The sequence below is a fragment of the Humulus lupulus genome, chromosome 5 (assembly GCF_963169125.1).
Source record: "Humulus lupulus chromosome 5, drHumLupu1.1, whole genome shotgun sequence".
NCBI classification, from domain to species: Eukaryota; Viridiplantae; Streptophyta; class Magnoliopsida; order Rosales; family Cannabaceae; genus Humulus; species Humulus lupulus.
In genome coordinates, this window is record NC_084797.1 from 73,083,357 (window position 1) to 73,155,445 (window position 72,089).

Consider the following 72,089-nt stretch of genomic DNA (forward strand, 5'->3'; position numbering starts at 1 on the left):
TGAGTTATGATAATTTGAAGTTGGATAAGGATTTTTCATATGAGGAGAAGTCGGTTCAAATTCTCGACCGGAAGGATAAATTCTTGCGAAGCAAGACCATCGCCTTGGTGAAGTGATGTGGAGGAACAGCAAGGTTGAGGAGGCGACATGGGAACTTGAATCAGATATGCAGGAGCAGTATTCCGAGATGTTCAGGTAATTTCGAGGATGAAATTTCTGTAAGGAAGGGATAGTTGTAGCGTCCCGAATTCGCTAATAGGTCTTAGGGCCTTAATTAACGTGCCTGGTGGGCAATAATTGATTATTATATTAAATATGTGAATTTGATGAGTATGTGATTAGAAATGCATGTTTAGGTGAATTAAATATGCATGTGGGCCCCGTCTGGTTATTAGAGGCATGTTTGTAATTTTAGCCCATTGAGGGCATAAATGTAATATTTGTGATTATTGTGATCTTTACCACGTGTGAGTGGTGATATATTTGAGACGCATGATCCGAGATAGTTCTAGAGAATGGTTTAGCTATGAAGTCACAACGGGGTCGAATACCCGGCTCGGGAGGAGCCTAGGGGTATTTTGTGAATGTAAAATGAGTTCAGGATTTATGGAGTAACGGGTAGTCGTTTGGTAATAAATTGGACATGTCGGGATTAATGGGGACTTATAAGAGTACTCGGGGACATAACGGGGGATGACAAATGACTAAATTGCCCTTGGGTTACCTAAGGGGTTAGGATGAGTTTAGGGGGGCAATTAGGTCTTTTGTTTAGGGATGTGCTTGGGTTTATTTGACTGTTAAAGGCACTAGAAGAGGTTAGAAGGGGTTAGAAGAAAAAAAAACAAACAGAAGGGAATACTCAGCTTTAGCTCTTTTTCTCTCTCTCCACCGATTCTCTCTCTCACCCTTTGGTGTCTTGCAATTTTGAAGAAATTGGAGGTCTTGAGTTGAAGAATTGGGGGCTTGAAGTGTGTAGAGATTGCTCAGGTCGAAATTAATACAGAGGTAAGGATCTAAGCTTGAATTTTGTTTAATTTTCCTCTGTTTTGTTGGAGTTTGAGGGGTTAGAACTTAGATAATTGAATTTGAGTTATAGTAGGATTTTGGTTGGTTTCTCTAAGTTTATGTGCTGCTTAAAGGGTATTAGTATAATTATGGGACTCAATTCTATTTTGGGGTGTGTTTAGAATGATTTTAGGGAAGTTAGCTCGTAAATTTTGCATGGGAATTCTGGGTTTCGGGCTCGCGTCGCGGCCCTGTTCTTTAGCGCCGTGGCCCACTTGAGTTTATAGGCTAGTGGGGCTTTGAGGAATTTCCCAGGCGCCGCGGCACAAGGTTTGGGCACCGCGGCCCTAGGCTGTCAGATGTAAGGCATTTTTTCCTCTACTTTGGGGCGCGCCGCGGTTCTTAAGGGAGGCTAGGTCGCGGCCCAAAAGTGGATTTTTGGGAAAATGAGGGTTTTTAGCTCGGGAACTTGAATGTTAAGGCTCGGGAATGATTCTACTACCCAGTTTGGTAGAAACCAAGGTCCCAGAGGTTAGAGTTAAGTCTCAAAACTATTTAATGAGTTAGAACTTGATAGTTGGTTTTATTCATGCGTTGTGACTAGGTTCTCTTCAAGGCTCGGGTTAGAGGATTGTGCTCGTGATCACAGTGCTCGAGTAGCTTGGGACACAGGTAAGAAAACTGTTGTATCCATAGAGCAGGGTGTGGCCCTATGTTTGTGTTGCAGGGCCCGGCCCTATATAATTATATTGCAAGGCGTAGCCCTCATTGAATATGTTTATACGTGTATAAGTATATGTTTAGTTATGCTATGTGTGCATATATGTGAATGAACGGAAAGAGCTGGGAATGGCGAAGGCCGGGAACGGCGAAGGCCGAGAACGGCAAGGGGCTAGGAGCAGCATTAAGCACGCGGAGTGTGAGTTGCCAGGGTGAGAACCTATTAGATACATGGGATATCCTCACGGTGTAGACCACGAACCCAGGGCTTGGTAAAGCGCCTGGGACAGCGTGGTTGTTATATGTTTATCCTATTGGCGGTTTGTTATGTGTTGAATGATGGTTATGCATATGTTATTTTCTTGTGTGAGGTTTTCTTTCTGGGTTTCGGCTCACGGGTGCTCTATGGTGCTGGTAAGGGCAAGGGGAAAGTTGAGCAACCATGAGTACGGAGAGCGTGAAGCGACGTGTACATGTTTGGCCTGCCTGGCTGCCACGGCCAGGGGTATTTTTGGGAGATGTTTGTAGTAAACCTAATTTTGTCGTTTAGTCAACTTTAATTATATTTTTGAGTTGTAAATATTTTTAAACAGTACTTTGGGATCCCAAATGTTTAATGCTTCATAATTTTCAATGATTGACTACATTTCCAAATTATGTGACTTTTGTTACGGCTTAGCTACACTTTTAACCTAAAACCTCGATTAGCGAGTTCATTGCACGTTTAAAACTCACTTAGTAACGTCTCTAAGGAAGTAGGGTGTTACATAAACTACCCCTCACCTTATATCATGCTCCCCGGGTAGGGAATAGGATAAGTCCCAAGCACGTTTAGGCCTCCCCAGCTCTTCTTCACTATGGACAAATTTCATATTGGTGCTGGACTAGGGAAGAATTCCAAGATTACATAGATTTAATAGACGTATATCTCCACTGCCCGAGGAGACAGTAAACTCCTCGGGGCCTTGTACCCCTAGACCAAGTGATGTCTTTCAACTCGAACTAGTTTTGCCAATATGGCACCAACATGAGTTGTGAGGCGGGAAATAGGGTAAGACACCCTCACTGTCTACACCGAGGCTTAACTCACAGTTGGACTCCGAGTATCTTATGTTATGGCATTAATTTACTAAGGGGAAATACACTAACTGTTTAATTTGTTCTTACAGCCACATGGGGTTAGCTGACATTGCCCAGTCCGCCCTGAGGCTCGGAGCACCCTCAAGCTCTTCAGTAGGAGAGGGGTCGTCATGCTCTCAGGAGCATCCAGAACCCCCTCCTCTATCCAAAAGTTAGAGGGTCCTTACACTCCCCGCAGCCATTCCTAAAGTCGATCCACCCCCAGTACTGGAGATCCCGTCCTCACCCGGGCTAGAAGAAGCGGTCCAAGACCCGGGGCAAGAGGCAATCCAAGAGTCAGTCCAAGGCTCGGAGCAAGAGGCGGTGGCACCCCAAATCCGTCTTCTGGTGTATCTCGAGAAATATGAGGGGGCCTTGTTGGACCAATACGAGAAGATGCTTCAACATTTTTAAGCAAGGATGGAGGAGGGTAACAAGGCCCTGCACGAGACAGCCGAGGCCCTTCGCCAACTTAAGCCACCTGAGAGAGGCTAGTCATTCATCAAATAGGTTGGGCCGAGCTGGAGACTTTATTGTCCGCCAAGCTAGGGGAGATCGTTGCCCCTCTCGCTGTCGAGCTCCTTCAGGGGGTCAGCTCCATTATGTATGAGTTGACCGCTTGAAGCTTCTCCCAACTAGGCAACAGCAACGAGGCCTCTCTCGTGACCTCGTGCCGGTATGCTTATGTCCGGGTAAGTTATTCATTCTTACGTTCTAATTCAATTCAGCAATGTTTTGGGCTAACCTTTTCATCTTTTCTTTTGTAGTTTGCCTTGGCCTGCCAATGCTTGAGAGACATCATAATGGAGAAGTCATATGAACTCCAGAGGTCTCGGGACAAAATAACCTCCCTCAAGGAGAAACTCCAAGGCCCTCGGGAAGAGCTTGCATGAGTCTAGGTTGCCCTCGAAGCTGAGAAAAAACGCTCTCAGGAGCTTGAAGAAGTTGTCCAAAAGGCCATTGAGGACATGCAGCAGGCCAAGGAGGAAACAAAAATGGCCACGGAGAGTATACAGTGAGCCAAAGAGGAGGCCGAGAAGGCCACAGCTGAGGTCGCCCAAGTGGTCCTTGAAAACTCCCAACTTTAGGAGTAGGCTAAGGAGGCCATCGACCGAGCTAAGCTAGGGGAGAGAAAATCCCTCCAAACCATGGAGATGAACAGGTCCTCTCGGTGTTGGGTGAACAAGTTGGAGAAAGAATTTGAGACAATCGCCAAGGATGCCTTCTATGTGACTTGGTATCACAACCAAGAAATGAGCTTGGATTTCACTGGAGAGCCCGAGAAGTATAGACTCCTCTTTGAAGAGCGTCTCTGAGCGACCCAGGCTGCGGAAGCAGCTTCAGCTTTCGAGGCGATCCAAGTGGCTCAAACGACTGAGGCGACCCCGTCTATCGAGGCCATCCAGCCAACTAAGGCGACTCTGGCTACTGAAACAGCCCAGGCAGAGGGCGTCCCGAGTACAGACCCGATCATTGACCTAGTGGAGAAGGTCCCTGAGAACTGTTCATAATTTTTATAATTAGGTCTGCATACCACAACTTATTGGGGTATAGACAAACAACGCTCGAGCCCCCGAGCATAGTTGTAATTTCTTTCCCGTTTAAGAATTATGCAGCTTGCCTTACTTTTTTAATTTGGTTTGGTTCTATCAATTCAACGCAACATAATTTCCACGAGAATAAGCACTCAAACTGTTTGAAAAACTTGGGGTTCTATAAATTCAACATAACACAACTGCCACGAGAACAAGACCTCAACCTGTGTTTAAGCATTTGGTTCTATAAATTCAACGTAACATGAATGCCACGAGAACAAGAACTCAAACCATTTTAAACACTTTGTTCTATAAATTCAACATAACATGACTGCCACGAGAACAAGAACTCAAGTCATTTTAAACACCTAGTTCTATAAATTCAACGTAATATAACTACCACGAGAACAAGAACTCAAATCACTTTAAACACCTGGTTCTATAAATTCAACGTAACATGATTGCCATAAGAACAAGAACTTAAATCACTTTAAACACCTGGTTCTATAAATTCAACGTAACATGACTGCCATGAGAATAAGAACTCAAATCGTTTTAAAAGTGATTCCAATATTTAGTGTCTCTTGTAAGCTCATAGTCCTAGAAGTAACTTTAACACAAAATTTACTATTGGTCCTAACTCAGTGTCTTGTGTCCCCACAATCCAAAGATTCGGGCTTTCACGAGCCTTGCATGTGAAATCGCCTGCCCCCCGAGTACGCACTACTCGAGAGGTCAAGCAAGGGTATCAACACTGCTCTTCGAGTGCATATCTCGTCACTTCCAGATCGTCTCACACCTCCTTGGTCTCGACGTCCTTGGGAGGTGATGTTAACGTGGTGCCCAAGCATAAATGGCTCGGGCATCCATCAATTTCTTACAGAATAGGATTTGGTTATTACTCCTCGGGCGTGCGCTGTCCTCGGGAGGTAACCTGAATCTCTAAGTTCGCGCTATTGGACTTTTGCATTGGGTTTTCTCCAGGTTTCCTGTGGGATCATGTGACATTAGGGGTCCTTCACTCATTGACTAGCTAAGCTCCCTATGTCACGGATCTCCCAAACTTGGGTCCAGGCTCCTCAGGTGCAATGTCCATGGGAGTTGTCCTATGTCTTCCCCGTGACCAAGTACGAGGTACTCGACTTTCCGTTCGCATCTCGAGATAAAGACACTTGATCAGAACTCCTCGGGATCGGTGTCCACAGGAGGTGACCAAAGTCCATTCTCACGCTACTAAGATTTCTAGGTGTTAAGCCTATTCTGCTTAGTTTCCTAGAATAGATTTGATTAGTTTTCTAGGTTTTTTCTATACCCGGGTTGACGACACTAGGCTTACTCCACTTGACAAGCTTAGTTTCCTAGGACGTTCTATTCTCGAGGTGGTGACACTAGGCTTACTCTTGATAAGCTTAGTTTCCTAGGTCATTCCCTGTGAGGTGTGATGCTACCTTAACCCTATCCCCCCAAGTGATCAGAGACTAGTCTGCAATCACTTGTCTAGGCAAGCGGGTGCTTTTACATTGCATTAATAGAATAAAGGAAACCAAAAAATACAAGTAGACAATAAATTTATTATCGTGTTTTAAATACATGGTTTCCATTAAATATGCCCGAAGGCTACAAGGGGTACTACAGAAATAAACAATGTTTATTGCTCATATCACTGGTAATACCAGCGAAGATGCAAGGCATTCCAGGTGTGAGGAATCAGCTCCCCACTTAGTCAGGCTAACTTGTATGTTCCCGGACACACAACGCTCTCGACTTGGTATAGGCCTTCTCAGTTAGGTCTCAGGACTCCTGCACCGGGGTCTCGAGTGGCTAAGGAGACTCTTCGCAATACCAAATCTCTGACCCCAAACTTTCTATCCTTCACTTTGGAGTTAAAATACCTAGCTACCTTCTATTGGTAGGATGCTACTCAAAGCTGAGAAGCTTCGCGCAATTCCTCCATGAGGTCCAGGGATTCTCGAAGTAAAGCATGGTTCGTGGTTAGCTCGTATGTCTCTCATCGATGTGTGGAGATTGTTACTTCAACTGGGAGCATAGCCTCATACCTATAGGCCATCAAGAAGGGAGACTGGCTGGTGGAGGTCCTGGCGGTGGTGCGGTAGCCCCACAATGCCCTAGGCAACTCCTCGGGCCAAGCTTCCTTTGCCTGCTCCAGCCTTTTCTTCAAAGTGGACTTGAATTTCTTATTAACTGCTTCCACTTGGCCATTGGCTTGCGGATGGGCCATGGAGGAGAAGCTCTTGATGACTCCATTCTATTGACAGAATTCCATGAATACTTCACCATTGAACGGCAATCCCTTGTGGGAGACTATCTTCCTCAGGAGCCCGTACCGGTAAACGATGTTCCTGATGACAAAGTCCAAGGCGTTTTTAGAGGTGATCGTAGCCAGTGGCTCGGCTTCAACCCACTTCGTGAAGTATTCAATGGCCACTATGGCATATTTCACTCCTCCCTTCCCTGTAGGCAGGAACCCGATACGGTCGATGCCCCAGACAGCAAAAGGCCATGGGCTGGTCATCTGTGTAAGCTCATTTGGAGGTGCTCGGGGGATGTTGGCGAAGTGCTGGCACTTGTCGCATTTCTTGACATAATCCATCGCGTCTCCGTTCATGGTGGGCCAAAAGTATCCTTGCCTTAAGATCTTTTTGGAAAGGCTCTGTCCCCCGGTGTGATCTCCGCAAAAACCCTCATGTACTTCTCGGAGTATCAGACCAGCCTCTTGCTTGGACATACATCAAAGCAAAGGCATAGAGTAACCTCTTCTATAAATTCTATTATCCATGATTGTGTGCCTCGGTACTTGATAAAGCAACTTCCAAACTGCCTTCTTATCTTGGGCCAGCTCACTGGAGACGAGATATTTGACTATTGGCTCCATCCACCCATCTTGGGGTTGTACGAACACTACCTCGTCTGGAGACTCGGAGACTCCAAGTAATCAATGGGGACCAAATTGATCAACTCAGCATCTTTGGTTGTTGCCAACTTAGCCAGGGAATCGACATTGGAATTCTGCTCTCGCAGCACCTGCTGAATAGTGAATCTTCGGAAGTTCCAAAGCATTTCTTGAGCCTTTGCCATGTACGATGCCATCTTTGTTCCCCGTGCCTGGTACTCTCCAATAACCCGGTTCACAACGAGTTGGGAATCGCTAAAGATCTTAAGGCCCTAGGCCTTGAGCTCCAGTGCCACGCAAAGCCCAACAACTTCATATTCCGCTTCATTGTTAGAGGCCCTAAACCCAAAGCGGGGGGCACTATGCACTTTGTGCTCCTCGGGGGAAACAAAAATAATTCCAGCCCCGGCACCATTTTCGTTCGAAGATCCATCAATGAATAGTTTCCAAGATGGTCCGACCACTAGGGTACCCTCAGTCTTCTCTTGATTCCTTGTGCACTCGATGATGAAATCAGCGAGTGCCTGACCTTTTATGGCAGTCCTCGGATTGTAGGTGATGTCAAACTGACTTAACTCCACCGACCACTTCAAGAGTCTTTCCGACGACTCAAGTTTCTAAAGGACTTGCCTGAGGGAATTTCTTGTGAGGACCTTAATCGGATGTGCTTGGAAGTAGGGTCTTAGCTTTTGAGAGGTCACCATTAAGCAAAAGGTTAACTTCTCCATCAGTGGGTACCTAGACTATGCCTCGAGGAGTCTTTTGCTAACATAATAGACGGGGTGCTAAACACGACTTTCTTCTCTTACTAATGCAACACTGATGGCATCCTCTAAGACAGCCATATAGAGTAGGAGAGGCTCTCCGTCTACTGGCTTGGATATGATCGGAGGGTTTTCCATGTGCGCCTTAAGCTATTGGAATGCTTGTTCGCTCTGACCATTCAAATCTCTGACTTCATCAGAGGACATTAAAGAAAGGGATGCACTTGTCTGTTGCTTTGGAGACAAAATGGCTCAAAGTTGTGATCCTCCCTGTCAGGCTCTGAATGTCTTTATGCTTTCGAGGAGACATCATCTCAATTAGGGCCTTGATCTTCTCGGGGTTCACTTCAATTCCCCGAGCACTGACAATGAAGCCTAGGAACTTACCGGAGGCAACTCCAAATGTGCACTTTGGGGGGTTTAATTTCATTTCAAATCGGTAGAGCACTGTGAAAACCTCAGTCAAGTCGCCCACGTGGTCAGGGGCAACTCGAGACTTGACCAGCATATCGTCTACATAAACCTCCATGTTTCTCCCCAACTGGTTTTTGAACATCTTGTTAACCAATCTTTGGTATGTGGCACCAGCATTTTTCAGTCCGAAAGCCATCACAATGTAGCATTAGATACCCTTATTGGTTCAAAAGCAAGTGTGCTCCTGATCCGCGATGTGCATGGATATCTAGTTATATCACGAGTATGCGTCCATGAATGACAGCAACTCATAATCAAAGGTGGCGTCGACCATCTGGTCTATCTTGGGGAGTGGGAAGCAGTCCTTTTGACAAGCCTTGTTAAGGTCCAAGAAGTCAATGCATGTCCTTCGGGTGCTGTTTGGCTTTGGCACGAGAACAGGATTGGACAGCCACTTGGGGTATTGGGCTTCTCGGATAAATCAGTTGGAGAGGAGCTTGTCCACCTCAGCCTTGAGAGCCCCTTTCTGAGTTTGATCAAACGTCTTTTGTTTCTGCTAGATGGAAGCAAAGCTAGGTTCGATATTCAAGGTATGGCATATGATGTCAGATCAATACCAGTCATGTTAGAATGTGACCATGCGAACACATCTTGGTTTTCTCAGAGGAAGCCCACCAATGCCTCTCGGACCTCCGTTTTCAAGCTTCCCCCAACTTTTATTTTTCTATCGGGGGTGGAGGCATCAAGAACTACCTCATCCACCTCCTCTATCAGTTCGATGGACCTCTTTTCTTGAACCCTTAGGTCTAACTCATAGTGCCCAGTCTCTTGGACAGCTTGTACCTCCGAAGCCTCGGGCTTCTCAGGGCCTTCTTCCCCCACCACCATTATGGGAGCTTTGAGGGAGACATTGTAACAATCTCTTGCCTCTTTCTGGTCTCCATAGACCGTGCCAATTACTGCATCTATGATGAACTTCATGCATATATGGTGGATGGAAGTGATGACTCTGAACTCCGCCAGTGCAGGTCGTCCTAAGATGGTGTTGTATGCCATGGAACAGTCTACTACCATGAAGGTGCAATATTAGAAGGCCTAGCGAGGTACAGCTCCAATTGTTAAAGGGAGTTTTATCTGTCACGATAATCCATAGAGAGTCGAGGTGCATGGGGACAAGTCTGTCATGGTCAGCTCCATCTTTTCAAAGGCTGACTTAAACAAGATGTTCACCAAACTCTCGTTGTCTACTAGACTCGACACCACCATTTTGTTAGAGATTTGAATTTCAATCACCAGCGAGTCGTGATGCGGGAAATTCACTGTCCAAGCATCATCTTCAGAGAATGTTATGACTTGGTTAGTCATTCATGGCATTTTGGCGGGCAACTGAGCCAAAGCCATTGCCTCGTCATTGTGATTCAAAGCTTGTGTACATTTGTTCTACGAGCTTTGTGAGGTGCCACCCAAGTGGGGCCCTCCTGAGATGGTTCCTACTCGCCCGTTCACCGGAGGAGGTCCTTGCGCCACTGGATGTTGGGGAACTACAGGAGCAAATGGTGGGACCTGTGGACCAACAGGTTGTACCAGCGGTCCACCCTTATAATATTGGTGGAGGTGTCCCAGCTTGATGAGATTCTTAATCTCATCCTTGAGCTGGCGACACTCATTGGTGTGGTGCCCTATGTCATTGTGGAAACGAAAAAATTTGCTACGGTCCCGCATTTCCCTTTCTCTCCGAATGGGCTGCGGCTTCCTGTAGTGAACATATTGCACTATGGCCACGAAGATATTATCTCGGGAGTCTACCAAGTCAGTGTGCTAGGAATACTGCGATACATACTTCTCGCCAGATGTGACTCTCTGCTTGGCCTGTGCGATTCCACTTCCCTTGGGTTTTCGGCCCTTGCCTTTTCCCCCACGTCTACTACTGTCTAGAGCTTGACTCGATTCGGCAGGTTGGGAGGGGGAAACAACTAAAGCACTGAATCCAGGCTAAAAAACATTGTATCCAGTGGGCGGTGCCCTGTACCCTACTGGAGCCATACTAAATCCACGAGCGGGCATGGTGCTATAGCCGGAAGGTGGAGCACTTTGGCTGGGTTGGACTCCCCCTGAGCCCAGTTGGATGGGAGCAAAAGAGGAATATTGGATTCCCGAAGCCACGGGGCCAGGTGTGGCCGAAGTAGGGAAAATGGCGGGTGCTCCGAATGCCCCAATCTGGGCATCCTCCCAGCTGATATATTCTTGTGCTCGATGAATGAAGTCGTTGAGACATCGACATCCCCTCCGTTGGAGGTTATCCCAAAGCGGGGACCCCGCGCAGATGCCAGCTTGTAATGCCATCAATTGCTGGCCATCATCAACCCTTTTGGTTCTCATCGCTTCCTCCTTCAAGTGTTTGATGTATGCCTTGAGGGTCTCGAAGGGCCCTTGCCTTATATTGGCCAAGGCATTAACCTCAAAGCTTACCTTACGAACTCCTATGAATTATCTTCGGAAGGCAGACGATAGCTGATTCCACGATTGAATTGATTCTGGTCGAAGCTTTTTCAACCATTCATCTGTCGATCCCATCAGGATGATCGGGAACACATGACACTTTTAATCGCCTGAGAAATGATGCACTGACATTAATCTATTGAGCTTAGACGAGTGGTCAGTGGGATCCCATCCACTGTCATAGGGCGGTATGGTGGGAATTTTGAAACCTTGTGGTAAAGAGGCCTCAACAATGTGAGGATCACATGGCTCCACTTCTTCATCTTCTGAGTCAGATTCATGGCCTTGTCGCCGGGCCATTCTGAGCATGATCTGCTTTAGACTTTCTAACTTCGCATGGAGTGGGTCATGATCTCGGTTGATGCTCTAAGCCGGGTTACTTCTTCTCCGAGCGTTGAGATTATCCCGAAGGTCTGATATCCCTCTCCCAGTGGTCTTATGCCTCCTCCCTTGTGCTTCTTCGGGGCTGGTTACGTCCTGAGGGGACACCAGCTCCAGGCCTCGTGCGTTCCGTATGGGCGCGATGGGGAAGAATGCCCCGAGTTCCATGGGCGCTGATAGCTTGGTGGTGTTCTCAGGCCCCTGGGCCATTACCTTTACCAACCTGTTGAGGAACCTGGTGGCTCACAGGATCCTGAAAAACCCTCTTCTGCTTTGGAGCAGGATTATTGTCAGCCTTTCCTTTACCACGATCTTGTGGTGGCATCGGGCTTCCAACTTGTGTTGGGTGCCCGACACGCACCCCAGCTGGCGGATCTCGCACCTCTGTAGGTGGGTAATCAGGAGGCACTCCAGCTATATTAACAGGTGGCACTCCAACGGGGTGTACAGGTGGCACTCCAACGGGGTGTACAGGTGGCACACCAGTTGGGTTTCTAGCTGATGCATTTCCATTGGGGTCCACTCGCAGCCTGTGGGCTGGAAGAGTGGCCTTCATGGAAAGCACCATCTCCTGTAGGGCAGCGACGTTACTCTCTTGCACATCGATCTTTTGTTGTTGGGTGGCCACCTGCTCACGGAGCATTACCACCTCCGGCATCTCCTCTGTATCCATGGGCTGAGGGTATTCTTCCTTATAGTACCCCTAGTCGATGTCGTCATCTTCGTCGTAGTCCTCTACCATCTCAAGCATGTCCTAAGGTGGCTGTCAACTAGGTTCCCCTCCTTCGACTCCAGTAGGAGGGAGTACCTCGTCTGTAACGTTTCTTCGAGTAGTCACCATGGTTGTAAGTGTTCTGAATGCTTTCTTCAAGCTCTTAATGAAAACACCAAAATGTTGACTGCCTTTTTCGCTATCAATCTTAAAACGAGATATTAAATAAATAAGTAATATGAACACGAGGATACTTACGTGGTTCAAGTTATAAAAGTACCCTAGTCCACGAGTCTCTGGTATTAAGAGGATTGGAAGCTTGTTATGGCAAGTTCCAATGGTGTATTCCTAGGCAGCATTTAGATTTCTCTGAGTACAAGGTGATTTCTCTTGAAAAAACCAAACCCTTTACAATGAGACTCCCAGCCCTATTTATAGAGGCTGGGGTCATTAATACTAATCATTGATAATTAATACACATTTTTCCCATTATTGGGGGATTAATACCAATCCAATGCATTGGGCTCAAGGAATAGAGACCACGGCCCAAGCGATATCTGCGGGCCCCACCATAGAAAGGCACCTACTTTATGGGGAACATGCCCCAGGTACTGTCAGGGCATGTTGTAAGTACCTCCATGTCAAACGGCGTAGTGGGAGTGCAAATTGTCAAGTCGTACACTCGACAACACAGTTGACGGATCGCCCAAAAAGGTTGTCAGACGATCCTCTGGCACTACAAACCTGCACTGGCTGACACCTGGAGCCTTATCTCAGGTTCAAGAACTGGAACCTGGGACCTGGGAGATGACTGGGGGAGAAGAGCCCTCACCTTAATTGCCTGAGCTGGAGAACCTCCAGCTCTGAGGGCAAGCCTCGGAGAGTAATCTACCTTTAAGATATCCACGGCCTACCAACTGGAGAAGACAGGCGACCTCACCTAAAAGGATCTTCGCCCCGAATAGAGCCCTCGAGAGGTAACATACTTTGAAGCCGTCTATGACCATCTGAGCCAGTCATTGTGAGGTGCCACATGTCAAAGGCGAAAATACGGACAACAGGTTCCCTTAAGGGTTAATTCTGGAACTGAATAGTTATTGAGCTCAAATCTATAATTAGATTATATATTAATTATTCGCTAGTGAATTAATGGTACTTAAGGAATAAGAGGTAATTACAAGGGTAAAACGGTAATTTTTACCAACTCTAATTAACGAACAAATAATGGGGGACAAAACTGCATATATTGATTATATCACAAGAGAAAACTCTGTAAATATAATTCTATAAATACTTAGAGTGAAATTCCATATTTATAGTGGAGTAATCATGGAATTAATAAATAAGATTATTAGATTAAAAAGTTTAATTAATAATCTGGTTTATTGGAGCTTCGTATTATAGATCCATGGTCCCCAGATCACCTTTGTCCTACACTGTCAAGGGTAAGGATGTCAAAAGAAATATTTGTAAAGAGAAATTACTAAATTGCAAAGGAATTAATTTTCCAGGGCAAGGAAATAATTATGTGATCATTATAGGTAATTGATTAATTGTGAATTAATTAATTATTTAACTATGTAGTTTTTATTTTGAAAAACTATAGATTAAAATTAATATTAATCTTGTTTTGATTAATATAAAGAGAGAGAATAATAAATATCTTATTTATAATTTGATATTTATTTATTTAATTTAAAACTGATATTTTAAGATAAAGTTAATTTTGAATTAAATTGATATTTATGTTGGGATAAATATATTGTCTTAAAGATTGATTAAACAAACAAATGAGAAAATCAGGGAAACCCTCATTACGTTAGGGGACACACACTGTGCAGCACATTGTGTGGCGCCTAACTCAGGGTTTTTTATCCCTGAGATTTGAATTTTGAATTTCAAATAATTTTGTTTAATCAGTTATTTAATTATTCTTTTTAAATATGATTTAAATAAATAATTAAATGTAAATATCTAATCAGATTTAATTTGAATTATATTTTTAATAAAATAAAGATTAGTTAATTAGATTAAATATATTTATATAAGTCTGATAGTACGTGACTTTTAGAATAAGCTTTATTTTTATTTTGAGAATAAAAATATAGACTCTCTCTCTCTAAAGCGATAGTTTTCTCAAAACCTGAAAACTATTCTAAACCTTCTCTCTATCAAACCTTTCTATATCTCATATGTTGAGTACATCTACAGAGTCACATAAATCAACCTTTTGAATCCTACGTACCCAGTCACGTCCTTGTGTGTTTGAGGATTGGTCTGGAAGATCAGGGTGTGAGCTTTCAGATTGTTGGATTGGACGATCGTTGATTTTATACAAAAAAATTCAAGGACACTTGATTGGTGTTATCTATATTTTCCACCTATGACATGTGGCATGCCCAAAAGGGTCTGTGGGCTCTCAAAAGAAGCCCAGGCCCAACCTAGGCCCAGTGAACGAGGAACAAGGAAACCATGAAAGCCCAGACCATACCAAGCCCAATGAAGGGCGAGTGGCGCAATCATAACAAAGGGACCGGGACAGGCCTGAATTACCTTCCCGATCACGTCCAGCCTACATCCTCCGGGATGCAAATTATGGTGGCAGACTAACTGTTTTCCGGAGATGGATCCTGTCAAGAATCTAAGTGAGGCCTCTGCCATCAAGATGTCTGCCTTAGGAAATGAACCTGGGTCCTGGTAAATGACCCAGGACTTCGGTAAATGAACCCAGATCATACTTTTGGATATTACAAGCCTAGTCTTCCCTAATGCTGACGTGTCCCCGAGAAATCCGGCATTTGGTCTTTTCAACTAACCTACAGAAAGGGGTATGCACGAAACGTTCACTGTTCCTAGGAAACAGTACTGCCACTACTCTGACAGATCATGTCCCCATGATCCCCTTAGTAGCCCACGCGGATCAGTCCGTGCTAACATACAAAGGGCAATTGTAAGGCTTGACCACGCCTAAGCCGGCCTAATGGACCCAGATTAACAACATCTAATTATGTAACATTCTTTGTATTATGGATTTGTTAGCGAGAAAATTGTAATTACATCCTTATTGGGCCTGAATTAGTCTAGCCTAAACTACTTGACTGCCTATAAATAGGGACATTTGTGCACTGTAGCGAGGATCCGAGAATTTCTCTTGTAAGCAAAAAGTTCCTGAACTTGCAGAAAACCTCCATTGTCAAAACTCTCTAAAGCCTAATACTAGTGACTCGTGGACTAAGGCTCATTAACACCCTAACCACGTAAAAATTGTGATTGTTCATCTCTTATCCTTTCTTTCCACCTCTTATTTTATAATATATTTATAGTTTCCAAAAAACTCGGTAAACAATAGGTTACAAGAGGTAATCCATGATCTTTTTTGTATGTGATTTAATATTTATATATGTATATGATCCTGGCTGGTATTAATATGTATTAAAATGGATCTATATATTCTGCTGCGTACCTTTGATTTGATCAATTAGTACCAACAATTGGTACCAGAGCAGTCTATACATATATATATATATATTAAATACTATGTGGGTTTCTTGCATTTGTTATATGTATGTTGATATGTATATTGAATGGATGGATATGTTTTTTGAGTGTATGGTTGAATGATGGATCGTTAATTATATGGTGCTATTGGGTTAGGAATTTTATTGTTTTTCTAGATCTTGTGTAAGCCATAAAGGGCATAGGTTTTTTGTAAATTTTATTTGTGAAATATGTATTTTAAAATTTTCTACACAAGAGATGAGAAGGACACAAGCCCAGCCACATGCAGCATCCTTGGGACAGGCCTGAGCCCTAGCCGTACGCAATCCCCGTGGCTCCCTGCGCACACCTCGCGCACATGCCCAGGTTCCCGAGCCCCTGCTCTTGCGCGCACACGCCCAGCCGTGCCCCTGCGCCCTGGTCTCCTACAGCGCACTTCCCTATAGTGCACCCAACACCTAGTGCCGAGCACCTGCTGCAGCCATGCACCCGAGCCTAAGGCTCAATGGTGTTGTCGGCCCTAGGATGACTAGGGCACCAATCTTGGTGCCCAAATCCTAGTTCTTAATTTTGTGCAAAAATCTTTTATTTAATTATTTTTTAAATTATTTGAATTTGAAATTTGAATTATCTTATTTTATTTTATTAGAAAATAAAATATATTTTAGTTGATTAATATATTTTAATATCTTAAGTTTAAATAATTATTTGAATTTGATTCTTTAATTATTTAAATTCAACTAAATTAAAAAGATGACAAAAATGGTTATTTAATTAAAAGTTAGTTTTAATTAAATAAATTAATTAGAAAGTTTGTTTCTAATTAATAGGTTGGGCATAACAAAGTTTCTAAAGATTAGCAAGAAAGCCTAAAGAGAGGATGAGCATTCTTGGAGAGTCTTGAAAGCTTCATAGGCTTAGATTGCAATTTTATTTCTAATTTTTCAAGGGTTGTAAATTTTAGAATTACCCAATAGTACTCGGTTCATCATTTATTATTTATTTATTTATTATATTTATTAAAATAAATGTTCATTGATGTTTGATTGATAACATGATCATGCATTAGTCAATTACATGTCATTCATGAAACCCCACATAGTTTCTTATTAATCATGCATCTTTTAGAAACATGATTATCTAGGATTGTCCTATTTGTTTATATGAATTATTTTGGAGAAACCAATTGCATGTAAACTAATAAGTATTAAATTAGTTAAAACTTGGTAACTCACACCATAATAAAGGCAATAGATTTTATAGGCCTTTAAGATAACCAACTTTATGTAAAAAGTGTTTTAGTAAAGTTAGATGAATGTAATAGGTAATTATCTAGATCACATTAATTATCGAATCGGGCTCTTTTATAATTATAAATGTATTTTCTAATTAATCGCATTCATTGGGTTATTAATAAACTAGTAATTAATTTGGAATTAATTGATTAGTTTAATAAAACACATTTAATCTAAAATAGTAAGTGGGAGAAAGTGAACATCTCAATGTGACCTATGGTCTTCATTATTAGTACAACACCATGAGATATGAATAGGGCATCGAGGCGGCTTTGTTTCCTTCCCCCTAAGGAAGGTTTCTAGACATATTAATACCAAGGATGGCTTCTTTCGAATATACCAAGGATGGCTTATTAAAAGAAAACTTTATTGTTGTTTGAACAATGTTTAGTTCATTTTCTTTTTAGTTATTTTGAAATTTTATTGCATGTAATGACTTTAGAATATTTTATTTATAATTAGATTATTCTTAATTTTTCTTTAGACATGCAATTGAATATTCAGACTTTATCGTTTTCATTAAAATGAATGAACCTTCTATAATTCAAAATTATTTAAAGTAGCAAAACTGCAAGGTAACAAAAGATAAAAAGTTTCAAATGAGGATGACACATATCTTTAACATCTTAGACTTGGTCATATAGGTCTAGATAGGATAAACTGATTAACAAAAGATGGACCTTTGGGAGAACTAAGGGTTGGAACTCTTTCGGTTTGTGAATCTTTTCTAGAAGGAAAAATGACCAAACGTCATTTCCCAGTGAAAGGTAATAGAGCCAAAGAACCTTTGGAGCTTGTACACAGCAATGTATGTGGTCCAATCAACGTACAAGCAAGAGGTGGGTATGAGTACTTTGTCACTTTTATTGATGATTACTCAAGAAACAATCATACTTACATAATACTTAGAAAATATGAAACCTTAGGTAAATTTCAAGAATTCAAAGCTTAGGCTGAGAAGCAGTTAGGTAAGACTCTTAAGACACTTCGATCTGATCGAGGTGGAGAATATTTGGATTTAGAATCAAATATTTCTTATTGGAGCTTGGTATTTGTTACACCCAAATTTTGAGAATAGAAATTTTGATCTAGAAAGTCAGGCTCGTAAAGTGTAAGCTTGAAATAAGCAAATTAGTCATGAGATCAGCATTAATGAGAATTGAGTTTGATAGTCTCATTCAATATTAAAACGACGCCATCGTAGGTGGTAAGCTCAGAACCACATGATCTCGAAGGTTCGAGCCAAGCTTGAAGTTAAAGTGACATGGGTTCAACACTTGTTTAATTTTCCTGGTCTGTTTGTATTAGCATCAGTCAAGAAGGTTCGAGCCTGAATATTGCAAGCTCGGAGGAGACGACCTCAATAAAGATACTTAATCAGACTGAGGGAGGCCGAGCTGGCAAGCTCATGATGATTTGATGATCTCGAAGATATTTAGGTCGAACGTGTGAGGTCGATGGCCAAGTGTGGATGCGATTACTGTTTAAAAAACCCTATAGCTAAGGGATTTGTTGTAATTTTTTAATGAATCATGAATATCATGGGATTTATATGCGTATTATATATTTATATGCACTTAATTGTATTTATTTGGAGATCTGAATCATAACTCCCCAATATATGAGGGGAGATATTCTGTAAACCAGTCTATAAATAGATTGGAGAAATTCATTTGTAGACACACTGAAATTGGCACTGGGAATACTCTACCGAATCGATCCATTAAAAAGAGCTTTGAGATAATTCCATAGTTGAATAACATCGACTCGTGGACTAGGTAGATTTTAACTACTGAACCACGTAAAAAAATCGCGTGTTTCCTCTTTATTTTTCTGATTTTGTGTTTAGTGCTCTTTATTTCTAAGTTGACGAAAAATGTCGTCAATAGTTTGGTTCTTTCATTGTGATCCATTAAACAACATGTTACCCTGTTTAATCAGAAAACCTCTCGAGTAATCAATGGTCGCCGCAAACAATCCCAGCACTGGTGGGCGACCATTGCCCCGAATACCAGAGGAGCAAACTCCTGGTACCATAGACTATCTGCGATGATCTGGAAAGCAGCCCATGGCTGACCCAGGCCCTGAAGAAAGAAGTGATTCATCCGATTCTCAGGGGCCACCAGCTCCTAGGCCTGATGAAGATCTGTACTTGATAACACTTGAATAAAGAGTTATTTCATGTGCTTTTTAGCATATAATTGTGGAAAAACCGTGGGTGATGTTAGTGTATTTTTAGATTTTGTATCTAACTTTGGTGTTTTTATGATCTTAGTTAAGTTTAGTTATTTTTGTAGTTTTTAATAGCTAATGGGTTGAAGATAATAGTTTCATGAATAAATATTGTAAAAATAATGAACTGGCATGTGAAACTATCTAAATTGAATTTTTGATGGCTGAATTATCAAGTTTTGCAGCAGCAAAACAGATTTTGCTGAAGCATTTTGATCAGGCAGCTTTTGGGCACCTAGGAACACGTGGAATGTCAAAGGGGTGAGCTGGAATAGTGGCTAAGGTGGAAAGTACAGAAAGTATGAGTCAAAAATTGAGTAATTGCCAAGAGAAAATAGGAGACCCACGTTTTTACCAAGAAGAGGGGCAATATGATAAAAAAGGGAAAAATGAGGAAACCTAATGATACTTAGAGAGGCTTCAGCCGAAATAGAGGAGAGCAGTCATTTTTTGAAAGATAAACCAGCAAGAAGAAGGAAGAAAAAAACCAGAAATCAACAAGAAGAAGGAGAACGAAAAAGAGAGCTCATGCTTCATTTTGGATTTGTTCTTTCTTCTATTTCTAAACTTCATTTTTATATTTTCTAAGTTGATTTATGAATCTGAATATTATTGGTTGTATTGATTGTGGATTAATGTTTATTAACTCAGCCATGAACTAATTTTTAGGTGGCTTGAATTGTTGATGAACCCTATGTTATAGCCTAGTAATTTCTTGCACTTTATTTTAGTAAAATCTCTCTTGTTCATTCAAGTGTGCTTATATTAATTTCTTGTTGTTGTTTGGCTAGCAATGGAAAGATATTTAATTATGTTTAATGCTGGAAAGATTAAATGTAATGGGAAGAACTTGGATGACACAAGTCATAATCTAGGTTAGATTATGTTAGTAAGTAACATAGGGATGTGTTATTTGCCTTGTGTAACTTTTGAGAATTAAACTTTGAATTTGCATTCTTAAATATGATTTTGCATAGGAATATGTTTAATTAGGTAAAAGAATTAATGTCATAAAATTTGGGAAAGTCTTATGAGTGTTTAATGAATTCTTGTTAACCTGAGAGTTTTGCTAGAATATTGTTGCCGCAATCTATTCAGGGTGGTTAATATAGGGGGAATCAATAATTCAAGTCCATCTTGAAATCCATATATTTCTTTCAATTTTCTTGTTTAGTTCAATTTTAATTTCAGTATTTCCATCTCTTTTAATATTTTGTATAGCCTAAAAACAACCCATTTGATTTTTAGTACTTTTAAGTTGTTTAGTAATTATTTTGCTTGTTTTTCTATTTTTCCATCCCTGTGGTGACGATCTACTTATCATTATATTACTTGTGTGACTACATGCACTTGCATATTTAAAATTGAATACTAATTTATCACAACAGTACTACAATCTTGAAAGGTATGTTCCTATTGTGGAACTCGAAAATCGCCAACTGCGAAAGCAGTTGGCAGAGGCGACAAAATGGAATGAGGAATTAGCCAGGCAGGCTACGGAAGTCCAGGCGCCTCCCCGGAGGCCTAGAGGACGTCCATGTGGGAGCACGGCCGCTAGGAGGGTGGAACAAGTGCCACAGCCAAATCAGCCAAGGCCCCGGAGAAGTACTCGGATTGAGGGCACTGCCAACCCGACTGCAAAATTACCAACAGGAACGGGTAATAACTGAGCCCCTCCAGTGGCTCGAAACTCAAATCCTAAAGTTGCAAGAAACAACTCGAAACCTGTTCGGCAAAACTCTGGGCCATCGAGGCGCAACAATGGGAGACAACCACCTTCGCCCATAAGGCATCCACTGTCAACAATAAGGCACCCCTCACTAGTACAAGAGGTCCCTCGACCTGCACCACGAAGACTGTCTTGTAGTGGCAGTCGGGATGGAAACCGACAGGCTAGACGTGGATGTGGAAATGAAAGGGAGGCTACCCGAGAGTACAGAGCTCCTCAACCTTCGAGAAGCCAAATTTCAAGATCATAATCTGCTGGGTTAGGGAGACCTACAGGGGACCCACCTCGTAATTATCAAGCATCACAGCCAGAAAGGGTTGCAAGCTACGCAAGCAGGAGCTCGGACTACACTCGGTCCATAAGAATTTATAATACTGAGCCTAGACATACATGAAATAAGGGAAATCATCTTGATTTGCGGGATCACCCAAACCCTGATCTGCGAGACCATCTGAATGGTCGTAAGCAGTCGGCACATAACCCCATGCCAAGACCAAGAGCTGGAATTTTTATTAATGAAAACCAGCCCCATCAAGTCCAGGCTCGACCCTCAGTGGATCTAGTCCAGGAAAGGATTGATCAATTGGAAAGAGCATTTAGGCTCCTGTAAGACGAGCGGAGCCGAGATAAGGCTGAAGAGTCTGACGAGGAACTCGAGCCTTTTTCCTCACATATTTCTAGCACTCCATTTTCCCAAGGATTCATAATATCTCACGTAGCACCATTCGATGGGAACTTAGACTCGTACAGTCATCTGAACACCTTTAATACCATCATGCAAGCCAGCAATGTTGGCTATGAGCTCAAGTGTATGTTGTTTCCAGCAACTCTTACGGGACCAGCAAAAAACTGGTTTGAAAAGTTTTGGAGACACTCAATCTCGTCTTGGGATCAATTAGCAAGAGAATTTAAAAAGCAATTCAAGGCTATGGTTGGCGTCAGGCCTGAAGCTTCGGCCTTAACCAATGTCTGACAACAGCAAGACGAGTCACTAAAGAGTTACCTTACGAGGTTTAACCTAGAAGTATTCTGAGCCTGAAATGTTGATGATAGTGGCCACCTGATGGCCGTTACAGTTGGTATTTTATCAGGGAGTCCCCTTTGGGAAGATTTACAAAGAAAGCCCATTAGGTCGCTAACCAAGTTCAATCAAAGGGCCCAAAGGTTTGTCAATGTAGAAGAGGCAAGGTCAGGACTGAACCTAACCTCTCAGCCCATAACTACAATGACAAACGTTAACTCTGCCTCGATCTCGGCGCCCCCATCAACTTTGAAACCCTTCGGGGATAACCCTTCTAAAAGGAAGAAGAACAAAGGGAATAACCCCGAGGCTGAAGGAGGGAAAAAGAAGAATGGAGATAAATATTTCTCCATTTACACAGTATATACCGAGCTCAACGAGGCTCGGGAAAAAATATTTTTGACCAATGAAAATCAAGTCCCGTTCAGATGACCTGACCCCATGCTAAATCAGAAGGTGAAAATGGACTCAAATAAATATTGTAGATTCCACAGAGATATCAGACACACAACCGATGAATGTCGATAGCTGAAGGATGAGATCGAAGGCTTGTTCTCGAGAGGATATCTCGGACAGTATGTTAGAAGCTGAAATTCCAACCAAGCCTCAACAAGTCAGAGGGCAACAACTGCACAACTTGCCCAACATAACAACCCCCGAGTTCAGGAGGATGAGCGACCCCCTCCGATTGATGGAGAGGATGTAGTAACCATTTCGGGGGGACCTCATATTGCAGCTTTGGGTAGGGACCTCATATTGCAGGTTCGGCCAAGAATGCCCAAAAGAGGTATGTAAATGAGCTTAAGACTAGAGACGGTTCTCCCTACGAACCCGAACCACGAGCTCCAAAACAACAAAGGGTTGAGACTCAGCCCATTACATTTATTGAAGAAGATGCATCACATGTCCAATTTCCTCACAATGACCCTCTGGTCATTACTCTCCAGCTCGTGAACAAGAGGGTATGCCGAGTCCTAATTGATAATGGGAGCTCGGTGAATATCCTTTACATAGCCACTCTAGAAAAGATGGGACTCGCGCTTCGCGATTTGAAAGCATGCGCAACAACATTGTATAGTTTTTCAGGGGAAGGGATTGCCTGTATGGGACCCACTGAACTCCCCGTAACCTTGGGAGACTATCCAGTCTCAATTACCAAGATGATGGAGTTTGTAATGGTGGACCTCCTATCGACCTACAACATACTGCTCGGGAGACCCACCCTGATTGGGCTGGGGGAGGTGTCGTCTGTCAGGCACTTAGCCATCAAGTTCCCGACTTCTAGTGGCATCGGGACGTTGAAGGGAGACTAGCTCGTAGGAAGGGAGTGCTACAGCATTTCCATTAGAAGAAAAAAAAACAAACGAGTGTGCAGACACTGGTAGTTGTTTAGGAGACAGGTGGGCCCGTCTTCGAGAATGATGAGGAAATTGACCCCAGAATGGAAGAAAGGGCCAACCTCAAACCTCTAGAAGAGCTCGAGGAAGTAATGCTCGAAGGAACGGATGCCACAAAGATGGTAAAAGTGGGGAAGAATCTTTCCGAAAAGGCAAAATAGCAATTAATTCGCTTTTTAAAAGAAAACCAGGATGTGTTCGCATGGTCACACTCGGACATGGTAGGAATCAGTCCAAATGTCATTAGCCATACACTCAATATTGACAAGAGCTTCCCCCGAAGCAGCAAAAACGAAGACTCCTGGACGTTGACAGAAAGAAAGCCCTCAAAGAAGTAGTCGATAGGTTAAAAGCAAATCGATTTATACGAGCCACCTTTTATCCAAATTGGATCGCAAACCCAGTGTTGGTCCCAAATCCAAACGGCAAATGGTGAACATGCATCCACTACTCAGATCTTAACAAGGCATGCCCAAAAGACTGTTTTCCCTTACCTCGGATAGATCAGCTCGTAGATGCCACTGCAGGTCATGGCATCATGTCATTCATGGACGCTTATTCTGGATATAACCAGATCGCCATGCATGCACCAAATCAGGAACATACGAGCTTCATAACCAAAAAGGGTTATACTGCTACAATGCCATGCCTTTCAGGCTCAAAAACACTGGAGCCACGTACCAAAGGCTGGTGAACAGGATGTTTGCCGAGCAGATAAGAAATAACATGGAAGTTTATGTTGACGACATGTTTGTCAAGTCTAAACATAATGATAACCATGTGGATGATCTTGCATAATGTTTTGTTGTGCTTCGTAAATACAACATGAAACTTAACCCACAAAAGTGCTCATTTGGAGTGTCTTCAAGAAGTTTCTTGGATTCATAGTAAATGCACGGGGAATAGAGGTGAATCCAGACAAGATTAAGGCATTAATCGATATGCCTTCACCTCGAAAGCATGAGGATGTTCAGAGGCTAACTGGGCGAATGGTGGCTTTAAGTAGGTTTATCTCGAAATCTACAGATCAATGCCTCCCATTCTTTAATCTTTTGAGATGGGGTAAAAAATTAGAATGGATTGAGGAGTGCGAGCTCACATTTCAAAATCTTAAGAAGCACCTCTTCGAGCCACCAATCTTGTCCAAGCCAATCATAGGAGAGATTTTGTATATATACCTCGCTACAACCGAGCACACCATTAGTGTAGTACTAGTTCAAGAAGAGAAAAAAGTACAAAAACCTGTGTATTATGTCACCAAAAGATTACTGGGGACAGAATCGAAATATATATTAATGGAAAATTGGCTCTGAGCCTGATACATGAATCTCAAAAGCTCCGACCTTACTTCCAGGCACACCCTATTTACGTGTTGAACGACCAGCCATTGCGACAAGTTTTGTCCAAGCCAGAAGCGTCAGGAAGATTGTTAAAGTGGGTTGTCGAGCTCAGGCAATTCAAGATCACATATCACCCAAGAATAACTATCAAAGGGCAAGCCCTAGCAAATTTCATTGTCAAATGTACCGGGATCTCAGATGGCGAAGTTGTAACCCCAGCCCACGAGCTGTGGAAACTTTATGTCGATGGATCCTCTAATGAAAATAGATCGACGGCAGGTATCATCATAATTATTTCAGTGGGAAATCAACTCCACTCAGCTTTAAGGTTCGGCTTCGAAGCATCAAACAATGAGGCTGAATACGAGGCTTTACTAGTAGGACTTCGGGTAGCCAGAGAGCTCAAAACAAAGGCCATACATTGTTATTGTGACTCACAGCTAGTGGTTAACCAAGTCTTGGGTGAATATCAAGCTCATGGCATCAAAATGGTCGCATACCTAGAGAAAGCGAGAGCTACACTCGGACAGTTTGAATTCTACGCTGTAGAGCAAGTCCCCCGAGAACAAAATTCAAATGCAGACGCATTGGCCAGGCTCGCCACAACTAACGAGGGTGATACACTGAATGTGGTCCCAATGGAGTTTCTTCCGACCCCAAGTATTAACGAGCCAGACAAATAAGACATATGCATGATTGACTTGTAGCCAACCTGGATGACCCCAATAGTTGACTACCTCGAAACTGGAAGTCCCCCAGCAAACCGGAACGAGGCTAGAAAACTAATGTATCAAATCCCAAGATACACTATTGTGGAATGAAAGTTGTATAGAAGAGGATACTCTATGCCATTACTCTGATGTGTCACTCCACCCGAGGGAAAGAAAATTTTGGGAGAAATCCATGAAGGATTTTGTGGAGACCACACTGGGGGGCATAGTTTATCCAAAAAGGTGATAAGACAGGGGTATTTCTGGCCCATAGTCAAGGCAGACTCATTCGAATATGTCAAACGATGTGATAAATGTCAACAATTTGCATCAGTTCCATGAGCTCCACCTACCGAACTCACCATGATGAGTTCCCCATGGCCATTCGCAGTATGGGGAATTTACCTCATAGGATCATTGCCAACTGGAAAGGGTGGAGTATGATACGCTATGGTCGCGGTCGACTATTTCACAAAATGGACCGACGTGGAACCATTGGTCACTATTACCTCGAAGAAAGTCTTAGATTTTGTGGTAAAAAAATATCATCTGTCGATATGGGATGCCCAGAAAAATAGTATCAGACAATGGAACCCAGTTTGACAGTGACCTTTTTACCCATTTCTGTGAGAAAAATAGGATAATAAAAAGTTTCTCCTCCGTGGCTCATCCCCAGTCAAACGGCCAAGTCGAAGCGATAAATAAAACCTTGAAGAGCTCCATAAAGAAAGGGTTGGAGGAGGCAAAAGGAAGGTGGCCCAAACAATTGCCTCAAGTCTTATGGGCTTATAGAACCACAGCGCGGACTTTAACGGGACATACTTCCTTCTCCCTAGCTTATGGATGCGAAGCCATGTTGCCTATTGAGGTCAAAATCCCTACATTACAAAGCCATGCATACAATCAGGCTTCGAACCAATCCCAGCTCGAAGAAAGTCTAGACCTTATTGAAGAAAAATGAGATGAAGCACAATTGAAAAATGCTACATATCAGCAGCGAGCCACTAGATACTTCAGTAAGAGGGTTCGAGGTAGGAAGTTTGGATTGGGAGACTTGATACTGAGACGTGTATTTTTAGCTACATGAGATTTGTCTGCCGAGGTACTTGGACCTAACTGGGAAGGACCTTACCAGATTGAGTCCATCATTCAACCTGGGGTGTAAAAACTGGCAAGGCTAAAGGGAGAGTTGGTCCCACGAGCTTGGAATGGCGAACATTTGCGACCTTATTATCAATACTATAGGAACATCAAGCAAGCTTATTTTTTCTGCTTTTCATCAATAAATTCTAAGTTTTGTTCAAAAAAGTTGTATTCTCTTTTGATGTTGTATTTCTTACAAACCCTCTTAATTTCATAACCTGTGATCACACTCACAGGATATTAAGGGGGGCATAAGTGGTATATGATCATACCATAGGTTTGAAAAAATAAATAACATAAAATAAAATGTCTGGATCATTAACCCGACAAGAAAGTTTATAAGTGTATACATGAGCTAAATGTCTGGACCTTTAACTCGACACGAACGTTTATAAGTACACACATGAGCTAAAACTGTCTGGACTTAACCCGACAATAAAATTTTAAAGTGTACGGATCACTAACCAAACACGAGCTAAATTAGTTTGGAACAACCCGACCTAAGCAATAGTAAAAGAAGTTGGAATTTAAACCAACTATGAATTAAATTCGATCCCATGGTTGGAAAGTTTTTCCAAATAAGTCTCGACCTTGTAACCTTGAGGATTTACTCGAGGGTGAGAAAAAGGGACTAAAAAGGCAAGATATAACTAAACTATTAAAATTACATGCCAATTAAGTACTTTCGGGTGCATGGTAAAAGTAAGGTTCGACCTTGACATTAACGAAGTCGAACGTGGATACTCTGAATAAAACCGTGCATGAGTGCATTAAAATTCGAGCTTAAATCCAACAGATGTATTTGTACAAATAAAACAAATATAAAAGCAAGCCTTTAATATAATATGCTCGAAATATTTTGATCCAGAGATGTAAAGCATAATATTAAGGCAAAAAGCTTAGAATAAAATAACATGCATAAAAAAGAATTTCGAGCCAGAAAATTGTATGCATAAAGATTAAAATTAATATTTAATAAAAATAGCTCTAAATCGAGCTATGTATTGTCTCCGCTCCAAGGGCACATATAAAATAAATAATAGATTAAGTTACAAAAGTTTAATGGGACGCAGCCCATGACCTCATCTTTACGAGGTAGACGCCTCCCCACCAGCAGTACCTGGTGCCTCTACCGTCTTCTCGGCCTTGAGCTTATCCTCCTCTTCCTCAAGCCAAGCTTGCCACTTGTCAACAAACTCAGCCTCTAAGTTGTCCAAGAAGCTAGTATCGAGGCCAGGGTTGTTGACCAAGATTCGATACATCTCCATGTCTACGGCATGATCTTTCTTGGTCTTAAACTCCTCGAGAAGGCGGGCCTTCTCACCTTCGATTATCTCAAAGGTTGCCCTCTTTTCCTCCTCCAACTTGGCGTTCAGCTCCTGAAGTTCCTTGATTTTGGAGTCTTTTTCCTGGATATCGTAATTTTTGGCCTCAACTTCTTTCAAGGTTACCGCCGTAGTTGACTTAAGGTCAGACACCTTCTGGGCAGTCTCCAGGGCAGCCTTCAACTTCAACTCTAACTTAGACGCCTTCAAAATGGCTGCCTCCCCCATCGCCGGCTCTAGCCTCACTGCTTTGAGCTCATCCATGAGCTTCATCTTGGCATCCCTGGCCTCTTGAGCATGTGCCCTACTCGTTGCCACCTCGTTGTTCAACTTAAAGTTGTGTTGAACAAAAGAAGCAAATGCTTGTACACAAAAATAAACACGGGTTATTAAAGGACATTATAAGTCAGAATAACGTAAAAAGGTTACAACAAAAGTAACTTACCGAGGAAAGGAGCTCGCTGCCTTTGTCAAAGACAGTGTTGGCATTGTGGCAGGAGGTGAGGAACTCCCACTGGGGGGCATCGAGATTACTGAGACTTTGGCCCACGCGGGACATGACATCCAAGCATAGATTTACTCCATGAGACCCAGCAGCATTGTCGCCCACGTATTCCAGGATGTGGGTGGAGATCGTCCATAATCGTTCCCATGTGGGAGCTCTTTTTTGGGCAGCAGGAGCTAGATTAAAGACTCGAGTCGGAGGAAGAGACAGGGGGTTTGGGGCGCCACTGGCTCAACTTCAGTAGCTACCCTCACTTCGGAAACTTCAGTTGTTACCCTGGCCTCAGGAGTAGATGCAGTGGCCAGGGTCGGGCTTTGAACGACCAAGGCTAGAGGGACCACCTCGGGTCTTTTTAGTACCTTAGAGGGACGCCCCCCTCTTTGAGACGCCCTTTGGAATTTGCTCGCCTTGGCCACCGACGGACGACTAAGTACATTGTCGAGATCGGAATCCATGGCACCTGCAAAATACACAAGTCATACTTTAGTGATTGAGCTAAGATTTCTAAAAGGAACAAGACCAAGGTTAAAAGAAACCTAACTAGTACACTCAACCGAGCTTGAACTCGGTGACCAGGAAAATCCCCTATCTTCTGAGGACGTTGGGGGAGTCCCATCTTTATATGTGGGACATAGCCTCGAAAGATCTATATACATGTTTGTTATGTACTGAACGGTGACCTCATCCCAGACCTCATTCAGACTATACATGGTTTGATACTGACCTAACCAGCTATGAAACCTACGCACTCTATAATCTACCCATGACCACACATGAAAATTATCCCTAGGATCCAGGAAGAGGATCAGTACATCGGGTTTATGTTTGAGCATGGAAGGAGACCACATAGAGGAGTTGAGTATCACTTTACCTCCATCATCTGAGTTCGGTGAGGCTTCATCTTGGGCTTCGTTGCCCGAAGAAGGTCAATCCTGTCGGTGAGCCACTGGGGCGCGAGCCTGCAAGCTCGAGGACCTCTGCCTAGGGGGGAGTCTGTCACTAGGAAGTGGCACATGGTCCCACCTCGAGTACTTGTGGTAAGCTGAGTCATCCATAGACTGGCCTTCCTCTAGGAGGCCGCAGGCTCAGAGCTGGTACTCATTGAGAAGGTAGGACAAGGACCTCTGACCATAGGGCAGTTGGAGCAGGGCTGCCCTATGCTCCACCATCGTTTCTGATGGGGTGGAGCGGTGATAATTAGCTATAGAAACAGCTACATATCAGTATTCGGAGCTTTATTATTTAGTGAAGAGGAAAAGGGAATAAGTGTGGAGGTACTTACAGATGCGCTGGAAGAAGTAAAATTTGGAAGGAGCGAGGCCATCCGCCCAGAAGAAGGCAAGCTTAAAGTTTGGAGGATGATTTGGCATGTCCTCAAAAAGCTTCTTCTCCTTTGGATAGTTCGATAAGTAATAAAAGCCATCCCCTCCCTAAGATCGAGAGGGATTTCTTTTGAGGAAAAAGAGATATAAAATCTCTTGAGGTGAGGGTCCTTCCCACTTCAGCTTGTGATATAACAACCTAAGGGCAGAGAGAACCCTGTAGGAATTAGTCTGGAGTTGGAAGGGAGCAAGTCCAGCAAAATCTAGAAAATCCTTGAAGTAGGATTCCAGGGGTAGCAGAGCCCCTGCCCTCATGTGCTCGTGACTCCAAGCAGCAAGCTTAATTTTACTGTTGGGATTTCCATCTCCCAGGGCAAAGCAGCTCCACTCGCTCGGAGTTGCAGGCTGACATATCAGGGTACCAGAAAGCCTCAGGCCATAATAAGCTAGTAGCTACGATATCTAGCCTATGGATGTGTCTGAGCTCCAATAATGCTCGACCTCAAAGAAACCCTCTTGCGAGGTAGGAATGGAAACAACTCGTGAGGTGGAAGGGCAGTTTGAAGGATCCTCCATCAATGAAAATGAAAGGGCACTAGGCTTGAAGGCAATGGTGACTTTGAGTTTAGGATCAAGTGGGACAGGTCTGATCTTAGGGTCTGGATCTGGGTAAATTATGACACTGAGTATTTTCCTCTTTCTCTCCTCGACCTCGTCAATGTGGCATCGAAAACGATCTCGGAAGTCTTCTTGTTCGCACCTTTCTCGATGCTCGCGTATTAGGCGCTGGTTCCGAGTGAAGGGTGATTTCAGACTAGGAGTTGATGAGGAATAAGGGATAGCGAGCTCTGAGCCCCACCAATTCTCAGAGTTCTGCAACATCTAACAAGAAAGAAAAGGGTGAGGGCCGGGCATGTAGGATATCACAGAAAATGTAGTTTTGGTGATTCGAGCTCGAAAGTCCGAGATCACGAATTTACCTCAATCGAGACTAAAGTCTCGAAAAGGTAAGATGAATTCGAAGGTGAGCCCCGAATTATTGTAAAGTTCGGGCTTCGAGCATGTACCCACACGAGAGGGTGGGGAAGTGGATATCAGTTTTAAGGATCTCGGATTTTCAGGGGTAAAGCTGATAGTTACCTAAAAAGGTGATATTTTTGGGATTTTTGCAGTTAAAACCCTAAATCAAAATCCCTATTTCTTAGCTTACACGAAACGCTACTCCTAACCAAAATAACCTCATTGTTGCATTTTTAGCACTAAAAAAATCTGGGTTGAAAAACCGTGATTCCAAAACTTCGAATAAAAAATATGTGTAATACCAAATAAACCCCTTTGCAGAAACTACACATTCATATCACAGAAAAACACATAAATAACAGAGCAAATGTGAAGAACGGGAACTTACACACAAACATCTGCGGGTACAGAGAAATCGCCGACTGGAATGTTGGTGGCAGGAAGGACTTCACATAATCAAATATGTTGGAGGTAGATTGTTTCCGTGGTTTGGAGAACATGCAATGAAAATTTGATATAAAGAAATGAGGTTCTGTTTCTCTGGTGCAAGCTTTTTCTATGAAGAGTGTAAAAGTAAACTGAGGAAGACGAAGTGGGCATATTTATAGACCCCATGGGATCTCAAGGGTCGGACTAATCTGGGTCGTTGGTTTGATTTGGAGTCTAATCCAATGGTCAGGGTGTAAATATGGTAATTGTGGCAAAAAGGAGATACGAAAAGACGTGGGCAGATGTAAAAGGTACTCAAGTACTCTAACTGCACAATCCTTGGCTGATGCGTGTCCACACTCGAGTGTGGTAGGTGGCCCGATTTTTTAAAGTAGCAATTCAAAAGATTCCTTCTCATAGGATTCGAACTAATACTTTTGAGGGGGAAAAATGTTACACCCAAATTTTGATAATATAAATTTTGATCTCGAAAGTCATGCTTGTAAAGTGTAAGCTTGAAATAAGCAAATTATTCATGAGATCAGCATTAATGAGAATCGAGTTTGACAGTCTCATTCAATATTAAAACGATGATGTCGTAGGTGGTAAGCTCAGAACCACATGATCTCGAAGGTTCAAGCCAAGCTTGAAGTTACAGTGACATGGGTTCAACACTTGTTTAATTTTCCTGGTCTGTTTTGTATTAGCATCAGTCAAGAAGGTTCGAGCCTGAATATTGCAAGCTCGAAGGAAACAACCTCGATATAAATACTTAATCTAACTGAGGGAGGCTGTTGGCAAGCTCGTGATGATTTGCTGATCTCGAAGATATGTAGGTCGAACATGTGAGGTCAATGGCCAGGTGTGGACGCGGTTACTGTTTAAAAAAACCCTATATCTAAGGGATTTGCTGTAATTTATTAATGAATCCCAAATATCATGGGATTTATATGTGTATTATATATTTATATGCATTTAATTGTATTTATTTGGACATTTGAATCATAACTCCCCGAAATGTGAATGGAGATATTCTGTAAACCAGTCTATAAATAGATTGGATAAATTCATTTACAGACACACTGAAATTGGCACTTGGAATACTCTGCCGAATCGCTCCATTAAAAATATCTTTGAGAGAATTCCATAGTTGAATAACATCGACTCGTGGACTAGGCAAATTTTAACTGCTGAACCACGTAAAAAATCACGTGTTTCCTCTTTATTTTTCTGATTTTCTATTTAGTGCTCTTTATTTCTAAGTTGACAAAAAATGGCGTCAATAGTATTCTATCCCAACTCACAGCACCAGGAATGCCAAAGCAAAATGGTGTTTCTAAAAGAAGAAACATGACCTTGTTGGACATGGTCAGTTCTATGTTAAGCCACTCTTCACTTCCTCTCTCATTCTGGGGATACTCACTTCAAACGACGACTTGCATTTTGAATGTAGTCTTATCTATAACCATTAGCAAAACACCACTGGAGCTGTGGAATGGAAACAAATCTAGTTTGCACAATTTCCGTATTTGGGGTTGTCTTGCTCATGTTCTTAGACCTAAATCAGGGAAACTTGAATCAAGGTCGGAAGTGTGCATTTTTGTTGGCTACGCTCCAAAGAAAAGAGGTGGTTATTTCTATAGACCCAAGGATCAAAAGGTATTTGTTTCCACAAATGCAACCTTCCTTGAACATGACTGCATCAATAAATATAAACCTCGGAGCAAGGTAGTATTGGAGGAACTCATAACTGATAAGATTCCATCACAATCATCTTCATCATTAAATGATAAACGACAAACTGAGGAAACCATGATTCCTAGAAAAGAAACCCCGGTGCAACGTCGTAGTGAGAGGATTGTGAGACAACATGTTCACTACGAACATGAGGCACATGTCCTTGTTTCTGATACATACAAGGAAGATCCATTAACATTTAAAGAGGCAATGGATGATCCTAAAAAGGAGAAATGGAAAGAAGCCATGAACCAAGAAATGGAATCGATGTATTCCAATTCTGTCTGGGAACTTATGGATCCACCTGAAGATGTCAGACCCATAGGGTGTAAGTGGATATACAAGAAGAAAAGAGGTGTAGATGGGAAAGTACAGACTTTCAAAACAAGGCTAGTAGTCAAAGGTTTCACTCAGAGAGAAGGTGTTGATTATGAAGAAACATTTTCTCCTTTGGCCATGCTCAAATCTATTCGCATCCTCTTATCTATAGTGGCTGCCAATGATTATGAGATATGGAAAATGGACGTCAAGACAACCTTTCTGAATGACTATCTTAATGAAAGTATCTATATGGTACAACCAGAAGGGTTCATAAAGAAAGGGGAAGATCAAAATGTGTGCAAGTTGCTAAAATCCATTTATGGATTAAAGCAAGCACCTAGATCTTGGAATATCACTTTTGATGAAACAATTAAAACATATGGCTTCAAACATAATGTTGATGAAGCATGTGTGTATAAATAAAACAAAGGAAAAGTGGTGGTTTTCTTAGTTCTTTACGTTGATGATATTTTTCTCATTGAGAACAATGTAGAGACATTGTCAAATGTGAAGAAGTGGTTAGCTGAAAAGCTCCAAATGAAAGATTTGGGCGATGCGAGCTATGTTCTAGGAATCCAAATCCTAAGGGATAGGAAGAACAAGCTTTTGGCACTTTCTCAGGCTATTTATATAGATAAGGTTCTTGAAAGATTCTCCATGGAGAATTCCAAGAAAGGTTAGTTACCGACCAGACATGGAATTGCTCTCTCCAAGGAACAATGACCTAAGACACCTCAGGAGGAAGAGAATATAAGAAAGTATCCCTATGCTTCAGCAGTTGGGAGTCTAATGTATACTATGTTGTGTACTAGGTCAAACATATGTTATGCAGTTAGGATTGTAGGTCGTTATCAATCAAATCCTAATTTGGAACACTGGATTGCAGTAAAGCACTTTCTCAAGTATCTTAGGAGAATGAGAGATATATGCTTGTATATTCAAGAGGTGAGTTGAACCCCACTGGATACACTGATTCTGATTTCTAATCAGATAAAGACAGTCAAAAGTCAACATCTAGGTCAGTGTTCACTCTTGGTGGAGGAGTTGTTGTCTGGAGAAGCATTAAACAATCCAGCATAGCTGATTCAACCATGGAAGTCGAATACATAGTAGCTTGTGAAGCAACTAATGAAGCAGTTTGGTTGAGGAAGTTCTACACTGATCTGGAAGTTGTTACAAACATGGATAAGCCACTAATCCTGTACCGTGACAACAGTGGAGGAGTAGCTAATTCCAAAGAACCGAGAAGCCACAAGAGAGGAAAGCATATATAAAGGAAATATCATCTGGTAAGAGAGATTTTACACCAAGGTGATGTGACTGTTGTGAAGATAGCGTCATAACAGAACCTGGCTGACTCATTTACAATGACACTTCCTGCAACGTCGTTCATGGGTCAAGTGCACAATATGGGAATAAGAGAGATGCCTCACTTGATTTGAGGGCAAGTGGGAGATTGTTAGGATTGATTCCCTAAAAGCATGTAAAGACATTTTATTGGTTTTAAATAAAAGTACAATTGTATTATTTTTTAATGTTATAATTATTATTTGAATTAATTATATAATAATATCAAGAAAATTCCCTATTCATTTATGAGAATATGATCTTGTATTAGTACAAGAAAATTAAGATCATATATAATGAATAAAATAGTCAGTAACATATTAAAGTATGAAATCTTTAATGAATGGCTACTAGTACAGTTTGTTAAGCATACGAGATGCGAGTAATCTATATTCAAATTACTGATGTGGATAGACATCTTAGTAAATGTGTTGTATATAATAGAGATTAAATATGACAGGGCTAATGATAATTAATAATCTTTATAAACTTATCGTTTGTCGTAAAGATTTAATTCTTATCATAATAGATGATCACTTGTAGATCAGTCTAAATCCTGAGTATTCGTGAACTCCTGTTTATGTTTATTGGATATTTTGATTCACTCGTTAAGGTCTCTTAGAATAATGAGGCTAATGACTTCTGTTTTGGAGATTCAATGTCATGGATGGCTGGGAACATGACTTACAATAATGCAATCCCTGCTTTTCTAACGGATTGAATATTGGTTTCCTTAAGGGTTAATTCTGGAATCGAATAGTTATTGAGCTCAAATCTATAATTAGATTATAGATTAATTATTCTCTAATGAGTTAATTGTACTTAAGGATCAAGAGGTAATTCGAAGGGTAAAATGATAATTTTGACCAGCTCTAATTAACGAACCAATAATGGAGGACATAACTACATATATTGATTATATCAATGGGCTACAAGAGAAAACTCTATAAATATAATTCTATAAATACTTAGAGTGAAATTCCATATTTATAGTGGAGTAATCATGAAATTAATAAATAAGATTATTAGATTAAAAAAGCTTAATTAACAATCTGGTTTATTGGAGCTTCGTATTATATGTCCATGGTCCCTAGATCACCTTTGTCCTACACTGTCAAGGGTAAGGATGTCAAAAGAAAGATTTGTAAAGAGAAATAACTAAATTGCAAAGGAATTAATTTTTCAGGGCAAGGAAATAATTATGTGATAATTATGGGTGATTGAATAATTGTGAATTAATTAATTACTCAACTATATAGTTTTTATTTTGAAAAACTATAGGTTAAAATTAATATTAATCTTGTTTGGATTAATATGAAGAGAGAGAATAGTAAATATCTTATTTACAATATGATATTTATTTATTTAATTTAAAACTGATATTTTAAGATAAATTTAATTTTGAATTAACTCATATTTATGTTGGGATAAATATATTGTCTTAAAGATTGATTAAACAAACAAATGAGAAAATCAGGGAAACCCTCATTAGGTTGAGCAACACACACTGTGCAGCACAATGTGTGGCGCCTAACTCAGGGATTTTTATCCCTGAGATTTGAATTTTGTATTTCAAATAATTTTGTTTAATCGGTTATTTAATTATTCTTTTTAAATAAATAATTAAATGTAAATATATGATTAGTTTTAATTTGAATTATATTTTTAATAAAATAAAGATGATTTAATTAGATTAAATATCTTTATATAAGTCTAATAGTACGTGACTTTTAGAATAAGCTTTATTTTTATTTTGAGAATAAAAAATATAGACTCTCTCTCTCTCTATAGCGATAGTTTTCTCAAAACCTGAAAACTATTCTAAACCTTATCTCTGTCAAACCTCTCTAGATCTCATGTGTTGAGTACATCTAGAGAGTCACATAAATCAACTTTTTGAATCCTTTGTGCCCACACACATCCTTGTGTGTTTGAGGACTGGTCTTAAAGATCAGGGTGTGAGCTTTCAGATTGCTGGATTGGAAGATCATTGATTTTATATAAAAAGATTCAAGAACACTTGATAGGTTACAAGAGGTAACCCATGATTTGTTTTGTATGTGATTTAATATTTGTATATGTATATGATCATGGGTGATATTAATATTTATTAAAATGGGTCTATATATTCCGATGCGTACCTTTGATTTAATCATTTAATACAAACACAGAGTCCACTAAGAGAGTAGGGTAGAGAAATGCAAACCCTAATTGTATAACAAACTCTTTGTTCTTCTTGCAAGCTTCAAATCCTAGGTAGAACACCACTTGAATCTTTTTATGGAGAAAATCAAAACCAAGGCTTATACATGAGACGTATCATTGTCTCAATTCTCTATTTCTTGGCCCTTCATGGATGCTTGAGGCTTTCTCTAGTAGGAAAGGAAAGTGGGATTGAACAAGCCTTAAAATTCACAAAGGCTTCACAAAGATAAGCACTTTCTTAATAAATTACTTGGAGAAAACTTAAGATCTTGGAAGCTAGAGAGAGATTTGAAAGAGTGATCAATTTTATCAAAATTCTAAAAGACCCCTCTTATAATGTAAGCACCATCATTAAGTCTAACCAATAGGAATATAGTTTTTCAAATACATCATTTGGAGCTTAAAATAAGAATATGTACAAACACATCAGGCGATGTATCGCTTAACTATAGGTGACACATAGTCTGCCAGGCGATGCATCACCTGCAACATCTCGTAGAGAAATTCAAACTTTAGGCGATGCATCGCCCGCTATATAGGTAGTTCTAACTTCTCAAAAGTGACCTTAAACACCTCCAAATTCTCCCAAACTTTTTGGGCATCATTGGATACCTCAATGTATTACTTTGGACCCAAAATACAATTGTTAAATGCCTACAACAAAAAAACAAATTTCATATCTTCATTATGTGAAACCATTAGGGTTTTACACCTAGCTTGCGTAATACCACTTGAGCTTTGTATTTTAACCAATCCTAACAATTATATTGTTTTTTATTCTCATTAATTACAATATTATTTTGTGATCATAAGCCTATACTCCTAACAATTTGTTATGTAGTGGGAATTGTCAGTCGTTATTAATCAAATCCTGGTTTAGAACATTGGATTGCGGTAAAAGCACATTGTTAAGTATTTTCAGAGAATGAGAGATTGTATGCTTGTATATTCAGGAGGAGACCTAAACCTCACTGCATATACTGAATATGATTTTCAATAAGATAGGGACAGTTGAAAATCGACATCTAGTGGAAGAACTATAGTCTGGAGAAGTATTAAATAATCAAGTATTGCAGATTCTACCATGAAAATCAAATATATTTCAGTTTGTGAAGCTGTGAAAGAAATGCTTTGGCTAATCATGGATAAGCGAATAATCATGTATTGTAACAACATTCGAGTGATAATTAATTCAAAGGAACCAAGGAGTCACAAGAGGGGCAAGCACATTGAGAGGAAATACCATCTTATGAGAGAGATTGTACACTGAGGTGATGTGACAGTTATGAAAATAATATCAGATTTGAGAGACATGCCACAATTGATTTAAGGAAAGTGGGAAATTGTTAGGCATAATGCCCTGAAAGCATGTGTAAAGATATTTTATTTTTGAAATTAATAAAAGTGTGTTTTTCTTATAATTGTATTTTCTTAATTATTATTGAGTAATTAATATAAATATATGAAAATTTCCATATTCATTAATGAGAGTATGATCTTGTATTAGTATAGAGGATTAAGATCTCAAATAATGAATGTACGCCCTGATTTTCCCACGGGCTGATTAGCAGGCCGAGCTTTGGACTAATCATGGTTAGTCCATAAACATCCCCCAAGTCGGAGATCCTGTCTTGAGGTCGTACCCCCTTAGCTCGAGGAATCCTCAAGGACTCGCCAAGACTCCCAAGACTGGAGCAAGGAATCGAAAGGCCGAAGGTCGGGTCAGGTGCACAGCTCATGGTACGAGCTAGATATGGAGGCCATGACCCCTTGTAAAGTCAACACACGCAAGATAAACGTGCATACATCTGACATCACGTGTCCGATATCTCCCTGACTTCTCGGACACGCTGCAGGAACGTGCGTGTTCAGAAACCCACGGCTGGGTTGGACCGTGCGGCCCATTATCTCCTTATCTATCGATTTGACCATACTTATGTGTCAGGTTTAGGAATTAATCATGAATGTCACAGAGTTGATATGACAAATAAGAAGGTCACGAGATGACCTCCTTACCAACTTCCAGGTGCCTTCTCCTATAAATATGGAGACCCTGGGAGTTGATAAGAGTTGGAACAAATAGTCTCTGGAGAGATATACTTTGTAACCAAATACCCAGAATATATCAATAATATTGACTAGTGGAGTAGAAGGATTTTAACCTTTGAACCACTTAAAAACGTGTCTCGAGTCACCTATTTCATTCACTAAGATCTTATATCTGTTACGGTTCTATATTTGGCACTAATCCTTTTCTCTCTTTCTCTTAATTATCTGTTGGCGAAGAACCGCGTCAACAGTTTGGTGCTTTCATTGAGAGCAAGTTCGATTAGTGCTGCTACAAACATCTAACTATGGTGACTACTCGATCCAGGCATGGCAACGAGACAGAACAACATGATGGGCAGGAGGCTCATCATACCGCCATCCCTGATGAACAAATTCCTGAAGTCCAGCAGCAGCCAGGAAAGCAGCCGGCGGGCCAAGACGATACTGGTAGTTCGGCGCCCCGGCCACCTAATCCGAACCCGTGTTATTATACTGCGGTGGAGATGGAGAATGCTCAGCTGAGGAGCCAGTTAGCAACTTCTAGTCGGCAAATCCAGGATATCCTGGCCCGATTACCCCCTCTCACAACCAACGTTAACGTTGGAGAGAGGCAAGGTGAGGCTCCTAAGTCTCGCCGGGGTAATCGGTCCAGGCATAGCCGTTCGGATAGACTTCCAGCAGCCAACTCCACCCCTTCATCGCACCATCGAGACGCAAACCTCGGGGAAATGCCTGGGACCGGACAACAGCAATACAGCCGTTCGGTTAGGACGTCGACTCCTAGCTCTCAACCATCCTCGAGGACGCCTAGGAGAGCTCGAGGAAATTCCCGGAGGAGATCCGGGGAGGGCCCACGACGTCAGCCCGTCCCCGAAGACCGTCCTGGGCCTCGTCCAGATCGCCCGGCGCGGGACCAGCAAGTTGGCAGGGCAGAGAGGCTCCCACCAAATTTGATCCGTCCAGACGGAACCAGGATCGCTTCTCCAGTCAGGCATCCTCCATCTCCGATCAGATATCCGTCTCCTCCTCGGCCCGTCCGAGACATCCCAGCTTACGGGAGTAGTAGGAGAAACCCACCATCAGCGGGACCTTCCCGGCGTAGCAGGGCGCCGGAAGAAAGCTCAGGTCTTCACCGCCAAAGACGGACTCCAAGCCTATCCAGCAGGAGTCATTGGACCGGCTGTCGCCGGAGTGATCTCTCTAGAGGAGACCTACGTCAGCGACTAAGTTCGGCACAAAGCCACCAGACCACCTAGGGAGGCGACCTTCGAGATCACCTCAACTCTCACAGAGAGGATCGAGCTAGAGATGGTAGTCAGGCTCGCTCGGGGGGGGGGGGGGGATCCGAAGTACGTAATGGAGGGAGTTCCCCAAACAACCTATCTCAAGATAGGAGGGGCAATAACCCACCTAATATGTACAATGGATCCGGAGCTGTTGAACAGCCCCGGAATAACCAAGGATCTAAGGACCAAACCCTCGAGCGCCTAACTCAGATGGAGGAACTGATGAGGAAGCTCCTGTCAGAAAAGGAGAAAGACGAATATGATTCGGGAGATGAGATGGAACTCTTCGCCCCCAACATAGCAGCGACAACATACCCATCTGGTTTCCGTATGCCTCACTTATCAAAGTTCAACGGGGACGGAGATCCGTCGGACCATTTAGGGATGTTCAACAGCTCCGGATCCATTGTACATATTAGGTGGGTTATTGCCCCTCCTATCTTGAGATAGGTTGTTTGGGGCACTCCCTCCATTACGTACTTCGGATCGCCCCCCCCCCCCTGAGCGAGCCTGACTACCATCTCTAGCTCGATCCTCTCTGTGAGAGTTGAGGTGATCTCGAAGGTCGCCTCCCTGGGTGGTCTGGTGGCTTTGTGCCGAACTTAGTCGCTGACGTAGGTCTCCTCTAGAGAGATCACTCCGGCGATTGCCGGTCCAATGACTCCTGCTGGATAGGCTTGGAGTCCGTCTTTGGCGGTGAGGACCTGAGCTTTCTTCCGGCGCCCTGCTACGCCGGGAAGGTCCCGCTGATGGTGGGTTTCTCCTACTACTCCCGTAAGCTGGGATGTCTCGGACGGGCCGAGGAGGAGACGGATATCTGATCGGAGATGGAGGATGCCTGACTGGAGAAGCGATCCTGGTTCCGTCTGGACGGATCAAATTTGGTGGGGGCCTCTCAGCCCTGCCAACTTGCTGGTCCCGCGCCGGGCGATCTGGACGAGGCGCAGGACGGTCTTCGGGGACGGGCTAACGTCGTGGGCCCTCCCCGGATCTCCTCCGGGAATTTCCTCGAGCTCTCCTGGGCGTCCTCGAGGATGGTTGAGAGCTAGGAGTCGACGTCCTAACCGAACAACTGTATTGCTGTTGTCCGGTCCCAGGCATTTCCCTGAGGTTTGCGTCTCGATGGTGCGATGAAGGGGTGGATTTGGCTACTAGAAGTCTATCTGAACGGCTATGCCTGGACCGATTACCCCGGTGAGACTTAGGAGCCTCACCTTGCCTCTCTCCAACGTTAACGTTGGTTGTGAGAGGGGGTAATCGGGCCAGGATATCCTGGATTTGCCGACTAGAAGTTGCTAACTGGCTCCTCAGCTGAGCGTTCTCCATCTCTACCGCAGTATAATAACACGGGTTCGGATTAGGTGGCCGGGGCGCCGTACTACCAGTATCGTCTTGGCCCGCCGGCTGCTTTCCTGGCCGCTGCTGGACTTCAGGAATTTGTTCATCAGGGATGGCGGTATGATGAGCCTCCTGCCCATCATGTTGTTCTGTCTCGTTGCCATGCCTGGATTGAGTAGTCACCATAGTTAGATGTTTGTAGCAGCACTAATCGTCAGACCATTTAGGGATGTTCAACACCCTAATGATGGCCCATAACAGTGGCCCAGAGCTAAGATGCTTGATCTTCCCTTCCACACTGACCGGACCTGCCAGACAGTGGTTCAAGCAAAGTAAAAGACAGTCAATCAGCTCCTGGAAGACCCTCTCAGCTGACTTCAAAAGGGCATTCCGCGCCTCCCAGGCCGCCCGTGTTCAGGCTGACTCCCTGGCCAATGTGAGACAGCAGCCCGGTGAGACGCTGAAGGCCTACCTGAGCAGATTCGCGAACTTCGCTGCCCGAGCTAGGGACGCGGATGAAAGCTTCAAGCTCATGGCTATGAGAACTGGAATCCTTGTCGGAGGAGATCTCTGGAAGGATATACAAAAGAAGGGAGTCAGTTCGGTCAACGAATTCCTTAATAGGGCCCAAGAATGGATAAATTTGGAAGAAGCCAAAGCCTCAGCCGCGGGAACCAGCCAGGTTCCCGAGCAGCCCGCTGGAGTGGGGACGGAGGTCGCGGTAGCGACCCCAGACGTCACACAGAACAACCAGCCCGGTGGAGGCAAAAGAAAGGGAAATGGCGAAAACAATCAGCACGGCCAAAAGAAGAATAAGTCTGTAGACAAGTTCAAGCCCGTGTTCACGACATATACCGAACTCACTCAGTCAAGGGAAAGTATTTTCCTGGCCAACTCTACTCGGGTCCCCTGGAAGAGGCCGGAACCATTGAAACACCACAAGGGAAAGAGAGACACTTCCAAATTCTGCCATTTTCATAACGACGTCGAACACAATACCGACGATTGCAGGCATCTCAAAGATGAAATAGAGACTCTCATCCGAGCCGGCCCCTTGGCTCAATACTCACGGAACAGGGTTCCAGCAAGTCGACCTGCTCCGGAAGCCTCGGCCAGTCAGCCCGGGACTCGGATAAATCAGGACGTCCCTCCTCCCATGGTCGGAGGAGAGATATCCACCATCTCTGGAGGTCCGCATATGGCTGGCACGAGCAGAGGCGCCCAGAAGAGATACGTGAGTGAACTAAAAGCCCACAACGGAGTGGAGTTCATCCCGGAGCAGCGTCAGTCAAAACAGCAACGATTAGAGAAGCAACCGATCACTTTTACGGAGGAAGATGCAGGCCATGTCTAGTTCCCTCACAATGATCCCTTGTTTGTAGCTGTCCAGCTCGCCAACCGGAAAGTAAGAAGGGTGCTGATGGACAACGGGAGTTCAGTGAACCTTTTATTCCGATCCACCTTAGAAAAGATGGGTCTGACTGTCGCTGATCTAAAGGCAACCTCCATGATGCTGTATGGTTTTTCGGGAGAAGGATCGGCAGCGATAGGGACGATCGAGCTGGTGATCACCCTAGGAGAAGAGTCTCGGACAGTCTCTAAACTGCTCGAGTTCGTGGTCATTGACTGCTCCGCTGCCTACAACGCCATTTTGGGCCGACCTACGCTTATAGCTTTCGAGGCTATCACTTCCATTCGATACCTCGCCATGAAATTCCTTACTTCAACAGGAATCTGCACCATCAAGGGCGATCAGCTCGCTGCCAGGGAATGCTACAGTATTTCCATGAAGGGAAAATCTAAAACCGGGCAGCTGACTATGGCCATTCTGAGTGAAGAGGAATCCCAGGAACCCTTGGCGGCTCCTGAGATTGAAAAACCTCGAAACGCCAAAGGGGAAAGTGTCGCCCTTAGTGAGGACATTGACCCCCGAATAGGCGAAGACATGTCCGAACTCCAGGCTATTGAGGAGCTCGAGGAGGTGAACCTTGATCCACAAGATCCATCACGGATGGTCAAGCTCGGGAAAAACCTCTGTAACAAGAGGAAGACGGAGTTGATTATGTTTCTCCGGGCTAATTTAGATGTATTCGCATGGTCGCACGAGGACATGGTAGGCATCAGCCCGAGTGTCATCATGCACACGCTCCACCTGGATAAAAGCGTTCCTGCCAAGTCTCAGAAGCAAAGACGTTTAGGAACAATCCGAGCTGAAGCCCTAGAAGAAGAAGTGACCCGACTCAAAAAATGTGGCTTTATCCGTGAAGCCAAATTTCCAATTTGGGTCGCCAATCCCGTGCTAGTTCCAAAGCCCAACGGGAAATGGCGGACTTGCATTGACTTCTCCGACCTAAATAAGGCCTGCCCCAAGGATTGTTTTCCATTGCCAAGGATCGATCAGCTGGTGGATGCCACGGCAGGGCACAAGCTCATGTCCTTTATGGACGCGTACTCAGGCTACAATCAGATCGCGATGAATCCGGCGGACCAGGAACACACCAGCTTCATGACCCCGACTAATGTCTATTGCTACAAGGTCATGTCGTTCGGTCTGAAGAACGCCGGAGCTACCTACCAAAGGCTAGTAAATAGAATGTTCGCGGACCAGATCGGAAAGAACATGGAAGTGTATGTTGATGACATGCTCGTCAAGTCAAAGACTGCCGACAACCATGTCTCCGACCTGGGAGAATGTTTTAAAATACTACGTGAATATGGCATGAGGCTCAATCCCCAGAAATGCACTTTTGGTGTCGCATCCAGGAAATTCCTGGGGTTCATAGTTAATACCCGAGGAATCGAAGCAAACCCCGACAAGATCAGGTCATTGCTCGAGCTTCCTTCGCCTAGGTCGCGGAAAGATGTCCAGGGCTTGACAGGGAGAGTGGCCGCACTGAAGCGGTTTATTTCCAAGTCAACTGATAAGTGTTTGCCCTTCTACAACCTGCTCTGAGGAAACAAGAAGTTTAACTGGACAGTAGAGTGCGAAAGCGCATTCCTCGACCTGAAGGTGCATCTGGCTGAACCGCCTGTGCTATCCAAGCCCAAGGCCGGCGAGCCTTTTTTTCTCTACCTAGATGTCACTCAGGATGCAGCTAGCACCGTACTGGTACGAGAAGAGGACCAAGCTCAGAAGCCAGTCTACTACATCAGCAAGAGACTCCTCGGGGCAGAATCACGATACCCGCTGATGGAAAAACTGGCGTTCTGCCTAATTACGGCCTCGCGAAAGCTCAGGCCGTACTTCCAATCTCACTCAGTACACGTCATGACCGATCAACCTCTAAGGTAGGTTTTGCAGAAGCCTGAAGCATCGGGACGTTTGTTAAAGTGGGCGGTCAAACTCAGTCAGTTTGAGATTTTCTATACCCGACGAACTGCCATAAAAAGTCGGGCCTTGGCCGACTTTGTGGCAGAATGCACGGGATTCCAAGAGAATCCAGCGGAGGACTCATCTCAGCTCACCTCGCCCCAATCATTGTGGAAGATATTTGTAGATGGTTCATCCAACGAAAATGGCTCCGGGGCCGGAATCATTCTGATATCCCCCGAGGGACATAGGTTCCACTCGGCGCTAAGGTTCGGGTTCAAGGCCTCCAACAACGAGGTAGAATACGAAGCTTTGCTGGCCGGCCTAAGGATAGCCAGGGAATTAAAGGCGAGCTCCGTCCAGTGCTTCAGTGACTCCCAGCTCGTGGTTAACCAGGTCTTGGGTGCGTATCAGGCACGAGGACCCAAGATGGCCGCCTATCTGGCGAAGGTAAAAGCTGAGCTATCCGCGTTTGGGCGAGGATCGATCGAACAGATACCTCGAGAACAAAACACCAATGCAGATGCTCTTGCCAAGCTCGCCACCTCAGGAGAGACAGAGACACTGGGGCTGGTGCCAATAGAATTCTTGAAAAAACCAAGTATAGAAGGATATTGGGTAGAGGTCGAGATGATCGACGCCAAGCCGACCTGGATAACCCCCATTCTTGAATATCTCGTCGAGGGCAAGCTGCCCGAGGGATGTGACGACGCGCAGCGAGTCCTATATCAAGCTCTGAGATGTACGATACTCGATGGAGTGTTGTACCGACGTGGGCACTCTTTACCACTCCTCCGGTGCGTTCTTCCAAGTGAAGCGAAGGCCATCCTGCACGAAATTCATGAAGGATTCTGCGGAGACCACACTGGGGGGCAAAGCTTGGCCTTAAAGGTTCTCAGGCAAGGTTATTACTGGCCAACTTTGTCCAAAGACTCGATCTCATATGTGAAAAAGTGCGACAAGTGCCAGCGATTCGCTGCAGTTGCCCGAGCTCCTCCAGTCGAGCTAAGAATGATCTCGGCCCCTTGGCCGTTTGCCGTTTGGGGAATAGACTTAGTGGGCGCCCTGCCCACTTGAAAGGGCGGGGTCCGTTACGCCGTGGTCGCCATCGACTACTTCACTAAGTGGGCCGAGGCAGAGCCGTTGGCAACAATCACGTCTAAAAAGGTGCTTGACTTCGTGATTAAAAGCATCATCTGTCGCTTCAGCCTGCCCAAGAAGATCGTCTCCGATAACGGCACTCAGTTCGACAGCGACCTGTTCACTGAGTTCTGTGACAGGCATGGAATTGTGAAAAGCTTCTCTTCCGTGGCCTATCCTCAGGCGAACGGCCAGGTCGAGGCTGTCAACAAGACTCTAAAGGTGATCCTCAAGAAAAGATTAGACGAAGCAAAGGGAGTCTGGCCGGAACAGCTCCCCCAGGTCCTATGGGCATACCAGACCTCGCATCGGACTCCTACGAGTCATACTCATTTCTCCCTAACCTTCGGGAGTGAAGCAGTCCTCCCCGTGGAAGTTAAGGTTCTGTCGCATAGAGTCCAGTCCTACGACCAAGATCGGAACCATGAGCTCCTATGCCATTCCCTAGACCTAGTTGATGAAAGGCGAGAGGATTCGCAACTCCAGCTCGCCCATTATCAGCAGAAGATCACTCGCTACTTTAACACCAAGGTCAGAAAACGCGCCTTTAGCGTTGGCGATTTGGTCCTAAGAAGAGTTTTCCTGGCCGGAAAAGATCCCAAAGATGGAGTCTTGGGACCGAACTGGGAAGGACCCTACCAGGTCATCGAAGTCATCAAGGAGGGAACTTATAAGTTATCTCGACTTGATGGAGGGACCGTCCCACGGACTTGGAACGCCGTCCACTTAAAGAGATATTATCAATGATCCACTTGTAAGGCCTGGAAAGCCACTTTCTATGTATTAATAAAAATAAGCTTTTTACGCATATTTGCAATTGTAATCTTAAAGTAACCACGAAAGACCATTTCCCAGTTACTTGAGGGGCATATGGTACTTGGATATAACCAGGTCTCCTTAACGACTTGGATGTTGATCCTTGTCTATGGATCGTTGCTCTTCTTAAAGAGCTCGAGATATGGATAAGGGTTAACGCTAACTAAGTCCTATCGTGGATATAACCGGGTCATAAAACTTAGAAGTTAATTTAAATCTATTTTTTCTTGTTCTTCTTAAAGAACTTGAGATATGGATAAAAGTTAACACGAACTAAGTTTTCTAAATAAGCTCCTGGTTTTAACCGGGTCATAAAACTTAGAAGTTAATTTAAATCTATTTTTTCTTGTTCTTCTTAAAGAACTTGAGATATGGATAAAAGTTAACACGAACTAAGTTTTCTAAATAAGCTCCTGGTTTTAACCGGGTCATAAAACTTAGAAGTTAATTTAAATCTATTTTTTCTTGTTCTTCTTAAAGAGCTTGAGATATGGATAAAAGTTAACACGAACTAAGTTTTCTAAATAAGTTCCTGATTTTAACTGGGTCATAAAACTTAGACGTTGATATAAATCTATTTATCGTTCGCTGTTCTTTTCAAAGAGCTCGAGATATAAATAGCGGTTAACACGAACTAAGTTTATCAAAAAGATATATATATATATATTGTAGCCGAAAAGCATGAAAAAATATGAGTTAAGGGTGCAAGGCAAATTGTCTCGAGGTGAAAACACCTCATGCAAAGGTTACAAAAAATACTTCAAAATATATAAAGAAAAAAAATATATATATATATAGAGAGCGCCTTAAGCTCCGTCAGTCGGCCCCTTCGAGGTCGCCGTCTCATCCTGCTCCACCGCACCTGAGGCTTCCCCAGTCTCCGAAGGCGGCGCCTCTTTGTCGAGGCGAGCTTGGAACTTCACCAGCAAGCGCGCCCAGAGACCTGGTGGCATGAAAGAGAAGTTAGCATCCGGATTGTAGGCCCAACAGTGATAGAACAGATCCTGCATGGACTGCTCCGAGATGGCCCGTTCGGCCTCCAGGGCGGCCTGGGCAGCCTGGATCTCAGTCTTCGCTGCCTCGAGGTCTGCCTGCGAGGTGGCAAGGGAGGTCTCGAGCTCCTGGACCTTCAGGCGGGTCTTCTCCAACTCGACCTTCGAGGTCGCCAAGGCATCCTTAGTCGACTTAACCTCTTGAAGGGTGGCCTGGTGCTCGGTCCTCATGTCATCGAGCTGAGTTCTGGCTCTGATGATGCTTCGGTGAAGGGCGACGACACCCTGAGAGGAATAAAAGATAAATTGGCTCAGAGGAAAAATAAGGCAGAGTGTAATGGTAAAAGCTTTAAAAGAATAGGGCCGCTTACCGTTAGGGTCATGCTCATTGAAGAGTCCATAACGTCAACCGGGCTCATTGTCTCAATAGTCTGGAGTTCCTTCTCGGTGAACTTATAGATATGGCTAACGGCGTAGTTCGCTGATTCGTACACCGTTCCCCGAAAGGCCTCTGGGATCTTCTCCAGGTCCTGGGGGTTGACCGGGATGCGTACATCGAAGACCGCCGCAGCCGGAGTCCCGATCTCCATTCCCACGTCCTGGGCGGCAGGCGGAACTCGCTGAGGTGGTGGAGGCATTCGTCCTGCTCCGGCAGCAGGAAGGATCGCCCCCACGACCTGGGCTGGCGGGGTTTTCTCCTTCTCCTTTGCCGGAGATTTGGTGGAGACCCCAGCAGTGCTCTTGGAACCCCGGAGCCTTTTCTGTCTTGGCCCGGCTGAGGGGTTCCCCCCGAAGACCACGCCCCGTAAGCTATCTTCGGGCTGAGACATCTCTTCTGTCAAACAAAAAAAAACATGGTTATTACAAGTTAGCAATCATACAGAGATAAAGACAAAGGGTTAACGCTAAAAAATATACGAATACTAAGGGAGCCCTACCCCCCGAGCTAGAAGAGCCTAAGACGATTATTTCCCGAACTGGCGCAAGTTCTGGGTCCGGTTCTGACTCGGGGCTAGATTCTTCTACATACTGCCTAAGCCCCGGAGCATAGATACCTCTTTGGAGTGATGGCCAGGTGCGTAGGTTGGTCCCATACTCCTCGAATAGGATCGACCTAAAAGCTAGGGTATTATCTACTACTACGGTGCCCCTAGGCCGGCTCTCTTGGTGATCCAGCACGAGCCGGTCGACACAATGGAGCAGAAGTGTGTTCAAGTCCGGATCGCTCCTGTGACGATGGACGATCTGCCTAGGATTGAACCTAGCCAGCCGGGGGTCTGCAGCGGCCCTATCTAGACTCCTAAGCAAGTAAGAGTTACCTTGGCCAGACGGACCCGCGGCTGCTCCGGATTGGATCCTCTCCTCGCCCATGCTCTGGACGACGTCCAAGGTCCTCTTCCTGCTCCTCACGAGCGGAACTTCGGCCTCCTCGTCCTCCTCATCTTCCGCACCCGCGACCTCCTCCACGATGACAGGTCTGGTGTCCCGAGCTGGGGGCGGCCCCCGGGGCCTCTTTAGGTTCAAGGTCTGATTTGGAAAAATCAGCTTGCAGAACACCATCGTCTCGTCCGTCACGAGCGCGCGATAATCTTTCTCGCTGGGGGGCAAGCCCGCCAGCGTGTCATATTGGCCCCCGAGGGTCACAGACTTTTCGGTCCTCGCGAAGATGGCTGCAAGATTAGTTTGAGTCAGAATGGAGTATGGGAGGAGCTAAAATAATGCTTAAAAGGCGAGCTAAGGACAGGAGAAACTTACGAGGACGGTTGAAATAGTGGTACTCGCAGTTCCGGAAACCAGTCGACATGAAGAACTGGTCCTTGAAATCATTAGGATGGCTAGACAGCTCGATGACCGCCGCCGTGTTGGGAAAACGGGTTAAATAGTAAAACCTGTCGCCTCGCCCCCGCTGGTCCGGGCTGGCTTTGAGGCAAAAGAAATATAAAATATCCGCAGGAGTGGGGACCTCCCACTCATGCTTCTGGAATAAGTACCTCAACCCTGCCAACAGACGGTAGGAGTTGGGGGGGAGCTGGAATGGGGCCAACCCCATGAAATTCAAGAAATCAGTAAAGTACTGATCCAGGGGAAGGAAGGCCCCTGCCTTAAAGTGTTCACCGCTCCAGGCCGCGAACAACTCGTCGAGCGGCGAGCAACTCCGCTCGTCCTCCGCAGTAGGTCGGGCAATGATGGAGGCTTTCCCCAGCGCGATGTTGTGAGTGAGGAAGAGCTTGTTAATCTTCGCCTGATCGGTTATCTTTGAGACGATTTTCTCCGCTTCAAAGAATGCGTCAGGGGCCACCTCGACCTCCTTCTCCACTGCCAGCCCGAAACGGGGGATCGGGGAGCTAGGCATCACCGCCTTTCCTTTTTCCTGCTGGGAGGCCGAGCTTCCAACGTTCTTCTGGGGGGAGATTCTTTTTGGAGCCATCTGGTCGCCTAGCGAACAAAAGAAAACACTTTAGAAAAGGCGACCCAAGCAGGAGGAAGAAGCAATTATTATTAGCACGAGCTGAGGTAAGCCCAGCTCGTGGAGAGTGGAACCACGCGATTCAGTGAACACGCGCATATGCTCCCAACAGATCTCAAATTACTCGGAATTCGTGTGTCAAGGGGTTCATAATAGAATTTGCCTTGGGGGGAAAGTTTCAATAGGCAGAAAATTGCGAAACCGCTTATGAGGTGTGTTCCCTAAGCTACCCGGTTTTGCACCCAAAATTTCCAAAACTCCTACCCAGAAATTTTCCCCAGAACAAGTATCCTGAAACCCATATTCTAAAGCGATTTCCTACAATAAATATACCCTAACCTAAAAAGGGCTGTCACCCTCCATATCCACAAAACCCAGAAAAAACCCTTGCATGCGGCTATAGTGAAATTTTTTACCTAAGCTACAGTAGCATGTTTTCAAAGTACGCAGGGTCAGGAAACTTATTGTGTATGACTGGGAAATAAACGAGAGTGTTGCGTTGATAGGAGCTTTGTCGGTGTAGTAGCTTCCAAAGCTTCGGAGAAATTCGTGCGCTTGAGCTTCTTGAACGATGAAAATGGCAGCAACCGAGTCAAGGGTTTCATTCTTCTGGAATATGGAGAGGAAAAGAGGTTTGAAAAATTTCGAATGAAAGGGTGGCCCGTGCATAGGGTGGCCACCCCCTTTTTATATGCGTGAAGGATCACGTGTAGAAGGCCCTTGGATGGCCCTGATGAGGGATCCGAGGCCTTCCACTCGAAATACGAAACGACGGCTGGGCATAGGCTAGGCCATTAAATGTGGTTCTCGTGAGACGTACCGTCACCACCCACGATGTGCCACGTGTCAGGCACCTGCTTAAAGAGTGGAATGCGAAGAGTTGTGGGGAAGTCTAAAAGCCCCTACTATGGTCTTATATATGACGTCATATACCACGAGCAGGAGCTTGGGGGGCAGATGTACGCCCTGATTTTCCCACGGGCTGATTAGCAGGCCGAGCTTCAGACTAATCATGGTTAGTCCATAAACATCCCCCAGGTCGGAGATCCTGTCTTGAGGTCGTACCCCCTTAGCTCGAGGAATCCTCAAGGACTCGCCAAGACTCCCAAGACTGGAGCAAGGAATCGAAAGGCCGAAGGTCGGGTCAGGTGCACAGCTCGTGGTACGAGCTAGATATGGAGGCCATGACCCCTTGTAAAGTCAACACACGCAAGATAAACGTGCATACATCTGACATCACGTGTCTGATATCTCCCTGACTTCTCGGACACGCTGCAGGAACGTGCGTGTTCAGACACCCACGGCTAGGTTGGGCCGTGCGGCCCATTATCTCCTTATTTATCGATTTGACCATACTTATGTGTCAGGTTTAGGAATTAATCATGAATGTCACAGAGTTGATATGACAAATAAGAAGGTCACGGGATGACCTCCTTACCAACTTCCAGGTGCCTTCTCCTATAAATATGGAGATCCTGGGAGTTGATAAGGGTTGGAACAAATAGTCTCTGGAGAGATATACTTTGTAACCAAATACCCAGAATATATCAATAATATTGACTAGTGGAGTAGAAGGATTTTAACCTTTGAACCACTTAAAAACGTGTCTCGAGTCACCTATTTCATTCACTAAGATCTTATATCTGTTACGGTTCTATATTTGGCACTAATCATTTTCTCTCTTTCTCTTAATTATCTGTTGGCGAAGAACCGCGTCAACAATGAATAAAATAGTTCTTAACATATTAAAGTATGAAATATTTAACGAATTGTTCCTAGTATGAGTTGCTAAGCACTTTGATAGAAAAATAATACGCTTTATTTGTTTCTATTCTCTCAAAGGTCTCACAAGAGAGTCATTCTCCAAGTCTCCAATTCTCATGTGTTAAGTGCACCTACAGATTATAAAATTGTCCTATACATTCTACGTGCCTACACATATCCTAGTGTATTTGAAGTTTGACTTGGAAGATTGTGGTGTGAATCTTATAGTCAATTGTTTTTTTCATTGAGCATTTTGATATAAAAATAATACGCTTTATTCTTTTCTATTCTCTCAAAGGTCTCACGAGAGAGTTATTCTCTAAGTCTCTAGATCTCATGTGTTAAGTACATCTAGAGATTATAAAATTGTCCTATACATTCTACATGCCTACACACATCCTAGTGTGTTTGATGTTTGATTTGGAAGATCGTGGTATGAATCTCATAATCAATTGCTTGGATTGAGAGTTCTTTACGTATTACTAAAAGATAGCGATGACACTTAATAAACTTCAAGAAGTATAAATCTAACTTTTGAATATCATTTGATTTAATGTATAGACCTATAATAGATCATTATGAAAAATGGTTTTTCATAAAAATATTTTTGGGGCCTGTGGTCTAAACTAAATTTTAAAATCCTTTCGCTAGGAATCTCATGTGAATCTTTTTGACCAACAATAAAGCCATCACAGTTGCAATCTTTTATTATCAATTCTTCAATTGTTTCGAACTTAACATAATTCAATATGTTATCCCAATGTCCATTGCTTAGTATCAAAATCGATATTGCTTACATTCCCTGAAAGGTACATAATCCATTTTTTTAGAATGTAAAAAGTGGCAATTTAAAATTTATATTTCAGTTTAAGTGAAGGCAACACAAGATTAACCATAAAGCCATGTGACATATATTGTTCGTTAAATAAAAATTTCAAAGTTATTCTTTCGTTTTCTCATATTTTCCCATATTAAATATATTATCGTTCCTATTCAATTTCAATATATACACCCAAAAAAATCTCACCAAAATCAACTAAATAACAACTAGCTTAGATGAATAGATTTAATAAATAACATCAATTATAAAAAAAAATACAAATCAATGCATACATAAGGATTAATGTCTTTTGAGATTTTGATCTGAAATAATGTTTATTTGGGAATTGGATCTGAATTTTATGAAAAATAATTTTAAACCGTAAATTATTTGGTTTAAAGAATTTTGATAGTTCAATTTTACAAAATAAAAATGTTGAATCTGTGGGTTTGATTGTTGTTTTTTACATCCTTTATTTGCGGTTGTTTTTTATCATCATCTTTTCTAGATCTTGACGCATATGATTTTTTATTTTTGTAGGTTGAATTTCCATTAAATTTTTGGAGCTTGATGGGTTGCAATGATGGTGATTTGTTGTTGATTTTTCCTATCGATGATTGATGCTCTTTTCCGTACGGGAATGAGTCTCGTAGAAGAGACTGTGTCATGTAACCGTAAAAAGTGATTTTTTTTACAACCCTATTAAATTTTTTTTTTGTTTATTTTTTCTATATATGAAAAAAAAAACTCATTTATAACGAAATATCGATACAAAAAATTCTAATAGTATAAAATTTGTATTATTTATGGCTTATTTATTAGTTATATTAATTTTTTAAAATAAATATTAATCACTTATTTATTACTTAGACATTATTCATAGTGACAATACTTTTTGAAAATAGTGAGTCTTTAAGTCTATTTTTTGTAATGAGAAAAAAAGGACGGAAATAAAAATTTAGATAGAATGAGGCGGTATGTTTTGGTACAAGAGAAAAGAAGGTGGAAAAAAAATGAGGTGGGTCCCACCAAATATTGTTCTCTCTAAATTATGATGTAAAGTGAGTGAAAGTTTGTTCCTGATTTTTTTAGTTTAAAATATAACTTTTGGGATATAATAGTAATGATAAAATAATCTTATTTTATTTCCTTTTTCTTTACCAAACAACTAAAATAGAAATATTATTTCTTTTCTATCTTAAATATTTTCTTTCTATACTAATTTTTTTCCTCTTTACCAAAAAATATGATAAGTTGAAAAAATTAACATGTTACCATGTGTAATGTTTGGGTACAGAGTTTAACTGCACATATCATTATTCATTTGTGAATTACTTTGACTTTGGAGATTTTATTATTAAAAGGAGAATTAGCAAAAAAAGCATCCAATGTTTCAAAAAATTATGAATTAGCACCCTATCTTTTTTTTTTGTGGGAAAAGTATCAAATGTCCACTTTTATTGGGTTTCGTAGATACTCACTCTAACAAGTTTTTAAAATATGATTGTGTGTACACGTGTCGTCTTTTCATTAGTCCAATCCATAATTAAAAAAATCAGTTTAATCCATTATCAATTAAAAAAATATTAAAAAAATATATTTACAATATCAACATGAATTTTTATTATTTTAAAATAAAAATAAATATATAAATAAATTTTAATTCTAGAAAAAAAATTAAAATAATAACCTATACTCATTTAAAATTATAATTACAACTGTTAACTATTGATTTGACCAACGACAAGGAGTCAAAATAATGACAGGAAATGAAATGAAAACAAGAAAAGAATCAAATGGAAAGAAAATAACACAAACTATTTATAGTGGTTCGGCCCCAATTGGATGGTAATGACCTACGTCCACTTAGTGTTCTTATTGATATTGAATCTCAATGTTGTGATCAATGAACTAGGGTTCACAAGTTTCACAAGTCTTGAGAGGATTACAATTTCGATGGATAATCACACTATGTTTTTTCTCTCTGAATACAAAGATCAAAGGTTAAAGAGTCAAAAGGTCCCTTCCTTGAGCCTTCTTCTTCTTATTTATAGGCTCAATGGGGGTTACACGGGCCAATGGGCCTTAATTACCATCAAGATCAGCGTATCAAGGTAATAAAAAGAAACATAATAAATGTAATTATTACAAGATTGCGTATCCCAAAGGAAGTAAATGAAAGTAGGCGACCAGACTGGTCACACCTAATCAAGAGACTTGACGAATCAATAATTATCTGGTCGATGGTCGAATAGGATTCCTTCACTCGAAACTTCCACGTGCCAGTCACATGTAAGAAATTCCTGCCACGTCATCAGGAGCCATTTTTGGGTAAACATTTGCCCCCCAAGTTTATTTTATTGCGACCAGCATATAGTAAACTTAGGTGACCAACCTTTCGCATGCCCCATCAAATCTGTCAGAGCCGCCCATGCCTTCTTGAAAAATGCAACTAATCATGTCTTTTCAGTTTCCCAAAAGTGGTATGACGACTATTGCACTTACCCATGCCTTGGAAAGTTACCCCTCATGATTGCCTCGGTAACTGCTCCTCGACTAATATAAATAATCCCTCATAATCATTTTTCACTTTTTACGTTTTACCTTTATCCTCAAGAACACCGAAGAACAAGGAGTAATATCTTCAGAAGCTTAGACGATCTTTGACGATTCACGAAGTTCCTGCCCAGCCAAATCAACTTAGTATCCCAGAACTCTACTCCATCCTCTATACAAGTAAGTTTCTCAAACTTTTTAGTTGTTGAGATGCCATGCAATATCTGTTTCATCCCCATTTTAGGTTCTAAGTTCTTGAATATTTTTTACTGTTCTTGAAAAATTTGCTTCGGGGCAGAAGGGGCACGTATATTTGAGCTTGAAATAATACTTTGCAGGGGTTAAGGATCAATTTGGTAGTTAGGATTATGAATTTAGGGCATAAAATCGAAGCAAAAATTTGATTTTGAGCTTGTAGAAAAACTGGGTTTTTTCCGCCCCTTCATAGTCGAAAAAGTTTTTCCTGAAAAACTTTTTACTTCTGCTCTTTTATCCATTTTCCAAACTGTTCGCATATAACCTAGTGTTTTTATTAGAATGTTGTTGGTCGTATAAAAGATTAACTTTTATACACGAGTGTTATCCCAAAAATATGTTATCCCAAAAATCAGAAGTGAATGGCATGGCAGGCATTAATTACACGTGGCTGACACCTGACAGAATATGTGTTCAACTATCGACCAGGAAGACATTCAGTATCTTGCGATCGGTTTCTTTATACGACCAGCCTGGTCGTATGCACATTATACGCGGAGGAAATCTTAGGCAGTTATGATGGAATCCGAAATTATCTCCCATGATTTCCTGAGTATCCGATTATTTAAGAAAGAATATCTGTAACAAATCAATGTAAATCTTCCCTGAGCTTATAAATAGAAGAAGAGGGCTCAAGGAAGAGGATCTTTTTTCTTCTCTTACTTTCAGATCATTGGAGATTTGAATTATCAAACTAGTTATATTGTATTGTTCTTCAGAGGTTAGTGAAACTCATTGAACCCTAGTTCTTTGATCACTCCTTTGGATCTTATATCAATAACAATTCAAGTGGACGTAGGTTATTACCAAATCCTGGGGCCGAACCACTATAAACTCTTGTGTTCTTATTATTTTTGTCATCACATTCTTTTCAACGTATTCATCCACGTCAGGCGTATTTTGACTCCGTGTCAGTTGGCCAAAATCTGGGTCAACATTCTGGTGCTTTCATTGAGAGATAGATACAGCATCGTTGAGAAGATCAATGGCGAAAACTACTAGGAAAACTGGACAGGCGGCCGGCGCTGCACCATCTAACCCTCCTCCTCCTCCTCCTCCTCCCAACATGGCTGAGGATGAGCCACATTTGGAATTTGATGAGAAAGAAATGGATGACACGACACTGAAAAGTACTCTAGGGGCATTGCACGAGGAGTTGGCCAATCTGAGGGCCAGCCAGGAAAGTGCTGCCGAAATCATGGCGCGGCAGCAGCAAGAAATTGAACGGCAGCGCTTGGAGCTAAGTGAAAGGCAGGCGGAGATGGACCATCGCCAGAGCGAAGCCATGGCAGCCCTCAAGGCAGCCTTACAATTGGCTAGGAATCAGGCTGCACCTGTCTCGCAGCCTGATCAACCCGTGAATGGGCCACCCCACAGGGGTCCCAATCCTAGCCCGCCTATCCAACCCTCGAGCCCGCAAAGGCCCGAGCAACCACAGGTGCCCCATGACGATGTTCCACTGGACCTTGAGGCACAGCCTCTATCCCAAGCTAGTCGTGGCAATCCCCCATAGCAGAGGCAGAATAGGACCGGGCAGCAGCCTCACAGTCCTAGACGCCATAGGGGCGACGAGCCAAACCCTCAGAGCAGAGGACAGCATCCTCCTGACAACAGGAGGAACTCAGAGTTAGGCTCTGCGGTCCGAGGCCCCCCACGGCATGATAATGCACGGGGACCTAATGACCAACGCATACCACCCTCTAACGCTCGGGAGGTTCCAGCCCGGGAAGGCAATCGAGGGAACAGTCAATCCCACCATAGCCAATCAAGGTTCAGAGATGGCCATGGTTATAATGAGGCCGACTCAGGCAGAGGGAATGCCGGTTGGAGGAATGAGGAAAGAGGTGGAGGCAGGAGCCAACCACCTCAAGATGACCAACCCGACAGATGGGCCGCTGGGGGGGCTGCCCAGACAAAATAACGTCTTCGACCGACTCGGAGCTAACGAACAACGGAGAAGAGACGAGGACTTGAGAGATGTACTCAACAATCGCCACAAGCGGCACGGCGAAAACATCCCCCCAGCACCAGAGGCCACAGCGATTCCTTGCGCTGTGCAGGCCCAGATAGATGCCCTCAACCAGGCAGTGTAGCAACTGGTCGGGAGAAGAACATCTTACATCGACCACGATAGAAGGAAAGGCACTCCTTTCGTCCAGAGGATAGCTATGGCAGAAACTCCTAGTAAGTTTAAAATGCCTACGCTTCCAAACTTTGATGGGTATGGTGACCCGGTATCTCACGTCAACAAGTTTGAGATACAAATGGACATTCAGAAAGTGTCCGAAGACGCTCGGTGCAGGATCTTCCCTGCAACACTTTCTGATGCTGCACAGGAGTGGTTTTTTAAATACCCTCCTGCAAGTATAGTTTCCTGGGAAATGTTCGTAAAGGAGTTTTACAAACAGTTCTACGCGGGTCGTGTGCACCCGACTGAGGCAAACCAGCTGGTTGAAATACGCCAGCAAGATGGAGAACCACTGAAAGACTACGTCCAGCGCTTCATGCGAGCAGCTGCTGGAGCAAAGACAGTGGGAGATGAAGGCAAAATGATGGCCATAACCGCAGGGGTTAAGAGTCGCACGTCTCTCTGGGAAAGCCTCCAAAAACATGGGGTTAGGACTACCCAGGAATTTTTGGATCGGGCTGATCGCTACATCAAGCTCGAAGATGCCATCGCCGACGAAGAGAAGCCCCCAGACAAGGGCAAAGGGACTGCCGAGACCGCCAAAGCCGCCAATGGGTCCAAACCCAATGGCAACGACAAAGGCAACGGGAACGGCAATGGCAATGGCAAGAATGGGGGGAAACGGCCACACAATGAGCCTTCCACCTCTAACAATAAACGAGCCAAGGGTAACTGTTATGAACCTCGGTTCACTAACTATACTGCCCTAGTTGAGTCTCAGGGAGAAGTTTATCAGGCCACAAGTTCCAGCGTGCCTTATAAGAAGCCTGCCCCCATTCGAAAGGATATTTTGAAAAGAGACACTACCAAGTTCTGTCGTTATCATAACGACTACGGACATGATACCAACGAATGCAACCAGCTGAAGGATGAAATCGAGTTCCTTATTAGACAAGGACACTTGAGAAGATATGTACGGGCCTCAGGAAATTTCCAACAAGAAGCTCCAGGTGGCAACGAGCAAGCGCCCACGTGCCAATGCTTGCCACCTTTGCAGCCTGCCCCCATGACTGGCACATTGTTAACCATCTGTGGAGGCCTGCACCTCGCGGGAAACAGCGGAAAGGCTAGAGAACGATATGCTCGAACTCTGCACCACGACCAGGACATCGAGATGATGACTGTGGATGACCGCGCACCGAAGAAGGCTCGGTCAGAAGAAGGCGAGATAACCTTCTCTGATAACGATGCCCATCATGTTCGGTTCCCACATTCTGATCTGCTGGTCATGGATATCCAAATGGCCAACATGATGGTGAAGAGAGTGCGGGTCGATACAGGAAGTTCAGTGAATATCCTGTATAAGTCTTCGCTGAAACGCATGAAGTTATCTGTTAAGGACCTGGAGCCCTGCAACCAAACAATATACAGCTTCTCTGGTGAGGGACTCGCCCCCGCAGGATCAATCAGACTACCAGTGACGGCAGGTACAGCGCCTGCTACCAAGATATTGCTCACTACTTTTATAGTAGTCGATTGTCCGTCGGCGTACAATGCCGTCATTGGGAGGCCTATACTGGTTGATCAACGGATCGTCACCTCTATGTGGCACTTGGCCATGAAATTCCCGACAGACGCAGGGGTAGGACGCGTGTTGGGAAACCAGAGGGAGGCCAGGGAGTGCTACAATGCCTCAGTCACGAAGGCGAAGAAGGGAACGTCAAAGAACACTTCCCCATATCGGTTGCAGATGGAAATTGATACACAAGCCCAATCCGGTGATGAAGTCACCAAATAGGGTGTTGCCCAAAGTGAGGATAGAGATTTAGATCCTCACTTTGGGGATTTTGAAGAGAACGTTGGACCCATCGAGGACCTGGAAGAGGTCCAACTTGACGAAAGAGTTCCGACCAGAGTCGTAAAGGTCGGGAAAAACCTAGAACCAACCATGAAGTATGCACTGGTGGAATTTTTGCGGAAGAACCAGGAAGTCTTTGCCTGGTCGCACAAAGACATGGCTGGGATAGATCCTGTAGTTATCAGCCATGTCCTGAACATAGACAAGACTTTTCCACCCGTGCAACAAAAAAGAAGGCTGCTCGATAAGGATCGATCAAGAGCCTTAAAAGAAGAAGTTGAGAGATTAAAGAGAATGGGTTCATCAGGGTGGCATTTTATCCATCGTGGGTCTCCAATCCAGTGCTGGTTCCCAAGCTTAACGGCAAATGGCAAACCTGTGTTGATTTTACAGACCTCAATAAAGCCTGCCCGAAGGATTGCTTCCCACTCCCCAGGATCGACCAGTTGGTCAATGCTACTGCAGGACACGAGATCCTCTCCTTCATGGATGCATATTCAGGCTACAATCAGATTAGCATGCATCCCCCTGACGAGGATCACAACAGCTTTCGGACCGATACGGGCTTGTACTGTTATAAAGTAATGCTCTTCGGACTGAAAAACGCAGGTGCGACTTACCAGCGGTTAGTTAACAACATGTTTAAAGAATTGATCAGAGTAAACATGGAGGTGTACGTGGACGCCATGCTGGCAAAGTCAAAAAAGGCAGAAGGACATGTGAAGGATTTGCAAGAGTGTTTCAATGTATTGAACAAGTACGAGATGAAACTAAATCCTCTCAAATGTTCCTTCGGAGTTGGATCAGGGAAGTTTTTGGGGTTCATTGTAAATTCAAGAGGAATCGAGGCCAACCCCGACAAGATAAAAGCCCTGATCGACATGAAATCGCCAGAGAAGATCAAAGATGTACAAAGTTTAACTGGGAGGATTACAGCCCTAAGTAGATTTATTTCAAAGTCGACGGACAAGTGTGTCCCTTTTTTCAATCTACTTAGGGGCAATAAGAAATTTGAATGGACAGGAGACTGCGAGCAAGCTTTTCAGGCCTTGAAAGCCCATATGGCACAGCCTCCCATTTTATCGAAGCCAATCGAAGGAGAAACTTTGTTCATTTACCTGGCAATCACTGAAGTTGTTGCTAGTGCGGTACTAGTACGAGAGGAAGAAGGCGTACAAAAAGCGGTTTACTATGTAAGCAAAAGGCTGATCGAAGCAGAACTGAGGTATCCACCCATCAAGAGGTTAGCATATTGCTTAATCCTGGCCTCAAGGAAGTTACGCCCTTACTTTTGAGCCCACCCTATCACAGTTTTAACTGACCAGCCCCTTCGGCAAGTCCTCCAAAAACCAGAAGCGGCTGGGCGACTATTAAAATGGGCAGTCGAACTAGGGCAGTTCGATATCACATATTCACTGTGAGCAGCAGTAAAGGGACAAGTCTTGTCCGATCTCATTGCAGAGTTTACCGAACTCCCGGATAGCGAGTAGTGCGAACAGCCTAAAGCGCCTGAGCCTTAAGATGAAGCACCTCGTGGAAGTTATTCACAGATGGGTCGTCAAATGAATCTCACGCAAGGGCAGGAGTGATTTTGATAACGCTAGAAGGGCGTCGAATTCACTGCGCCATTAGGTTCGACTTCACCGTGTCAAATAATGAAGCTGAATACGAAGCACTCCTCGCTGGATTGAGAATGGAAAAAGACATGAGCATAAAGGCGCTTGATATTTACAGTGATTCACAGCTGGTAGTGAATCAAGTTCTAGGGGAATATCAAGCGCGAGGCCTAAAAATGGTGGCCTGCTTGAATAAAACTAAGGACATGTTAGCCCAGTTCACAAAGTATACCCTCCAGCAAATACCGCGAGATCAAAATTCGAATGCAGATGCCTTAGCCAAACTCGCGAGCGCGAAAGATGCTGACACTTTGAACATTGTGCCAGTGGAAAGATTGAGTGAGCCAAGCATACAAGCAATAGAAGCCAGTATGGAAATCCGAATGGAAGATACATGGATGGCGCCTTACTTGGAGTATCTGACAAATGGTGTACTACCAACAGATAGAAACAAGGCCAGAACTCTACAAAGGCAGGCTGCTAGGTACATACTGGTTGATGGTGTTATGTACCAAAGAGGATATTCCATGCCACTGCTTAGATGCATTACACCAGAAAAAGCTAAGGAGCTAATGAAGGAAGTACATGAAGGCTTCTGCGGGGATCACGCTGGGCGGCAAAGTTTGGCAAAAAAGATTCTAAGGCAAGGCTATTTCTGGCCGACTATGAACGAAGATTCGATGGAGTTTGTACAAAAATGTGATAAATGTCAAAGATTTTCCAAAATTCCACGAGCAGCTCCAAACGAGTTAAAACAGATGCAGAGTCCTTGGCCTTTTGTAGTATGGGGTATAGGCTTGATTGGATCCCTGCCAACGGGAAAAGGCGGAGTAAAGTACGCAGTTGTGGCAGTCGACTACTTCACCAAATGGGCCGAAGTTGAACCACTCGCTACCATAACGACCAAGAAAGTTCTTGACTTTGTCATCAAGAACATTGTCTGCCGGTATGGTTTGCCTCGAAAGATTGTCTCAGACAACGGAACCCAATTTGACAGTGACTTATTCACCGACTTCTGCGAAAGGCACAGGATTATCAAAAGCTTTTCTTCAGTTGTGCATCCACAAGCAAACGGGCAGGTCGAGGCAGTGAATAAAACTCTTAAGGACACCCTGAAGAAAAGGCTTGAGGACGCTAAGGGAGCATGGCCAGAACAGCTGCCTGAAGTCCTCTGGTCGTATAGAACTTCTCACCGAACAGCGACAGGTCATACCCCGTTTTCCCTAGACTACGAATATGAGGCCATGTTACCTGTCGAATTAGATCCCCCCTCACATCGACGCATCACATACGACCAGGGCCAGAACAACCAACTGATGATGGAGTCCCTAGACTCAATTGACAAAATACGAGAAAAAGCCCAACTCCCAGTTGCTGCGTACCAGCAAAAGGTCGCTCGGTACTTTAACTCGAAGGTAAAAAAAAGAAAATTCAACGTCGGTGACCTAGTGCTACGACGAGTTTTCTTAAATACCCGCGACCCCACTGCTGGAGTACTCAGACCAAACTGGGAAGGACCTTACCAGATTGAAGAAGTCCTTCATCCGGGCACCTACAAACTTGCACGCTTGAATGGAGATCTCGTTCCACGCTATTGGAATGGAGAACACCTGCGCAAGTATTATCAGTGAACAGTCCTTCTTAAAGGACTGGCTTGTATTAATTTTTACTTTTTACAAGTTTCGAAAAAGGGTTAGCCACGTTGTATGGCTAATCGCTTATAAGTGTAAGATCTTTTTTAAGATCCCTCGTACAGACATGTTTAGTCCATTTTAATACGAGATTATAAGGGACTGTGCGCAGCCAGTCATTCTTGCCAACCTTTGTAAATTTATTTTTACAAGTATTTGTTCATTACGTGTGTTGTTTTGCTGTATTACAAGTGTTGAATTTTGCAACGAGCAGTAATGTTCGAACAAGTCATGGTCAAGGCAAGTGACCAAGGACCTAAAGCTCCTCGATCACTTGGGGGCATATAAGGTACATCAATAGCAAAGCGTACCATGAGGTATGTAAACACATGAACAAAATGAGTGAAAGCATGCTACGATACTTAGAACATTTTTCAAAATTATGTTTTGTAAAATCAAATTAAAGTACTATGCTAAGTTCGGTCATGCGAACAGGTATTATAATAAAAGAAACACTAATATCAATAAGGCAATCGTTTACACCGCGAGCATTAGTGCTCGGATGTAAATATGAAATTAAAAGGAAAAGACCTTTACGCCGCGAGCAGTACTGCTCGGATGTAATTGTTCAAGTATAAGTAAAAAAGATGCCCTCGCAGCAATAAAAGAAAATTGTCTTTACAAATAGACCCGTGGGCCATAAAAGCTGAAAAAAATAATAAAAAATACTAATTTTACTGAGGAGCAGGAGGGTCTTCTGGATTAGGAGCACTCTGATCAGCCGGAGGACCAGCCGCAGCATCAGCAGCAGGGGTTTTGGCCTTGTCTCTCTCCTCTGCCTCCAACCGAGCAGCGCACTGCGCCATCAGCGTCCTTTGCAACCGCTCGAAGAGATAGTTAATGTTGGCCTCTCGATTGTGCTTCCAGAAGTCGTAGAAACAGAGGAAGGTGGCTTCCTTGTACTTCTTCAAAGTTTTGGCCCCATCCTCCTCTAGCTCCTGCACTCGCCCCTCGAGCTCTCACACCCGCTCTTCAAGCTTCTTCGCCTCATCCCTGCTGGCGGTCAGATCGAGTGTGAGCTGTTTACACTCTTGGGTGTGGAGTACGGAACTTTCCCTCCATCTGTGCCGCTCATCGATGGCTTTCTTCAGGGCCCCTTGACTTTCCTGAAGCTCCTGGGTGAGGGTGGCTTGGTCCTCGCATAGCTGTTCATTCAGCTTGGACAACTCCTTGTTTTCCTCGAGCAGCTTTTTCTTCTCATCCTCAAATACTTGCTTAGACTGAGCAAGCCTGGAGTCAAAGTTCTGTCCGCGAGAAACCAACGCCCCAGCACGACGCCAGCTAGCAGTTAAAGAAAGCAGTCCCTGAAAGCAAAAAATGAAAAAGTAAGGAAAAGAAGTCAGACATAAATAATGAAACAGTAGAAAATGACTTACGCTGACTATCTCATTCAACCCTCTGTTGATGATCTGGTCGACCTCCATTGAGGCAGTTTCATTAATGGCGGCCTGGCTGCGTCTATGCTTTGAGAGCTTGTATATTCTCTCCTTGGCCGACCCGACCACGAGGCTGGACAGGGAGCCTTCGGACAAGTTGTCCAGAGTCTCTCTACCAGCGGCCCTAGAAGAGGGCTGTGGATTCTCAGGCGCGGGCGTCTACTATTCGGTGGGAGGTGGAGGTGTCATGTTTTCCTTAGAAAGGGCGGCGCTGGGAGTATCCTCCATTCGAGCCTTCTTTGAAGGGGTCTTGCTGCTTTCCCCTCGAGCCATTTTGCTGTCCTTCGGGACAGAAGCGGCAGCAGCAGTTTGGTAATGCTCGAAGAAGTCCTCAGAGTCCATACCTGCATAAAGGAAAACAATTCGAACAATGAGATTAAAGGGTCACGGGAAACAGAGATCAAAGTAAAAGGATTACAAGTAAAATACCTGAGCTACACCTACTGGTCGTAACATTATCTACTGAACTACCTAGTTCCTGGAAGAAATCTGAGTTTAAAGAAGGGGCGTTCCTAAAGTTGCCATCCCCATCAAATAGATGGGAAGGAATTGGCAGATTATTCAAAAACGAGAATGATGTAGCGTTTACTTCCGACGAGTCGTCAGACAATTCGATAGGTTCGGCAACCTTTTGTTTCCCCTTGCCCTTGGGGACCGATGATCCCGCTGCTCGGTGGGGAACAACAGGTTCCCTGATTGTAACCCCAGTTGGCCTCCTCCGAGGAGGGGGTGCCTGAGGTTGTTGCTCGGGTTTCTACTCAGGTCCCGCATCGGTGTGGACACCACTCGCCGCAGGTTCGTTAGTCGCAGGTTGGGAGCCCCAAAGGCCAGCCAGCCTAAGGTTAGCCTCATTAATCAAGTTCTTCACACTCTTAGCAGCACCTGGCATGCTAGCTAAGAGTCCTGCCCTCGACTCCATTCCTGGAGTGGGGGTCGGGCGTAACCGTGGGCCTGGAATACAATGGAACAGCGAAGTATTATGACGAAAGGATTAAAGTACAGAAACTACTGGTTCAAGGATTATTATTTTCTTTACCTCCTCGAGTGAAGGCTAGATTATCCGCGGCAATGTCGGGCGTAAGGAAGTACTCTTGATGGTACTTCCCCACGTTGGAGATGTGAGTGGTGTCAGACAGAAAGGTGTGTCCGGTCTCCTGGTGGCAGAAATGAAAGAACCCCGTACCATTCTGGTTGGGGTTAGACTTGAGGTCGAACATAAAATTGACCTCATGAGAAGAAGGAGCTTGCCATTTCTTGAGCTTGTAGAGGATATAGAGCGCGGCCAGCATCCTATACCCATTCGGGGTAATTTGAAAGGGGGCCACCCCAAAGTAGTTTGCCACCCCTTGAAAGAATAAATGAAGCGGCAGGGTGGCACCCGCCTCGATATGGTACCTCGACCAGGCACTATAAGCCCCCCTGGTAGGTTGGCTCGCTGGTCGATGGAAGGTCTGACCAGGGTCACCCCTGTCAGATTGTATTTGTTTAAATAGTTGGCGATCATACAGATCGTCACCGAACTTGGGGAGACGACGTGCCACTCGACAGCTGGCTGGTCGGCATGCCGAGGACGGGCACGCCTCTAAACTTCGGTTTCAGGGGCGAGCTCACCTTGACCACTGGTCGAGGGGGCATCAGCAGAAGGCTGCCTTGGAGAGTTAAGGTTGCATCTTTTTCTAGCTTTGGTTTTTGTTCTGGCCATTTTCTAAGTGGGAATTGGTGGAGGATTTGGGCTAGGACGAGAAAAGGGGATTTCTGGGATCAACGTAGATGGATTCTCTTCGCCTTCGAGCAGTTGGGCCAAAAGATCGTCTTCAATAGGTCTTTCTCCTCCCCAAGGGTCTTGCATATGAACTACAAACAGACAATGGAGGAGATAAGACATAATCCACGAAGTAGTGTGGGAGATTGGGATAACGTTGCTCGTGTCTAAATAACCAGCAGCATCCTAATCCTACGCTAAGTTCAACGTGGGTAGTTTGAAGGACGGATAAAGACAAAAAGGAAAGTAAACTGTTTTCTGAAAAGAGAACTTTTTCAACTCCTGAGGGGCGGGAAAAAATTTCGGTTTTTTCACCTGGCTTAAAGGTTGAATCTTTCGTCAACCTAACGTCCCAAACCAGAGATCCTAACTATCAAACTATAGTCTTAACCTATACAAAGCATAAAAACGCACTTTTACCAAGCACTAGGCGGTTTATACCAAAAAACCCTTAAAACCCTATTCAAGAACACAGAAGTCACAGAGCACAGAAACGGCATGCATGGCGTAATAGAAAGCTTAAAGAACGAAGTTCTTACCTGAGAAAAGATGGAGATTCGGAAGAAGATGGAAACTTGAACCGGAAGACCTTCGGCTAGATGTCAGACTAGTTTTCGAAGCTCTGAACTCTGGTGCAAGTTCTTGAAAGTATTGGCAAAGATGGTGAATAAAAATTTCTTAAAGGAGACAAAAAGCCTACTTACAGGGATCGAAGGGATAGCCAAAAGGCAGTAATCATCACTTCCCACTTTCGAAACGTGGGGAAGTGTATAAGCCGTCAAATTGCCTTTTTGGAAACCGAAAAAGCTTGATTAGACATAATTATATCACGGTTTTCGAAAATGCACGGGGATTCTGACAGACATCATGGGAATGTGAACAGTTGTTCCCTTAAGTTTCTTTATTGCTGGTCGCACTAAACAAACTTGGGGGGCAAATGTTATCCCAAAAATCAGAAGTGAATGACATGGCAGGCATTAATTACACGTGGCTGACACCTGGCAGAATCTGTGTTCGACTATCGACCAGGAAGACATTCAGTATCATGCGATCGGTTTCTTTATATGACCAGCCTGATCGTATGCACATTATACGCGGAGGAAATCTTAGGCAGTTATGATGGAATCCGAAATTATCTCCCATGATTTCCTGAGTATCCGATTATTTAAGAAAGAATATCTGTAACAAATCAATGTAAATCTTCCCTGAGCTTATAAATAGAAGAAGAGGGCTCAGGGAAGAGGATCTTTTTTCTTCTCTTACTTTCAGATCACTGGAGATTTGAGTTATCAAACTAGTTATATTGTATTGTTCTTCAGAGGTTAGTGAAACTCATTGAACCCTAGTTCTTTGATCACTCCTTTGGATCTTATATCAATAACAATTCAAGTGGACGTAGGTTATTACCAAATCCTGGGGCCGAACCACTATAAACTCTGTTCTTATTATTTTCGTCATCACATTCTTTTCAACGTATTCATCCACGTCAGACGTATTTTGACTTCGTGTCAGTTGGCCAAAATCTGGGTCAACAACGAGCAACGTTATTCCACTCTTTACACCTCTTGGTCTTTTGGGTCGTAGATTCTCATCTCCCCTTCTCTGTTCGCAGATTTTCATGCACGATCCCTAGGGAGGTGAGAGGCCAGTCGACGACGACCTGTTTTCCCAGCTGTTCGAGGATGAAGAACAGTCGTCGCTACTCATTTCAGAGATTCCTTTTTCCCATACCCCATCCAACAAACCTTCGACCAGTCCATCAAACATGGGTAGAGTAAAATCCATCGCCCAGAAAAAGAAACCAACCAAACCTCTTGTAAATCAACCTGCTCCTCGGGCTGAAATTCCTTTGACCAGCGGTCACGCTGAAAACACCCCTGAGCCAGGAATCCAAACACAAGCCCAACCCCAGGACATCCTTCGACCAGATGTCGAGTGGTACGTTGCACCCCCTAGCAACATCACTGCTAGGATGCTAACCAATTACCTCAGGAAGTACGAACTTCCTGGGGTAACTTTATTCAAATCCACCATTGACCAATGGGCAAACCTGCCTGGCGGCGCCTTCAGCGCCTAGTCGAGATACCACGTCGAGGCAGGAGCAATCTTGCCTCTCCATCCTTTTTACCAGGGAGTGGCCAATTATTTCGAGGTTGCTCCCTTTCAAATAACTCCAAACGGGTATAGAACGCTTTCTTCCCTCTCTATCCTCTATAGCCATAAAAAGTGGCATGTTCCCACGCCACATGAGATCAACTACTTGTTCGATCTCAAGTCCAACCCCAACCAAAAAAACACGAGGTATTTTCATTTCTGCCACTAGGAATCGAGAGTGAGACCACCTACAAATCCAATGTAGGAAAGTACTTCTAGGAGTACTTTTTAACCACAAACATGGTCGCCAACAACTTGGCCTTCACTGAAGAAGGTAAATTTTTTATTCACTGGTTGCTTAAATTCCTTTAGCTTTTCCACGTGTTTATTAGAAGTTTTATACCATTCAGGTCCATGGCTACGACCAACTCCTACTCCAGAGATGGAGATATGAGCAGCATCTTTGGCTAGCATGACTGGCGTAGAAAAAAGCATCAAAGAGTTGGTCATAGAGGCCAATCTGAGGCTGGTCGGCCTTCTGGCACCTCTCCAAGATGTGAGGGAATCCATAGCGGGGAGTACCACTGGTGGTGAAGTCCCCAAGAAACACCAAGATGTGTCACAACCCCAAACAAGGAGGGCAACGGGAGTGTCCATCAATGAACCCTTCGGCGCCCCGCGAACTGTCGCTGCTCCGGTCCCTCTAGGGAAGGGCAAGAAGAAGGTTTCCGAACACCCCTAGCCTATTCTTGAATCATCAAACGAGAACGGTACTGACTTTTTAGTTTTAGATAGTCTGCCTATTCCCTGTCACTTATTTGACGGGAATGGCAACTTTAAATACACCCCTACTTTAAATTCGGACTTCTTCAGGCCAAAGAGTGAGTGTAGCACTAGTAAAGTAAATAGTGTAGCGACCAGTAATTATAGCTCGGGTATTATACTTTTAATTTCTTTGCCCTTGTTTCCTTAACTTGGAAAACTCCTTTTATTATATTGTCTGACTGTTCATGTGATTTCTTCCTTGCAGACATGCCTGCTGATAGAGCTTTTGACTTGTACGCCAAATCGGCGAGCAAGAAAAAGTCCAGTAAGTGCCAGCCTGGGGAGGGCTGCAGCAACCCCTCCGCGAAGAAGGCTCGAATAGAGGATCCTCATGTGCCAAATCCCACCAAAGAGACAACTCCTTTGCCAACTCTTGTGAATCAAAATCCCCCAGCTCCAGTTGAACAGACCCCTCCTGCAGCACCTGCTGACCTCACTCCTCCAACTTCCACCGACCAGACGCCTGGTGGTCGCCCAGAAGAAGCCTCAAGAGAAGATCCTACGAGCCTGGTGCTCAATTCAGCCAAAGATAGGCTGACCAAGATAATAAATCACCATCGCAGCCGAGGGGCCATCCAAGAGACTGGCTCCATGGCGGTCGATCAGGTCTTCAATCATGCACTGAACAAAGTGCTTAGTGTAAGTCACCATTTTCACCATACTTTATTAATTTTCCTTGTCAATTTATTTCCTACTAACAGCTTTATCTATTTCTGATCGCAGGGAGTTCTCACCATGAGCTCCGGCTGGGAGAGTTTGAGGACACTGGTTGCTCAGTTTGAGAAAAGGCTTAGCGACCAACTTGGCACAGCCAAGGCCCACCATGTTGAGCATCTCAAGGCAATCGAAGCTAAACATGTCGACCAACTCAAGAAAGTTGAAGCGAAGCATTCCGAGGCACTCAAGGAGGCCGAGTCGAAGCATACTGAGGCGTTGAAAATGGTTGAGGCTAAGCTCGCCTCCCTCAGAGAGGAGCTGATGAAGAAGGAAGCTTCCATCGCCAAGATCACTGCTTCCAAGGAGCTGTATAAAGAGGCCTCGCTTATGAACGATCGGGAAGCCCACAAGCTTCAAGCAGAGCTGGAGACAAGCCGCAAGGAGAATGCTAAACTGGAGGAGGCGAACGCCCTCAACCTTGAAAACTATGAGGGGGCGGTGTTTGAGTGTTTTTATATGTTCTGGAAATGCAATTCCAACGCCAACTTCCCCTATCTACCAGATCATATAAGGGAGGCGGAGTTGGCGAGGTGTGCTGCTCGCTTGGAAGAAGAGAAGACTCAAGGGCCTCTCGAGATCTCTCTAGCAACAGGCATTGAGGGTGTCCAGGAAGACGCAGGAGTTGCCATCGACCAGCAGCCACTAGAGCCTCAGCAGGATCCTTCGACCGCTTCGTAACTTTATCTGTTTTTTCTTTAAATTTTATTTTGAGATACATGACCTATGGTTTGTGATGTAAAGACAATTTATATTTTTATTGCTATGCGGGCAACTTTTTCCTTTTAACAGACAATTACATCCAAGCAGTAACTGCTCGCAGTGTCAAGGATTTCATTTTCGATATTATAATGTTTGCAGTCTATTATAACATTTGTTTGCATGACCGAACTTAGCATAGTACTTTGGTTTGATTTAACAAAATAACAAAATTTGAAAAATACTCTAAGTACCGTAGCATGCTTTCACTTATTTTGCTCGTGTGTTTACATACCTTTTGATATGCCTTGCTTACTAGATACCTTATATGCCCCCCAAGTGATTGAGGAGCTTTAGGTCCTCGGTCACTTGCCTTGACTGGGACTTGTTCGAACATTCCTACTCGAAATAAATACTTGTAAAAATGAAAATATAGCAAAACAACACACGTAATAAGCAAATACTTGTAATAAATACAATAGTTGGCAAGATTGACTAGCTACGCACAGTCCCTTTTATTTCTCGTGATAAATGGACAAATCATGTATGTACGAGTGATCACTAAAATGATCTTACACTTATAAGCAATCAGCCACAAAAAATGACTAACCCTTGTTCATAAACTTGTAAAAAGTAAAATTAATACAAGCCAATTCTTTAAGAAGAATTGTTTATTGATAGTACTTGCGCAGGTGTTCTCCATTCCAATAACGAGGAACGAGATCTCCATTTAAGCGAGCAAGTTTGTAAGTGCCTGGATGGAGGACTTCTTCGATTTGGTAGGGTCCTTCCCAGTTAGGTCCGAGTACTCCAGCAGCTTGGTCGCGGGTGTTAAGGAAAACTCTTCTAAGCACTAGATCTCCCACATTGAATTTCCTTTCACGTACTTTAGAATTGAAATATCGGGCGACCTTTTGCTGGTAAGTGCTACTTGGAGTTGGGCTTGCTCGCGCCTTTCCTCGACCAAATCCAAAGACTCCATCAATAACTGGCTATTGGCATCTTGATCGCATGCTATCCGTCGATGTGATGCCGGATCTAATTCAACAGGCAGCATAGCCTATTATCCATAAGCTAGGGAAAATGGAGTATGGCTGGTTGCTGTTTGATGGGAAAATGGAGTATGGCTGGTTGCTATTCGATGTCGGATCTAATTCAACGGGCAGCATAGCCTATTATCCATAAGCTAGGGAAAATGGAGTATGGTTGGTTGCTGTTTGATGGGATGTTCGGTACGACCAGAGGACTTCAGGCAACTGCTTTGGCCATGCCCATTTAGCTTCCTCAAGCCTTTTCTTCAGAGTATCCTTCAGCATTTTATTGACAACCTCAACTTGCCTGTTTGCCTGAGGTTGAGAAACTGAAGAAAAGCTTTTGATAATTCCATGTCGCTCGCAAAAATCCATGAACAGATCATTATCGAACTGCGTGTCGTTGTCTGAGACATTTTTTCTTGGTAACCCATAGCGACAAACTATGTTTTTGACCACAAAGTCCAGCACTTTCTTGCTCGTTATGGTTGCAAGTGGCTCAACTTCGGCCCACTGTGTAAAGTAATCAACAGCCATTACAGCGTATTTGACGCCGCCTTTCCCTGTGGGCAAAGATCCAATTAGGTCTATACCCCATACTGCGAATGGCCACAGACTTTGCATCTGCTTTAGCTCATTAGGGGCTGCTCGTGGAATCTTGGAGAATCTCTGACACTTGTCGCATTTTCGCACAAATTCCATCGAATCTTCATTCATTGTTGCCCAGAAGTATACTTGCCTTAGGTTCTTTTTCGATAAACTCTGCCCCCCAGCGTGGTCCCCACAAAAGCCTTCATGGACCTCTC